The following is a 72,089-nucleotide window of genomic DNA, read 5'->3' as shown; positions in this document are numbered from 1 at the left end:
CATCTGGTCCTGGACTTTTGTTTGTTGGAAGATTTTAATCACAGTTTCAATTTCAGTGCTTGTGATAGGTTTGTTTATATTTTCTACTTCTTTCTGGTTAAGTCTCGGTAGGTTGTGTTTTTCGAAGAATTTGTCCATTTCTTCCAGGTTGTCCATTTTATTGGCATATAGTTGCTTCTGGTAATCACTAATGATTCTTTGTATCTGCAGTGTCAGTTTTTACTTCTCCTTTTTCATTTCTAATTCTGTTGATTTGAGTCCTCTGACTTTTTTTCTCGATGAGTCTGGCTAATAGTTTATCAATTTTGTTTATCTTCTCAAAGAACCAGCTTTTAGTTTTATTGATCTTTGCTATAGTTTCCTTCATTTCTTTCTGATCTGATTTTAATGATTTCTTTCCTTCTGCGAACTCTAGGTTATTTTTTGTTCTTCTTTCTCTAATTGCTTTAGGTGTAAGGTTAGCTTGTTTATTTGAGATTTTTCTTGTTTCTTGAGGGAGGATATTATTGCTATAAACTTTCCTCTTAGAACTGCTTTTGCTACATCCCATGGGTTTGGGGTCGTTGTGTTTTCAATGTCATTTGTTTCTCAATATTTTTTGATTTCCTGTTTGGTTTCTTCAGTGATTTCTTGGTTATTTAGTAGTGTATTGTTTAGCCTACATGTGTTGGTATTTTTTACAGTTTTTTTCCCTGTAATTTATATCTAGTCTCAGAGCGTAGTGATCGGAAAAGATACTTGATATGATTTCAATTTTCTTAAATTTAGTGATGCTTGATTTGTGACCCAACATATGATCTATCCTGGAGAATGTTCCATGAGCACTTGAGAAGAAAGTGTATTCTGTTGTTTTTGGATGGAATGTCCTATAAATATCAATTAAATCCATCTTGCTTAAGGTGTCATTTAAAGCTTGTGTTTCCTTATTTATTTTCATTTTGGATGATCTGTCCATTGGTGAAAGTGGGGTGTTAAAGTCCCCTATTTTTTTGTTACAGTCAATTTCCCCTTTTATGGCTGTTAGCATTTTCCTCATGTATTGAAGTGCTCCTCAGTTGGGTGCATAAATATTTACAATTGTTATATCTTCTTCTTGGATTGATCTCTTGATCTTTATGTAGTGTCCTTCTTTATCTCCTGTAATAGTCTTTATTTTAAAGTCTATTTTGTCTGAAATGAGAATTCCTACTCCAGCTTTCTTTCGATTTCCTTTTGCATGGAATATCTTATTCCATCCCCTCACTTTCAGACCATATGTGTCCCTAGGTCTGAAGTGGGTCTCTTGTAGACAGTATATGTATGGATCTTGTTTTTATATCCAATCAGCCAGTCTATGTCTTTTGGTTGGAGCATTTAATCCTTTTACGTTTAAGGTAATTATCGATATGTATGTTCCTATTACAATTTTTTAAACTGTTTTGGGTTTAAACTGTTTTGGGTTTGTTTTTGAAGGTCTTTTCCTTCCCTTTGTTTCCTGCCTAGAGAAGTTCCTTCAGCATTTGTTGTAGAGCTGGTTGGGTGGTGCTGAATTCTCTTAAATTTTGCTTGTCTGTAACGGTTTTAATTACCCATTTGAATCTGATTGAGATCCTTGCTTGGTAGAGTAATGTTGGTTGTAGATTTTTCCCATTCATCTCCTTACATATGTCCTGCCACTCCCTTCTGGCTTGCAAAGTTTCTGCTGAACAATCAGCTGTTAACCTAATGGGGATTCCCTTGTATGTTATTTGTTGCTTTTTCCTTGCTGCTTTTAATATTTCTTCTTTGTATTTAATTTTTGATAGTGTGATTAATATGTGTCTTGGCATGTTTCTCCTTGGATTTATCCTGTATGGAACTCTCTGTGCTTCCTGGACTTGACTGACTATTTCCTGTCCCATGTTAGGGAAGTTTTCAACTATAATCTCTTCAAATATATTCTCAGACCCTTTCTTCTTCTCTTCTTCTTCAGGGTCCCTATAAGTCGAATGTTGGTGCATTTAATGTTGTTCCCGTGGTCTCTGAAATTGTCCTCTTTTTCATTATTCTGCTCTGTGGTAGTTATTTCCACTATTTTTTCTTCCAGGTTACTTATCTGTTCTTCTGCTTCAGTTATTTTGCTATTGATCCCTTCTAGAGAATTTTAAATTTCATTTATTGTGTTGTTCATCATTTTTGTTTGGTCTTTAGTTCTTCTAGGTTGTTTTTAAACGTTTCTTGTATTTTCTCCATCCTATTTCCAAGAGTTTGGATCATCTTTACTATCATTACTCTGAATTCTTTTTCAGGTAGACTGCCTATTTCCTCTTCATTTGTTTGGTCTGGTGGGTTTTTACCTTGCTCCTTCATCTGCTGCATATTTCTCTGTCTTCCCATTTTGCTTAACTTACTGTGTTTGGGGTCCCCTTTACGCAGGCCTCAGGTTCGTAGTTTCCGTTGTTTTGGGTGTTTGCCCCCAGTGGGTAAGGTTGGTTCAGTGGCTTGTGTATGCTCCCTGGTGGAGGGGACTGGTGCCTGTGTTCTGGTGGATGAGGCTGGATCTTATCTTTCTGGTGGGTAGGGCTGCATCTGGTGGTGTGTTTTGGGGTGTCTGTGAACTTAGTATGATTTAGCAGTCTCTCTGTTAATGGGTGGGGTTGTGTTCCTGTCTTGCTAGTTGTTTGGCATGGGGCTTCCAGCACTGGAGCTTGCTGACCATTGGGTGGAGCTGGGTCTTAGCAATGAGACAGAGATCTCTGGGAGAGCTCTCGCCAATTCATGTTACGTTGGGCTGGTAGGTGCCTGGTGCTCCATGTCCTGAAGTCAGCTCTGCCTCCTCAGAGGCTCAGGCCTGACACCAAGCTGGAGCACCAAGACCCTGTCAGCCACACCACTTCTCTAGAAGACAGTCCTTCGGAAGTTGAAGGAACAATTGGCCACTGCACTTCACAGTACCAGCTGTGTGTTAAGTAGGACCTTGAACAGAAGACTTGTTATTTTGATACAGTCCCAAAGGATGCTGGCTTCATCTGTCACTAGATTGTTTGGGAACCTTGGACCGTAACCACCCGCCCTGGCCAGGTGCGATAATAACTGCTTGCATGAATTGTCTCTCAACAGGGTTTCTGGTAAGGAACATGGTGCTGACAAGCTGGCCAAACTGGAAGAATTCAGGAGGGGCCCCCCTCCACCCTCTTTTATGTAATTATAGAGAAATCATGTTTTCTCCCGTAAGATCTTCTATATAGTAGATAAACATCATATAAAGTAAAATAAGTCAACCTGATCCTACATGAATTCCAAAAAAGATCCAACCCCTCCCAATATTTCTATATATTTCCAGAGAGTGATTATATGTCCTGGTTTTTCTCCATTCTTGCTCTGAACTGTTACTTTTAGCTCCTCCCAACTGTCACTTTTGGAGGTTTTGTCACTGCCTCTCATTGTCATTTAACTCTCTTCCATTTGTTCTGCCTTAAAATTTTGACCACTGTAGCCCCTCCCTTCATTCCCAAGACAGTGCTAACAAGAGGCTAAAACCAAGTTGTGGTGGATAATAAATTTCCCTAAAAGTTGAAGATAATACAGAGTCATGTAAATTGAGAGGAGGAGAGTTCGACTTAAAATTAGTTATTGTTACCTCCTCCCCATAAATTGATCATCTTTCCTCTTTCACAAGAAGCTCCTTCTGGGCTGTTGCTCACTGTGGCCCAGATTTTTGCCATGTTGATAACACCTCCCCTATTTCTCTCATTTTGTATCTTCCACCAATGCCTTGGCCTCAATTTTTTGTTTCTTCATCTGTCAAGGGAATCTGCAATTAGCATCTTTGTCATGGGCTGAACTATGTTCCCACCAAATTCATGTGTTGAAGTTCTAACCCCAATGACCTCAGACCATAACTGTATTTGGATATACAGCAAGAGGTTGTTAAAATGAGGCCGTTATGGTGGACCCTAATCCAGTGTGACTGGTATCCTTATAAGAAGACGAAATTTGGACAAAGACACACATAGAAGGATAATGCCACATGTTCAGAAAGATAGCCATCTACAAGCCATGGAGAAAGGTATCACTTAGATCTTGGACTTCAAGCCTCCATAACTGTGTGAAAATAAATTTCTGTTTTTAAACCACCCAATCTGTAGCACTTTATTATAACAGCCCTAGGAAACTAAGGCAACCCTCCAGCCTCCTTCCCATATCTCTGCCATTTTTTTTTTTTCAGAGTTGCACTGTCTCTCATTAAGGTACTCACTTAGGTTATTAAACCAAACACTTATAACCAAAGCCTGCTGTGTTAGTATTATATCATCTCTATTCATGGCCAAATTAACTAATATCAAATAAATATTTGAATGCCAGTAGTATGATCAAGAGAACTCTCTAAGTGATCCTTCGCAGGAAAAGGAAGAATCTGCCCTAGAGACTTATTCACATCTCTGAGAAATTTTTGGTATTCTTAGAGTAGGCAGATCATCTCCTGTTTCTAGCCATCACTGCCTCAGAAGTATTGATGTTTGACCTCAGAGTACTCCACTGATTTCCTTTACAAACCCAGGCTTGAGTTAAGCCTCTTCTTAAGCTCTAAAAGCACCCATTTACAAATACTGATGTTCTAGGTATAACAATCAGCCCGGGGCTTTTCACACCTCTCTGTCAGTATCCACCAAGATTGCCAAAGTCAGCCCAAGCAAACCTGTACCCAAGCAGGATGCACAAAGATGTGTGGCTGCATTCTTTGCCTAACTATCACATGCACCAAGTGGACCAGCCGCTAACATCTTACACACTCAGCTGTGCCAGTCTAACTTCCATGTCTTTATTAAAGCCTTATAGAAATTTTTCTGGGCCAAACTTATGCAAAGCACTTGAATATTTTATCCCACTAGGTCCTCATCACAACCCCAAGATATACAAGTTACCACACTTTACAGATGAGGAAGTGGAGGTTTGAAGGTCTTTAGTGGCTTATCCAAAATAACAGGTAGTATAAAGTGGTGCTGGGTTCACGTACCCAGGTTCATGTGCCACTAAAGTCCTAGCTTTTCATCTCTCTGTAAGGCTTTATTGTAAGCCTTTCTGTGTTTCTTTAGCCTTCACTCATCATTCACTTCTCTCAACTCCTGCATCGAATGTTGCTAGAACCACTCAGCACTTAGTTGTGGCTCACTTTGAATTTTCTGTTTAACCTGTGCTGCTCTAGTGTCCCCAGTTACAGTGTAAATTTTCTGTGATGGAAATAGTATTTAATATACCATGTCCTCCTCTGTACCTAGTCTTGCACTCAGTAGAAACTCCATGCTTCTGATTTCCTAGGAGCTCAGGGAAATCTTTTGGAATTCTCCCTTGGAATCTCTCATAATAACACCGAACAAAGAGTCATTTGAGGGACATTATTTGAGAAGTAGTATAATGTAGGGGTAAAGGTTGTGGCCTAATACTCAGAATAGCACAATTTCAGACTCAGCTCTTAACTCTTGCTAGCTCTTTGGCCCTAGATGATTTGCTTTAACTTCTCTGAGGCTTAGTTTCCTCATCAATAAAATAGAGGTGATAAATACCACCTCAGTGACTTGCTGTGGAAATTGGAGGTGAGACTAGGCCTGCAGATGCTTCATAAACTGTAAAGTGCTATTCACCCACAAGAGATTATATTTTTTCAGCATTAGTAGCTATAGTGTCAATAGTGACCAACAATGAACAGCATCTCTCAGTCTTACTTTCTCCATGGAAAAATAATGCGGTGGTCTACAAAGTTTCTTCTTGTTTTAACACGCTCTGAACTTCTCCTTATGGTGAGGGTATGTGGAACTGGCCGGGGTAGCTGTGTGGGCCAGACCTTCCAAAGTGAGAACTGATGCCTTGCACTCAAAGGGCTTATCGCTCACATCCCACTTGCTAGCAGCAGGATCACATCTCATGTGGGGGCTGTCTGTCTTCAGGGAAGACATGGCGTGGTTACGTGAATCATGTTGTTGCCGGTGCAGATAGAGAAATGCCACTCTCACTGAGTTTACAGCTCTAACGACTCTTTCCTGTACTGCATGTGTCAATTCACAACTGTAGGCTGATGCCTTTGAACCCTGGTCCCAAAGAGGAAAAACTAAAATCTGAAGATGAACATTTTCTCACTTTCCTTTCTTTCAGAGTACAATTGTTTTTCAAGATACCTTCCCTAGACCCCCAAACACAAATTCCTTGGTATCTCTCTCTTCTCTTGACAAAGAAAGTGAGAATGAAGGCATGTTAACAGAGGTGGAAATGGAACAAACCTATTCACAGACTGACTGCTAAAATGCAGGCCTACTTAATGTTTAACAGAAGCTCTGAGAGTGCTAAAAGGTTCTGGAGATTTCCCCCAATGGCATTAGGTAAAAACATGAAGGTATTAAGGACTCTGTGTTCCTGGCCTTTGCTGCAACTTAGTCTTGAATAAATTGAAGCAAAGTAGGCCAAGCAATCACAGACTTTAGCTTCTTCTCTAGGAATGGTGACAGTTCTAAAAAAGATTAATTTTTACTACTAAAGTGCTCATCTAGTGAAAGTCTATTTTCTTCAGAGAAAATGTTCTTAAATATTTTAAAATGTCTAATTTCTTCACAGATTCCCACAGATATAGAAGCTAAATGGAAGGGTCAAAAGAGTTGGGTTGATTTTAGGGACGACAGCACTTATTAATACCAGTTATTCTTCTCTAAGTTATCTTTGAAACATAGATTATTTCACAAATGATTCAATTTCTTGACCCCCAACTGCAGTTGCTTCAAAATATCTATGGAAAATAGTTGACATTTCTTGGTCTGAAGTCCAATATTCTCCATAATTTATCTCCATACCATCTTTCTGGTCATATCCCTTTCTCTAACCTTCTAGGTATCCTGAATTTTGGCCATACAAGTCACCTATCATTTTTTCAACTATTCATACCATTTCATACCTCCTTGCCTCTTATACCTAGTGTTTCCACAACTTGGAACAATCTTCTAGGTACTGAAATCTTTTTTCCATTATTTAAGTCCCCATTAAAATGCCACTTTCTTCACAACACTGCTCTTGAATTCCCAAATAGAATATTCATCCTATATTTAATATTTAGTAGTTAATTATTTATACTGTTACTGAATATTTCATTCTGACCTGCTGAGAAGTTATGAAGCATCTGTCCTCCCCCTTTTTCTGAAAGTAAATATTTTAATTAAGCAGCTTGGGATCATTCATTCACTTATTCATTCATTGAACAAAAATGAATTGATCCATATTCATAAACCAGCATCTCTGTATATTGCCTAATTCCTACCCAAATATGTATTTGCAATATCTGTCTTCCCCTTTGATCTTAGGTAACTAGAGGAAAAAATCACAGGTCATTTAGTTTTGAAAATTCCTTAGCTACTTTTAAGTGGTGGGTGCTTCATAAACATGTAGTGAATGGATAGACGGATAGATGGATAGATGGATGGAAGGATAAATTAGGCAATAGCAAAAGCTGATGGAATAAATTATGAATGAAGAGTATTACTCTTTCCTTGCCTTAAGACAATTGCTTTTGCTTTCAACCAATGCAGTGTGTGTGTTGAATATCTGTTACTTTTGGTTACAATTTTTGTGTATTTCATAGCCCTTCATTTGGGGAACCATCTCTTACTCATTCCATAGTAATCTGTTTAGTCCATGAGGCTCAGATGAGTTCACTCATTCCCAAATTTTGTCACAAGGTCCAGGCCTAAGAGAGTATTCCATTTACTTGAGGGTAGAGGTTGCTCAGGGATGGAAATAAGATCTAACCTGGGACAATTAGACTCTTCCCAAGAAATTAAACAAAATTAGTGGGGGAGACTCTGTTTTTGTTCTCAGGGACTATGAGTATAAAGTTTATGTAAGCTGGAGCTGCAGCAGACTTTGTTCCCACCATCAGAGAAAGAGCTTATATAAGAATAAAGCCAGGCTGAAAAAAAAAGTGGGATTGAGGGATACAAAGAGAGAAAAAATTGTGACTATTGTGCTTTAACCATAAGATCTAGCCAAGCCTGTAGCCTACTTTTCAGTATGTGAGTAAATAAATCCTCTTTTTTTTTTTTACATTAGTTAATATTCAATTACTGTTATTTTGAAGCAAAAGAATTCTAATGAACACAGGAGGAATCTAAAGAAATTGTCCCAGTATTGTCATTCTTTATATTAAACACTTTTATCTCTGAGGAAAATCACTGCAATCAGTTGGAAATTTAGTCACCCACTAGGAGATGGGAAAATAAATCCCTGAAAAATTAAGGCATATAAAAATCTGTATTTCTAGGCCTTCCCTTTAACCTTAACCTCTGCAAGTCCTTTCTTTCCCTTTTTTTCTTTCTTTCCCCACCAGTTTTGTTGAGATAAACTTGCCACACAACGTTATATTAGTTTAAGATGTACAACATAATGATTTGACATATATATATTTATTACAAAATGATTATCAAAGGAAGTTTTGTTAACATCTATCACCTTTCATAGTTACATTTTTTTAAGTGCAAAGTCCTGCAAATCCTTTTTAACTAAGTATTGTATTTCTTTCCCAAATACATAGCTTATCTCCCTCTGGATGGCCACTCCTATGACTCACACCACCATCCTCTCTCACCTCCACTCCAGCAGCAGCCTCCCAACTAGAGTCTTGTCCTCAACTGTCTTCATGCTCAATTCTCTGCCCAAAGCCAGGATGATTTCTCTGAAGTACAGTATGTATGATGCTAATCTTTTATCTGAAACATCACTGTCTCCCATTACTCTCAGAAGACAGTCTGAATCCTTTCATTTACAAACCCTACTTTCTGGCCATCTTTATCTCTTTCAATTCTCCCTTAGCCCTCCTTCCTTCAGCACATTGACATTTTTTTTTTCTTTTCTTAACATCTTTATTAGAGTATAATTGCTTTACAATTGTGTGCCAGTTTCTGCTTTATAACAAAGTGAATCAGTTATACATATATATATGTCCCCATATCTCTTCCCTCTTCCATCTCCCTGCCTCCCACCCTCCCTATCCCACCAGTCTAGGTGGTCACAAAGTACTGAGCTTATCTCCTTGTGCTATTCAGCTGCTTCCCACTACCTATATATTTTACGTTTGGTACTGTACATATGTCAATGCCACTCTCTCACTTTGTCCCAGCTTACCGTCAAGTCCATTCTCTACTAGGTCTACATTTTTATTATGGTCTTGCCCCTAGGTAGGTTCTTCTGAACATTTTCTTTTTTTTTAGATTCCATATATATGTGTTAGCATACAGTATTTGTTATTCTCTTTCTGACGTACTTCACTCTGTATGACAGTCTCTAGGTCCATCCACCTCACTACAAATAACTCAGTTTCATTCCTTTTTATGGCTGAGTACTATTCCATTGTATATATGTGCCACATCTTCTTTATCCATTCATCCGATAATGGACACTTAGGTGGCTTCCATGTCCTGGCTATTGTAAACAGAGCTGCAATGAACATTGTGGTACATGACTCTCTTTGAATTATGATCTTCTCAGGGTATATGCCCAGTAGTGGGATTTCTGGGTCGTATGGTAGTTCTATTTTTAGTTTTGAAGGAACATCCACACTGTTCTCCACAGTGACTGTATCAATTTAGATTCCTACCAACAGTGCAAGAGGGTTGCCTTTTCTCCACACCCTCTCCAGCATTTATAGTTTGTGGATTTTTTGATGATGGCCATTCTGACCTGTGTGAGATGATATCTCATTGTAGTTTTGATTTGCATTTCTCTAATGATTAATGATGTTGAGCATTCTTTACTGTGTCTGTTGGCAATCTGTATATCTTCTTTGGAGAAATGTCTATTTAGGACTTCTTCCCGTTTTTGGATTGGGTTGTTTGTTTTTCTGATATTGAGCTGCATGAATTGCTTGTATGTTTTGGAGATTAACCCTTTCTCAGTTGCTTAATTTGCAAATATTTTCTCCCATTCTGAAGGTTGTCTTTTTGTCTTGTTTAAAGTTTCCTTGGCTGTGCAAAAGCTCTGAAGTTTCATTAGGTCCCATTTGTGTATTTTTGTTTTTATTTCCATTTCTCTAGGAGGTGGGTCAAAAAGGATCCTGCTGTGATTTATGTCATAGAGTGTTCTGCCTATGTTTTCCTCTAAGAGTTTGATGGTGTCTGGCCTTATATTTAGCTCTTTAATCCATTTTCAGTTTATTTTTGTGTATGGTGTTAGGGAGTGTTCTAATTTCATTCTTTTACATGTAGCTGTCCAGTTTGCCCAGCACCACTTATTGAAGAGGCTGTCTTTTCTCCACTGTATATTCTTACCTCCTTTATCAAAGATAAGGTGACCATATGTGTGTGAGTTTATCTCTGGGCTTTCTATCCTGTTCCATTGGTCTATATTTCTGTTTTTGTGCCAGTACCATAATGTATTGATTACTGTAGCTTTGAAGTTCAGTCTGAAGTCAGGGAGCCTGATTCCTCCACTTCCATTTTTCTTTCTCAAGATTGCTTTCACTATTCACAGTCTTTTGTGTTTCCATACAAATTGTGAAATTTTTTGTTCTAGATCTGTGAAAAATGCCAGTGGTAGATTCATAGGGATTGCATTGAATCTGTAGATTGCTTTGGGTAGTGGAGTGATTTTCACAATGTTGATTCTTCCAATCCAAGAACATGGTATATCTCTCCATCTATTTGTATCATCTTTAATTTCTTTCATCAGTGTCTTATAACTTTCTGCATACAGGTCTTTTGCCTCCTAGGTAGGTTTATTCCTAGATATTTTATTCTTTTTGTTGCAATGGTAAATGGGAATGTCTTCTTAATTTCACTTTCAGATTTTTCATCATTAATATATAGGAATGCAAGAGATTTTTGAGCATTAATTTTGTATCCTGCTACTTTACCAAATTCATTGATTAGCTCTAGTAGCTTTCAGGTAGCGTCTTTAGGATTCTCTATGTAGAGTATCATGTCATCTGCAAACAGTGACAGCTTTTCTTCTTCTTTTCTGATTTGGATTCCTTTTATTTCCTTTTCTTCTCTGATTGCTGTGGCTAAAACTTCCAAAACTATGTTGAATACTAGTGGTGAGAGTTGGCAACCTTGTCTTGTTCCTGATCTTAGTGAAAATGATTACAGTTTTTCACCATTGAGGACGATGTTGGCTGTGGGTTTGTCATATATGAACTTTATTATGTTGAGGAAAAATCACTCTATGCCTACTTTCTGGAGGTTTTTTATCATAAATCGGTGTTGAATTTTGTCGAAAGCTTTCTCTGCATGTATTGAGATGATCATATGGTTTTTTTCCTTCAATTTGTTAATATGGTGTATCACGTTGATTGATTTGCATATATTAAAGAATCCTTGCATTCCTGGGATAAACCCCACTTGATCATAGTGTATGATCCTTTTAATGTGCTGTTGGATTCTGTTTGCTAGTATTTTGGTGAGGATTTTTGCATCTATGTCCATCTGTGATATTGGCCTGTAGTTTTCTTTCTTTGTGACATCCTTGTCTGGTTTTGGTATCAGAGTGATGGTGGCCTTGTAGAATGTGATTGGGAGTGTTCCTCCCTCTGCTATATTTTAGATGAGCTTGAGAAGGATTGGAGATAGGTCTTCTCTAAATGTTTCATAGAATTCGCCTGTGAAGCCATCTGGTCCTGGGCTTTTGTTTGTTGGAAGATTATAAATCACAGTTTCAATTTCACTGCTTGTGATTGGTTGGTTCATATTTTCTATTTCTTCCTGGTTCAGTCTTGGAGCGTTGTGCATTTATAAGTATTTGTCCATTTCTTCCAGGTTGTCCAATTTATTGGCATATAGTTGCTTGTAGTAATGTCTCATGATCCTTTGTATTTCTGCAGTGCCAGTTGTTACTTCTCCTTTTTCATTTCTAATTCTATTTATTTGAGACTTCTCCCTTGTTTTCTTGATAAGTCTGGCTAATGGTTTATCAATTTTTTTTTATCTTCTCAAAGAACCAGCTTTTAGTTTTATTGATCTTTTATTGGTCTTTGCTTTGTTTCCTTCATTGCTTTTTCACTTATTATTGATCTGATCTTTATGATTTCTTTCCTTGTGCTAAGTTTGGGGGTTTTTTTGTTCTTCTTTCTCTAATTGCTTTAGGTATAAGGTTAGGCTGTTTATTTGAGATGTTTTTTGTTGCTTAAGGTAGGCTGTATAGCTATAAACTTCCCTCTTGGAACTGCTTTTGCTACATCCCATAGGTTTGGGTCGTTGTGTTGTCATTGTCATTTGTTTCTAGGTATTGTTTGATTTCCTCTTTGATTTCTTTAGTGATCTCTTGGTTATTAAGTATTGTGTTGTTTAGCCTGCATGTGTTTGTATTTCTTACAGATTTTTTCCTGTAATTGATACCTAGTTTCATAGCATTGTGGTCAGAAAAGATCCTTGATACGATTTCAATTTTCGTAAATTTACCAAGGCTTGATTTATGACCGAAGATGTGATCTACCCTGGAGAATGTTCCATAATCACTTGAGAAGAATGTGTATTCTGTTGTTTTTGGATGGAATGTCCTATAAATATCAATTAAGTCCATCTTCTTTAATGTATCATTTAAAGCTTGTGTTTCCTTATTTATTTTCAGTTTGGATGATCTGTCCACTGTTGAAAGTGGGGTGTTAAAGTCCCCTACTATGAATGTGTTACTGTCGATTTCCCCTTTTATGGCTGTTAGTATTTGCCTTATGTATTGTGGTGCTCCTATGCTGGGTGCATAAATATTTACAATTGTTATATCTTCTTCTTAGATTGATCCCTTGATCATTATGTAGTGTCCTTCTTCACCTCTTGTAATAGTTTTTTTTTTAAGTCTATTTTGTCTCATATGAGAATTGCTACTCCAGCTTCATTTTGATTTCCATGGAATATCTTTTCCCATCCCCTCACTTTCACTCTGTATGTGTCCCTAGGTCTGAAGTGGGTATCTTGTAGAGAGCACATATACAGGTCATGTGTTTGTATCCATTCAGGCAGTCTATGTCTTTTGTTTGGAGCATTTAATCCACTTACATTTAAGGTAATTATCAATATGTATGTTCCTATTCCCATTTTGTTAATTGTTTGGGGTTTGTTATTGTAGGTCTATTCCTTCTCTTGTGTTTCCTGCCTAGAGAAGTTCCTTTACGATTTGTTGTAAAGCTGGTTTGGTGGTGCTAAACTCTCTTAGCTTTTGCTTGTATGTAGACCTTTTAATTTCTCCATCAAATCTGAATGAGATCTTTGCTGGGTAGAGTAATCTTGGTTGTAGGTTTTTCTCTTTCATCACTTTAAATATGTCCTGCCACTCCCTTCTGGCTTGCAGAGCTTCTGCTGAAAAATCAGCTGTTAACCTTATGGGTATTCTCGTATGTGTTACTTTTGTTTTTCCCTTGCTGCTTTTAATATTTGTTCTTTGTATTTAATTTTTGATAGTTTGATTAATATGTGTCTTGGTGTGTTTCTCCTTGGATTTATCCTGTATGGGACTCTCTATGCTTCCTAGACTTGATTAACTATTTCCTTCCCCATATTAGGGAAGTTTTCAACTATAATCTCTTCAAATATTTTCTCAGTCCCTTTCTTTTTCTCTTCTTCTTCTGGGACCCCTATAATTCTAATGTTGGTGCGTTTAATGTCGTCCCTGTGGTCTCTGAGACTGTCCTCAATTCTTTTCATTCTTTTTTCTTTATTCTGCTCTGTGGTAGTTATTTCCACTATTTTATCTTCCAGGTCACTTATACTGAGGTTCTTCTGCCTCAGTTATTCTGCTATTGATTCCTTCTACAGAATTTTCAATTTCATTTACTGTGTTGTTCACCTGTGTTTGTTTGCTCTTTAGTTCTTCTAGGGCCGTGTGAAACGTTTCTTGTATTTTCTCTATTCTATTTCCACGATTTTGTATCATCTTGATTACCATCATTCTGTATTCTTTTTCAGGTAGACTGCCTATTTCCTCCTCATTTGTTAGGTCTGGTGGTTTTTTGCCTTGCTCCTTCACCTGCTGTGTGTTTCTCTGTCTCCTCATTTTGCTTTACTTACTGTGTTTGGGGGTCTCCTTTTTGTAGGCTCCAGGTTCGTAGTTTCTGTAGTTTGTGGTGTCTGTCCCCAGTGGCTAATGTTAGTTCAGTGGGTTGTGTAGGCTTCCTGATGGAGGGGACTAGTGCCTGTGTTCTGTTGGATGAGGCTGGATCTTGTCTTTCTGGTGGGCAGGCCACATCTAATGGTGTGTTTTAGGGTGTCTGTGGCCTTATTATGATTTTAGGCAGCCTCTGTGCCAATGGATGGGGTTGTGTTCCTGTCTTGCTAGTTGTTTGGCATAGGGTGTCCTGCACTGTACCTTGCTGGTCGTTGAGTGGAGCTGGGTCTTGGCATTAAGATGGAGATCTCTGGGAGATTTTCACCACTTGATATTACATGGAGCTGGGAGGACTCTTGTGGACCAGTGTCCTGAACTTGGTTCTCCCACCTAAGTGGCACTGCCCTGACAGCTGGGAGGAGCACCAAGAGCCTGTCCTCCATATGGCTCAGAATAAAAGGAGAAAAAAAGAGAAAGAAAGAAGAAGATAAAATAAAATAAAGTTATTAAAATTAAAAATAATTAAGAAAAAAAATTTTTTAAGTAATTAAAAAAAATGGACAGAACCCTCAGACAAATGGTAAAAGCAAAGCTATACAGACAAAATCACACACAGAAGCATACACACTCACAAAAAGAGAAAAAGGGAAAAAATATGTATATATCGTTGCTCCCAACGTCCACCTCCTCAATTTGGGATGATTCGTTGTCTATTCAGGTATTCCACAGATGCAGGGTACATGAAGTTGATTGTGGAGATTTAATCCGCTGCTTCTGAGGCTACTGGGAGAGATTTCCCTTTCTCTTCTTTCTTTGCACAGCTCTTGGGGGTTCAGCTTTGGATTTGGCCCTGCCTCTGCATGTAGGCTGCCTGCGGGCGTCTGTTCTTCGCTCAGATAGGATGGTGTTAAAGGAGCAGCTGATTCGGGGGCTCTGGCTCACTCAGGCCGAGGGGAAGGGAGGGGTACGGATGTGGGGTGAGGCTGCGGTGGCAGAGGCTGACGTGACTTTGCACCAGCCTGAGGTGTGCCACGTGTTCTCCAGGGGAAGTTGTCCCTGGATCACAGGACCCTGGCTGTGGCGGGCTGCACAGGCTCCTGGGAGGGAGGTGTGGATAGTGACCTGTGCTTGTACACAGGCTTCTTGGTGACTGCAGCAGCCTTAGCATCTCATGCCCATCTCTGGGGTCCGTGCTGACAGTCGCGGCTCACGCCCGTCCCTGGAGCTCCTTTAAGCGTGGCTCTTAACCCCATGTCCTCGCGCACCAGGAAACAAAGAGGCAAGGAAAAGTCTCTTGCCTCTTCAGCAGCTCCAGACTTTTTCCCGGACTCCCTCCAGGCTAGCTGTGGCGCACTAGCCCCTTCAGGCTGTGTTCATGTAGCCAAACCCAGTCCTCTCCCTGGGATCCGACCAAAGCCCGAGCTTCAGCTCCCAGCCCCGCCCGCCCCGGCGGGTGAGCAGACAAGCCTCTATGGCTGGTGAGTGCTGGTTGGCACCGATCCTCTGTGCGGGAATCTCTCTGCCTTGCCGTCCGCACCCTGTTGCTGTGCTCTCCTCCGTGGCTCTGAAGGTTCCCCCCTCTGCCACCCACAGTCTCTGCCCACGAAGGGGCTTCCTAGTGTGTGGAAACCTTTCCTCCTTCACAGCTCCCTCCCACTGGTGCAGGTCCCATCCCTATTCTTTGTCTCCGTTTTTTTTTCTTTTACCCTACCCAGGTGCGTGGGGAGTTTCTTGCTTTTTGGGAGGTCCGAGGTCTTCTGCCAGCAATCAGTAGGTGTTCTGTAGGAGTTGTTCCACATGTAGATGTATTTCTGATGTATTTGTGGAGAGGAAGGTGATCTCCACATCTTACTCTTCCGCCATCTTGAAGCTCCTCCCCCACATTGACATTTTCAAAACATTTCTTGAGTGTGCCATACTCTTTCTTCATTCTAGGCCTTTGCATATTTTGTTTTCTTTGCCTGGAATGCCCTTTCACCAATTATTCTCTAACATAGTTCCTACTCCTTTGTAGTGATTGAATAATGTCCCCCCAAAATTCATGTCTACCTGGAGCCTCAGTATAAAACCTTATTTGTAAATACAGTCTTTGCAGAAGTAACTAGGATAATTATTGAAATGAGATTATATTAGATTAGGATGGGCACTAAACCCCATGAGGATATCCCTGTAAGAGACAGACAAGGAAATACAGAGATACAGAAAAAAAGGCAATGTGAAGATGGAATCAGAGATTGGAGTGATGAATTTATAAGCCAAGGAAAGCCAAGGACTGCCTGCAGCCACCTGAAGCTAGGAGATGGGCATGGGACAGGTTCTGTCTCAGGGGCTCCAGAAGGAACCTGTGTGGACACTCTGATTTTGGATTTTCAACCTCGTGACCTGTGAGATTACATTTCTGTTGTTTTAAGTTAACTAGTTTGTGGGACTTTGTTACAACAACCCTAGAAAATCAATATATCTTTCTTTGGATATCACTGTACATAGTACCTCCTTTGCAAAGCCTTCCCTTATACCACTAGTCTGAATCAAGTAGCCCTTTAATGTGTTGCCCTAGGATCTTCTATTTTATTCCACTTCATTATGTTTAAATTTCTTGTTTGCTTTGCTTCCAGGAAGCTATACTACACAGCCTTTCACACATGTATGCCTAGGACCTATCACAATGACCAGCATGTAACAGGTTTCCACAAGCAGGCTCTGACTGATTTACTGTACCTTATTACTCTCTCTCCTTCTGGCACCTAGTAAAGTGGCTGCTACATACCAAGTGCTCAGTAAATGTTGTGTACTCAGTGATGGATTCTGTCAGTTGGCTCATGCTGCTAGTAGTGGCGTGGACCATTGACTATGCCTCTCATCCATCCTTAGCCTCACTAAAGTGTGTAGAGCTTGCCCAGAGGAGGTTCCATCTGTAGAGTCCTTAATAATTCCACAATCCTTTCTCACCCAAAACTCAAGGTGAATGTCCAAAAGCCCTGTGAATCTTGTGTAACAACTGTTCTTATATCCAATTTGAGGGAAAAAATCCAGATCTTATAACTAGACAGTCACAGTAGGACTGAGAAGTTCTGATTCCATATTCATCATTCCTGCCACTGAATTCTATGACCCTGTTAAGACTGGCACAAAAACAACCCAATCTTTCAATTATCCATTTAAGCAAAATGCTTGTACTGATCCTTGTGACAGGTAAAGGAAAAACTGTTGAGAGGGCTTAAGCAAGATGACAGGGAGTATAGGGCAATAGGATTCTAAGGGCATATGTCCCAGGAGAATCTCAAGTGGTGGAAGATAGTCATAGCTGTCATATGAGCTCTTGTGTCTTCTTGGTCATTTCCAGATGTGTCCTACCTCATCAGAAACATGTTATGGAGCCAGCAAACCAGTCGGTAATGTGAAAACTAAATGGAAAAAGAAGTAAAAGAAGAGCTAGAGAGTGCATACTTGTTCTGAATAAAACAAGAGGAAATGCAATTGTGCATGACAATGAGTCAGTGTTCTACAAAAGCCATGGAGTTGGCCATGCGATTGAGAGTGAGAAGCAAAGACCTGTGGTAGTGGAGAGGAAGGCAAAAATAGCAACATATTTTTTCTTTCAAAATTTCCACTTGAGGAGTAGTTGGAAGCTAGTCAGGCCTGGGATTTCCAGACTTCTCCTGAGATAAATAAATGATGTTTGCTCTCTTTGTGTGTGTGAAATAAGCTCACAGAAATATATGTATATCTCCATAGTATATCTGTCCCCTGAGAGAAGAAAAAACTTTTTTTAAGACTGAAACAGAAAATGTGTTGCAACAGTACACACTCTTTGGGAATGGAAAATACAAGACAGCGTGTACGTTACGTAGGTTCAAACAGGAGGAGCAAAGAAGTCTCTGCATTTTTACTGCAGGTGGTACCCTGTGTGGTTAAATGCATAGGTTTTGCAGTTACACTGACTTTGTACAAATCTTGGATCTATTACTAACTCATCTGTATAGGCTTGTACAAATAATTTCATTTCTTCATGCCTCAGTAGAAATCTATAAAATGGGGACAAATAATATACATAATTTATAGGGTTGAGATAAGAGTAATAGGAATTATGACATAAATAACGTAAAATAGTACACAGCGTGCAGTAAACACTCAATAAATATAAGCCCTTATTTTTAATGTTTATCTCATGTGGATTCGGCAATAAAAATGTAAAGGTGAAAGAGAACTATGCACAATAGTCTAATGCTCAGACTGTCGGGACTGGAACACCCTGTCCCTTGTCGGCTGTGTGCTATTAGGGAGTGACTTAATTTCTCTAAGCCTCATTGTCTTCTTTGGTAAGGTACGATGATGATAATACCTTTCGCACAAGGTTGTTATGTTATATAAAACACTTACTCGATTACCTGGCACATAGTACAAGTCTACAAATGGCAGCTCTTTCTATTACAGAGCCAGAATTCTTATGAATTGGCTGTGAGAACTGATTGCTTTAGCAAAACACAGTATGTAAAGCAGTAAAGCTTTCCGTTCCATGGACCACTAAGAGGAAAAGCCCTTTAGTTCAGCTCTTTAAAGAAAAGAAAAAAAAAGCAAATAAACAAACCAACAAAGGAAATAACCTTGCTGAAAAAAGATGAAAGATATTGAATTTTTAATAGTAGAGTAAGGCATGTTTCGGGTGTGTGTGTGTGTGTGTGTGTGTGTCTCCTATAGGTACCAAAGTGATAGTAGGTGTTCCTTTGTCACACTTTCTTTGAGGATAGAACAAATACTGAGGTTGCACAAACCTCCTTTGTAGAGGCAGCTCAACTGATGTAGCCATGTGACAGTGTGGTCACTGGAAGCCTATACAGTTTTGAAAAACTTTTAAGAGGAGAGCATGGAGGTGGTCAATGACTAAAATATTTCACAAAATTCAGCTTTCAGTTGGAACTAAAAATGTAAATTCAATATGAAATAGCATAGCTAAGCATCAGGGTCTGACAGCTGAGGTCCCACCATTAAGGCAAGAAAGTATTCCTATGGATACCATTTGGCGTGGCTTGAAAGCTATGCTGAGAGTCAGGGGGGAGGAACAGTAACTATTCTTAATAAACACATATATATCAGGAACTACACTGAGTATTTTCCTCCATCTAATCCCTATCATAAGGCTCTGAGATATGTAACATGATGGGTATTTAAGATCAGATATTTGGATTCAGGTAGTCTGGGGTTCGAATCTCAGCTCTTCCATCTTCTACCTGGGTGAACCTGGGCACAGTAAGCCTCCATTTTATCATGGGGCTAATAAAGCTGCCTTCCTGGGCTCTTCTCAGGGTTCTATCAAACAATGAATGCAAAGATCCTAGCACAATGCCTGCCACATAGTAATTGGTCAACAAAAGGAAGTTACAACCCGTGTTGTTATACTCATTTTACAGAAAAGAAAATTATAACTTAGGAGAGGGCACAAAAGGCTAAAACTAAAAATCTTAATTAATGGAGAATTTTGCAAGATGGTATGAAATCCATGTTATTTCTAGGTACTACCAAGTTTCTCAATTCTCGGTCCACAGCCATGTTTATGGAGAACTTCCTCAAGAGCTCCCACACCCATCTCATGCTGTGACACTTAACATTCTCCTTCCCAACAGTAACAACAAGACTTACTGCCACATGTGCAATATTTACCATGTAGCAAGTTTGGCACTAATTTTTTTATATGCATTATTTTCAATTTATTGCAATAAGTATCTATGAAGTAGATACTGTTTTTGACACTTGAAGATGAGGTAAGCAGAGCATAGAGAGAATAAATAATTTGCCCCAAATCTCACAAACAAGACAGTAGGAGAACAGGGACTTGAAGTTGGTTTTGTTAAACTTTAAAGCTCTTACTCATAACACATCACTCCCAATATTAACCTGTAGGCTTCTGCTATGTTATTGGATCTGAGACACTGAAATAAAATTTAAATAAAAGAATGAACATTGAGTGCCCTTTTTAGGATCCAAAGACTCAGTAAATATAGACTTGACAAAATATGACACATATGCCACTACAAGACCCTGCTTGGGTACTGAACGCGATATAGCATCAGAATTCTTTTCAACAGAGATTCATGATCAATCTGAGTTCATAAACAAACTGTATATTGTTTGCAATCTCACATCTATTTTGATGGGCTCCTTTTTTACAGGAGGATACGCATATTCTGAGAAGGAAAGTTATTTTCCCAAGATAATGCTATCCCAAGACAGCACGTCAATGGCAGATGCAGCCTGGGAACTGGATCCCAGACTTCCAGCACGTGCTCTTTCCACGAATCCCCAACACTTATTCTGACTTGTTTTGCTCTAGGGAGACTCTGCTTGTGATTGGTCAGCCTCTGGAAATCACAAGCAAGAAGCCACTAATAGCACACACCCTATCTGAGTATTTGTGAACAAACCTCCAACTCTTGCCTTGGAGAGGATATACACTACTTTTTAGTTAAAATTTCTGTATGGTTCTAAGCTTCCTATTAGCCTTTTGCTAAAATAGGGCTCATATAACCTGGTTTCAAATACAATCCATAGGTTAATTCATGTGCTTTGATCTGTCCTAGTTATAAATTGCTTGTTTAGAGGAATGTAAATTAGATTGGCAGCTGCTTGCAACATCTCAGAAGCTATCAAAATGTATAGTCTGGTGAAACAGCATCTGTAGTAGTCACGATAGGCTAACTGCTATAAAAAGAATAATTCCTGAGCTAAGGGCTTAATACAATAAAAATTAGTTTTTCACTGTCTGAGGTAGGTTGGTGGCCAGGAAAGGATTGATAGTGGAAGGAGGCTGTATTTCATGCAGTAATTCAGGGTCTCATGTAATTCCGCACTAAGCAGGTAGATGGGAAAAGAGAAAGAAATCAGGTATTCCTGTGGAAGGTTTTTATGGGCTAGACCTCAAAGTCATACCCATTTCTTCCTACTTCCATTGTCTAGGGCCCAATCCCATGATCAAAATTATTCGTAAGGCAAGATGGGTAATGGGGTGTCTAGCTGGGTGCCCAGGAGGCAAAAGTGTTGGTACACAGCTTGCTAGTGTGTCTGCAACAGCCAGCAAACTCCCTCCCCATCACAATTCATACGCGTATAGACACACACACTTACAGAACTGGCCTGAATGAGGGGACGTTCAAACCTTGGCCATAACATTAACAAAGAAAACAAACAAGAAATCAGCCTAATAGTTATTTTTCATCTGGGCATGAGCTTTTAAACATTTGAAGCAGGGGAGGAGAAATATGTATCAATTTTAGATATGAATTATTTTTTATCCATTAATTCTGATTCTAGGTACTCATCTGAAGTTAAGTAAGTAGAAGATGCACAAGAGCATGTGTAAAAAGATGCTCATTACATCTGTATTGGAATAGGAAAATAGTAGATTAAAATGCACATAATAGAAGATTGATTAGACAAATTATGGTGCATTTATACAATGTAGTACTCTGGCTTTATATACTATAAAGTATTTCCACATACAGTAACATTTCTATAATAACAAGTAGCAAAATAACAAATACAGTAAGTACTATAAATTCATCAGTGCCACCCTGGGCCGCAGGCACTATGTGAAGGCTGTACGGTGGAGCTGTACAACACAGCAGCCCTGGCGATACCCAAATCAGTATCTGTGTTTATATCTCTGTCTATATGTAACTCCTCTCAGTTCTATCCAGTAGATAGTGCTTTACAAACTTGGGGAACAAATGTAGTTCCATCTCTTTTATTTTACTCAATTAATTGCTGAAGTTTCCACATACCTTAACTGCAGAAGATCCAGAATCTCCATCAAAAGGCTCTTCGGTCCCTTTGAATAATCCAAGAAAGTTGGGAGCATGGATGGCGCAGATGTGGGGATGTGTGGAATATTTGGTTTCCATTCCCTGGGGGAAGTACACTACAGTACACTGTTTCCCTATGGAGTTACTGACAAAAGCTGCACACGGCCTGAGACACAGTGTACGTCTTCTTCTCTACTTTGGCATCAGGCACAACCCACTATCACAAAAGCTTTTAGGTGATAGACAGCTTTTCTCTAAATTCTCAAAACAAACATTGTCAGATTGCATGAACTGTCCCTTATTAGAGATATTACTCACCAGTTCTTCTGAGGGAGTGTTTCCTCAATGATTGCCCATCATTTTGTCCTTCTAAGGAAGGCTCTCTAAGGATTTTCAAAGTGTGCCCACGTGGGCTCTTCCTGGAGGGGAAGGGAGAAATTTCATCAATGATTAGTGATTCTGGCATCACTCACGCTAGAAAACAAACAGGCAAAAATCTCACAAATGTAACAGGTGTTTATATGCACTTGTATAAAATCCTTCTTTCTCTTCACAGATCATATATATGTATTATGCATATACATTTTTATATATGATCTACATGTAATCTGTAAAATCTATACATGATATATATGAAGAGAGAGATGTCAGGAAGGATGTTTCCCAAATCATACCAGTTATTGTCTCTAATAGTGATGTTGTTTTGCTTATTTTTTTTTTAACATCCTTACTGGAGTATAATTGCTTTACAATGGTGTGTTACTTTCTGCTTTATAACAAACTGAATCAGCTATACATATACATATATCCCCATAACTCCTCCCTCTTGCATCTCCCTCATTTTTACTTATTTATTTATAAATAAAATTGTTTTTATTTTACATAATTTTATTGTAAAAATCCCTCTTCCTTGCATTTTTACATGCTATATTTTGTCTTCATTTAGCATGGTGTGTGGGAGTAATTGAATGTGTATGGGTTCATATTTGAGTAAATCCATGTTTAAATGTGTTTTAAGTACCTCAGGGGAAAAGTGTTAGGACAAAGATTATTGAGTGGTATGTTAGTGCTTAAAATTGAAGCAAATTGAGGATCTGAAATTATTAAGAGTGGTATGTTGGTGCTTAATATTGAAGCAAGTTGAGGATCTGAAAGGATGTGGGTGAAATGTGGTTACTTCTCTAAGCAATTTAAAATATATAGCTCCTTCTCTTTCTCAATAATAGCCATGTCTCTGTTCACGTGCCATCATCTCAGCCCTCTCCCTCCATCCTTTACAGAGAAGTGCTAGTAATCAGTTGTGGTGAACAGTTGTGGGAACAAGGCCACTCACTAAGTGTGCCACAAACAGCATGCTGATCGTACAGATATTTGGAAACCTGCAGATGGTGTCCCTGTAAGTTTACAGCCCCAGAAAAATGGAATGCAGGCAATGTTTGGGCCAGAAACTCTTGGGGACAAGGATATATTATTGTTTCACTGTTTCCCACAGGACTTGGCAGTGCTTGCACATAGTAGGCCTTCAATGAGTATGTGTCGAATTGAATTGACCTGAATTACTTTATTATTTAGAAGTTAATCTGCTTCTTTCAGAGCTTGCAGTATCTCATTTTTTTCTCTTCCCATGTAAAGTTTCAAAATATTTCAAACAAAGAAAATTAAGGCCAATTCTGAGAATATCTGGCACTGTTTAATGGACCTTGAACAACACAAATGAAAAGATTTCCTAGTGGCTCTAGTTTAAAAAAAATAAATTCTTTCTTAGCAAGCAGTCCACTGTGAGCTATAAAAGAATGAGAATGCTTTTGGGGGGAAAGCTCCAGGGAGGTGGAAAGATGTTCATGTGACTGAGTAAATAGATTCTACCGACAATCTTTCCCAGGCGGGAGAGTTGCCTTTGGAGCACATTATTTGTTATCAAAGCCTGCCAGAAGCAGCGTAGCTGAGGCAACACTCAGATTTCAAACTCTTCTGGTTTGAACATGATGGAAGATCCCTGGGTAATTTAGCTTGTGACTGAAGGTTTGGGGGATCCTGAGCCTTCCCTGACTCCTGGGTGAGGTAGACAGAGCTGATCTTCAAAGCTTATTTCCTGAAGTTACAATCCAGCTCTATGTGGGCTGTGACAAATTTCCCCTCCAACCATCCTCTGGCTGTGAGCTGCTGCTGACTTGAGTCCCCTACTGATTTTTTTTTTTTTTTTTTTTTGCGCGGTACGCGGGCCTCTCGCTGTTGTGGCCTCTCCCATTGCGGAGCACAGGCTCCGGACGCGCAGGCTCAGCGGCCATGGCTCACGGGCCAAGCCGCTCCGCGGCATGTGGGATCTTCCCGGACAGGGGCACGAACCCGTGTCCCCTGCATCGGCAGGCGGACTCTCAACCACTGTGCCACCAGGGAAGCCCCCCACTACTGATTTAAGTTAGATTTTTTTAAAAAAATTAAAAACAAGCTTTACTTCCTAATACAAAGATATGTTTTCATTGTAAAAAATTAGAAAATTGTATACTTAAAAAGAACAAAACTAAAGAGTACTATAATCTCACCAAATACATCCACACGCACACACGTTTGAGTGCATGATTCAGAGTAGAATTTTATGTATTATAGTATGGTTAATATACATAAATCTTTAACATATATTCACACATATATACATCTTCAATAATATCAGTATCAGGGAAAAATGTACTATAACTGATTTGTCTCATCTCATTTTTTGGTTGATATTTTGCTCGCTTTCAATTTAAGCAGGGAGTAGATGACTAAAAAAGAGGCAGGGAGGAATCTCAACTGGCGGGCAGACAGATATTTGTGGTGTCAAGGGAAGGTATTACCTAAAAGTCTTTAAATCTCGTTCATTCTTGGAAGAACCAGTTCTTTTCAAGACACTACTGTTTAATTTCCAAATAATTAATTACATTTAGCAAAAGATTCAAGAAGGTTTTACAAGGATTTCCCAACTTCATAGAACCTTATTTCGAGAGACTCAAATGTTTCAATGTCTATGTATCTAAAATTTTAAAATAATAAAACACACCCACACTGAAACACACACAAACACTATCTGGAATCAGGACCTCCACTTAGATCACTGGTTTGGAGATATTTCTCCTCCTCTAATGGGAAAAATTTCCTCATTTGTAAAATAAGGAAAGTACTACATGGACTTTTCTAATCTCATGTTTGAAGTTGTATTAATCTAAGATTTAAAGATCTCTAAAAATTCCAACACATATTTCTTAAATTTTTTTTGGAGAAACCATTAGAGTAGTATTTGGAAGTCAAAATACGTGGTTAAATCAATTCTTTTCACGAAACGGGAAGACATTAATAAATTTGCTGTTTTAAAATGGTAGAAGTAGGTAAAGGAATGTATGAAACCAAGACTTTGACAAGGCTTTTAAAAATCTATGTGCATGTTGTATGATCAGAAGTATCTCCTTTGCTTTTTTTCTGCTTCTAATTTAGGCTGCTAATGTTACTTGATGTGACTTTTACAGTTGTGTTGTCTATATATTCTTACATTTTGAATTCTGTGAAACAGTTCTCATGTGAATGAGAACAGTTCAAGAAAAGCCACAGCTCTCTCTCTGATTTCTCTCTAAAGAGGCACCTATAGTTTTATATTCAAACAGAACAGATGATACAGATACCTTGAAAGCACTGCCTATGGACTTTTAAAAACGATGACTGCAAGTAGATATAAGTGAATGTCAAAATGGCAGGTTCAGACAGAGATATGAAATGGTTCTACACAGTGAAGACGCAGCTTTGACATAGTGGAAAGATGTTTGATATCCAAAGGCCTAGATTCAATTTTTGGGTCTGTGAATCCCTATTCAAGGGAACTTGGGCTAGGCCTTTAACTCTCTTACACTGCAATGTAGTACTTCCCTCAATGTGTGAACATATGAATCAGATATAATAATGAATGGAAAAAAAACAAAGGATATCAAAATTTGTGGATTTAAGTTAAATCAGAAATTATTATTAGAAAAAAGAAATATACAAGATTAGTGATTGAAGCGCCCATCTTAAAAATATAATAAAAGATGGGCAAATTAAACACAAAGTAATAGGAGAAAGGGAAAAATAAGAATGAGACCAAAATCGATGAAATAGAAAACTGATAAAATAGAAATTATAAGAAACTAAAGTTGATTCTTTTAAAAGATTAATAAGGTTAATAAAACTTTAGCTAGACTGATCAAGCAAAAAGAAAAAAAAAAACACAAATTAACCTTATCAGTAATGATACGGGGATCACTATTTAGATTCCCCAGTCATTAAAAAGTTAACAAGGAAATTTTATATACAACTTTATAATAATAAATTTGTGATTATAAATAAATACACAAACCATGTAACTGACAAACTGGCAATATTGACATGAGAGGAATTAGAAAATATCGATAGTCCTATAAATGTTTTTAAAACCACTTAATTTATAATGAAAATGTTTATTATTGAATTATCTTAGCATCCTTGTTCAAAACTGATTGACCAAAACTGTACTGGTTTATTTCTGGATTTTCAATTATATTCCAGTAATCTGCATCTTAATCCTTATGCCAGTACCATACTAGGTTACTCTTACTTTGTAGTAAGTTTGAAATTCAAAAGTGTGAATCCTCCTACTTGGTTCTTCTTTTTCAAATTGCTTTGGCTATCTGAAGCTCTTTGCAATTTCATATGAATTTTAGAATCAGCTTTTACATTTCTATAAAAATAGCTGTTGGAATTTTGATAAGGATTACACTAATTTGTAGATCATTTTGGGTAGTATTGATATCTTAACAATATTAAATCTTCCTACCTATGAACATGAAATATCTTTCTATTTTTTTAGGTCTTTAATTTCCTTCATCCATGTTTTGTGTGAGATGTGTGTGTGTGTGTGTGTGTGTGTGTGTGTGTGTGTGTGTGTATATCAGGTAAATAAATATATATATCTACCGTGTGTGTATATATATATATACATTGACATATGTTGAAAATTCCAGAAGACAATGTTATAATTTTTGCTTTAAAAAATTATACAAAGTATTTAAGAGGAAAAATTATTATTATTATTTTTTTAACATCTTTATTGGGGTATAATTGCTTTACAATGGTGTGTTAGTTTCTGCTTTATAACAAAGTGAATCAGTTATACATATACATATGTTCCCACATCTCTTCCCTCTTGCGTCTCCCTCCCTCCCTATCCCAACCCTCTAGGTGGTCACAAATCACGGAACTGATCTCCCTGTGCTATGCGGCTGCTTCCCACTAGCTATCTATTTTACGTTTGGTAGTGTATATATGTCCATGCCACTCTCTCGCTTTGTCACAGCTTACCCTTCCCCCTCCCCATATCCTCAAGTCTATTCTCTAGTAGGTCTGTGTCTTTATTCCTGTCTTACCCCTAGGTTCTTCTTGACATTTTTTTTTTCTTAAATTCCATATATATGTGTTAGCATACGGTATTTGTCTTTCTCTTTCTGACTTACTTCACTCTGTATGACAGACTCTAGGTCCATTCACCTCATTACAAATAGCTAAATTTCGTTTCTTTTTATGGCTGAGTAATATTCCATTGTATATACGTGCCAAATCTTCTTTATCCATTCTTTATCCGATGATGGACACTTAGATTGTTTCCATCTCCTGGCTATTGTAAATAGAGCTGCAATGAACATTGTGGTACATGACTCTTTTTGAATTATGGTTTTCTCAGGGTATATGCCCAGTACTGGGATTGCTGGGTCATATGGTAGTTCTATTTGTAGTTTTTTAAGGAACCTCCATACTGTTCTCCATAGTGCCTGTACCAATTCACATTCCCACCAGCAGTGTAAGAGTGTTCCCTTTTCTCCACACCCTCTCCAGCATTTATTGTTTCTAGATTTTTTGATGACGGACATTCTGACTGCTGTGAGATGGTATCTCATTGTAGTTTTCATTTGCATTTCTCTAATGATTAATGATGTTGAGCATTCTTTCATGTGTTTGTTGGCAGTCTGTATATCTTCCTTGGAGAAATGTCTATTTAGGTCTTCTGCCCATTTTTGGATTAGGTTGTTTGTTTTTTTGTTATTGAGCTGCATGAGCTGCTCGTAATTTTTGGAGATTAATCCTTTGTCAGTTGCTTCATCTGCAAATATTTTCTCCCATTCTGAGGGTTGTCTTTTGGTCTTGTTTATGGTTTCCTTTGCTGTGCAAAAGCTTTGTAGCTTCATTAGGTCCCATTTGTTTATTTTTGTTTTTATTTCCATTTCTCTAGGAGGTGGGTCAAAAAGGATCTTGCTGTGATTTATGTCATAGAGTGTTCTGCCTATGTTTTCCTCTAAGAGTTTGATAGTTTCTGGCCTTACATTTAGGTCTTTAATCCATTTTGAGCTTATTTTTGTGTATGGTGTTAGGGAGTGATCTAATCTCATACTTTTACATGTACTTGTCCAGTTTTCCCAGCACCACTTATTGAAGAGGCTGTCCTTTCTCCACTGTACATTCCTGCCTCCTGTATCAAAGATAAGGTGACCATATGTGCGTGGGTTTATCTCTGGCCTTTCTATCCTGTTCCATTGATCCATATTTCTGTTTATGTGCCAGTACCATAGTGTCTTGATTACTGTAGCTTTGTAGTATAGTCTGAAGTCAGGGAGCCTGATTCCTCCAGCTCCGTTTTTCGTTCTCAAGATTGCTTTGGCTATTCGGGGTGTTTTGTGTTTCCATACAAATTGTGAAATTTTTTGTTCTAGTTCTGTGAAAAATGCCAGTGGTGTTTTGACAGGGGTTGCATTGAATCTGTAGATTGCTTTGGGTAGTAGAGTCATTTTCACAATGTTGATTCTTCCAATCCAAGAACATGGTATATCTCTCCATCTACTTGTATCATCTTTAATTTCTTTCATCAGTGTCTTATAATTTTCTGCATACAGGTCTTTTGTCTCCTTAGGTAGGTTTATTCCTAGATATTTTATTCTTTTTGTTGCAATGGTAAATGGGAGTGTTTTCTTGATTTCACGTTCAGATTTTTCATCGTTAGTATATAGGAATGCCAGAGATTTCTGTGCATTAATTTTGTATCCTGCTGCTTTACCAAATTCATTGATTAGCTCTAGTAGTTTTCTGGTAGCATCTTTAGGATTCTCTATTAAAATGCCTCATTCTTATTAACAACTAAGCTCAACGTCTTTGTGCTGGCAATACCTCAACTTACTCCTTCTCCTGATCTCAATGTCATATCTACCTAAGTTATCCAAAACTCTCCTCTCTCACCACACTGTCCATATGCCTCATAATCCCTCTGGCATCATTTCGTTCAACATATTGTCATCTCCTCCCAGACAATTGCAGACAATCTCTAAGTGTTCACCAACCCATTCTCTACGTAGCAACAAGAGTGATCTTTCAAAGAAAATCTGATCTTGTCACACATGCCTGAAATTTTTCCCCTCCTTTTGTCCCCTAATCCCATATTCAAGTTTATTTATTCTTAATTTGTAGTGTATAATCCTTCAAAACTTAAATAAAATGCCAAAAAATTCTTTTCTGACCACTCAGTGTGGCTCTTTTCCTTGATCACCTTTAGAAGACTCTAGCCCCTCTTCATGCCTCTTATCACAATTACTGTGCAATAATTAATTTTGAAATTATTTGTATAATGTCCCTCTCCCCAACTAGAATATCAGTTTAATGAAGAGAATAATCATTTCTATTTACATGCTTGTTCTATTTACAGCTCTTATCCCAGTACTTGGCACATGGCATATACCAGTAAATGTTACTAAATTACTTTGCTGTTCCCCTCCAGTTAGCATCCTCTTATATCCTTTGCCCTGGTGCCCTTCACTTAGCCAATCCTTCTAGTCTTTTTGCTCTCCTCTCAGAAATCACTCGTTCAGAAAACCATCCCTGTTGTCCCCAGACACCACCTCTGTGCTCCTATGGCTCCCTGTATATTCCTATTCTATAAACATCATATCATCAGATAATTGTTTTTTCTGAGTACCTATATCCCTCTCCTGTGAAATTTTTTAGGAGAGGAATTCTGTCTTTCATGTACATATACCCAAGGATTGCCCATAGAAATGACTCAATAAATATTTATTAAATGAATAAATGAGTTAGTAATTTGGGATGATACTACATTTTTAGGTAAAGAAACTGAGGTTCAAGGAAGTTAGATAGTTTTTAGAATATGTGATGTTAGAATCCAACATTTTTTTCATTTTTTACTGGAACTCATTATTCTTCTTGGCCCTAAGCAGTGAAATTCTCGGTAATTCCAAGGCTCCTAGCTCAAAGAATCTTCCCTGTTCAACATCTTAGATGGTCACAAGCAATAAAATTATCAGATTCAACTTTTGCCCACTTTCTTCTATTTTTCCCCTTTGGAAAGAAGTTCTAATACTATTTTTAGAACTAAAAGTGGTATGAAAAAGAAGAGTAAAAAATAGTCCTGCCAAATTTGCTGATTGTATAAACAAGTCCTGCATTATTGAGAACAGCCTGGGTTTTAAAATGCTTCAGATCTCCATGAATCAGGAGGCATTTGCACTTGCATGAGTGAAAATGTCAGGGAATGATTTTGAAAGGCCCCATGTGAGGGTGAAATGTTTCTGTGTCTGAAATCCATTACACTGAGCAAACTACAGTAGTCATAAAGGCTAAGAGGTTTTCATTTCCATAATTTCATCAATTCTTTTCAGAAAGAAGTAGAAAAATCCAAAATTATAAATTTAGACCTTCACAGCTCAGCCAGAAATACATTTTAAATAATTAGTGCTGACTGGTTTGACAAAGAAAATTCACAACTTTGTGTGAGGTGTCTCATAAAGCTTTGTCCAGCCTCTTCTTTGGATAATTCCAATACCTTTGGATTTATGTCATGTTGTATTGTAGCAAGCATGTTGTAAATTTGTAGTAAGCTCCTTTTGCTTTCTGAATTCCTGAGGACAGCAAAAGATCCAGTTCACTCACTGAATTCAGTAAACCTTTATTGAAAATCTTCTATGTGTTAAGGAATTTTCGAGAATTAGGTAAACAGCAATGAACAAACCATACAAAATTCTTTGCTTTCATGGAGTCAACATTCCGGTGGAGGAAGACTGATGATAAACAAATTAGTAATTAAGAAAGAATATCCAATTTATAAGTAGACAAAAGTAAAACAGTGGATTGTGGTAGAAAGAGAGGAAACTGAGTTACATTTTTTTTAATAAAATGCTCAGAAAAGACTTCACTGAACTATCATTTGAGCTGAGATCTGAAGGAAGTGAAATAGTGTGCAATATATGAAATACGAATTTGCTACTAGATATGCACACTAGATTTGCACACTAGATATTTCATATTTAGTGTGCAATCTGGAGGACACTTTACAAAATAACTAGGCAGTACTTTCAGAATCTCAAAATCTTGAAAGACATGGAAATACTAAGGAATTGTCACAGGTTGGAGGAGACTAAGGAGACATGTCACCCAAATGCTATCTGGTAACCTGGATTGAATCCTGGAATTGAAAACAAGGACGTAGTGAACAGACTGGTGAAATCCAAATAAAGTCTGCAGTTCAGTTACAGCATTATACCCATATTAATTTCTTAGTTTTGATAATTGTACCATGGTTATGTAAGATATTAATATTAAGGGAAGGTGGATGAAGGGTACATGGAACTCTGTACTATTTCTTCAACTCTTCTCTAAGTCTATAATTATCTCACCAAAAGAAGTAAAAACTTAAGTGCACATACTATGGAAAGAGTCTTCTGAGGAGAGGGAACAGCTTAGTGAAAGGTTTCTAACCTGTTAGAAAAGGATCAAAGACACAGTGTGGCTGAGCTGAGTGAGTGGCTGAGGAGAGAAGCAGAATGTGTAACACAGGCAGGAGTGTGCTTGGCTTTTCAGGCCATTATAAGGGCTTTACCTTTTATTTTCAGTTACATGGAAGCTAGCAGAAATTTTTGAGCAAAGAAATATCATGATCTGACTGAGATTTTATGAGAATCATTCAGGCTGCTGTGTGGATGCACTAATGTAGCAAGTCAAGGGAGAAATGATGGTGGCTTGGACTAGGATGTAGCAGTGGAGGTGAATTAGTGAACTGACAGACTATCAATTCTGTCTATCAAACAAAAGTAAAGCAAACAGTTCTTAGTAAAAGTTTAAAATCTGTGATTTTTTTCTCCTCTCTGGCTTCCCACTTCTATGTTCTTCCATCTTAGCCATGTATGATTCATTTTCAATTTCTCCCTTTATAAAATGGGGAAGGGAGTTGATTTAGATGACCATCCTCTAGATTTCTTCTAGTTCTAAGGAAGTAGGGCTTTACTATTCATAATCTTCTTTTTCTTTTATAATGCAGAAAGTTAATATGATTGATTCATTCAGTTTAAGGTAGTTAAGAACTTGATATGTCCCCCTTCCTAGGAAATGTTGAAAAGGCTACCAGGAAGATAGAACTATGTATTCATATATATTCAAAGGAATAACGAACTAATTTTGGACTGATACCTCAGAAGGAGAAAGAGATTTGGGCATGAGTCTTTCATGGTACCTCTCCTTCCCCCCCCCCCCAGTTCCACAGGATCTCCATGAATTTAGTCAACGCACATCCATGGAGTACACCACTAGGCTACCCTTTTTAAAGATCTGTAATAACCTCAGGATCCAGCCTAGCTGCTGAATGAAAGACTTGCTCTTCTCAGACAACCCAAGCAAGGACTGCATAAGGTGGGTTACCAAGGCCTGGCCATTTCTGATCAAAATGGGACTCCTCCAAAGGGTCATATTGACCAAGGAGCTCTCCTTTGTGTTGGTTGTAGTCCTATCTGCACATGGTCTGAGGCAATCCTGGCTCAATCTTATTTCCTCTTCTGTTTCCTAAATATCACACACATGTTTTAGTCTGAAAGCTAACATTTAAACCTCCCCTTTCATCTTTCACTCCTAACTGTTGCATTGCCTGCTTCCTGGAAGATCTGTCTAAAGTATTGAACTTATCTGTAAAATCAATCCTATCTTCTGTCTACCTCTTATGTCTTTTTTCATTATTTCATGCTCAGCATTGTATATAATTTCTGGCACATACAGAAACTCAGTAAATGTTTGTGTAATAGAATCCAGGGAATTTGGATCCTAGTTCAGCCTTTCCACAAGTATTCTGTGTTACTGGACAGTTACTATTCCCCTCCTGGAGTTTTTGTCTCACCCTATAATGAGGTGGAAGTAGAACTTCTACATATCTCATCCTCCTGAAAACACCAGGCCCTGAGGGAAGAGCACATCTCTGTATGCACCTACACTTCTTTCTGGCGGAGACCAAGACTAGCACCTCCAGAAGCATTATCTGGTTTGACAACAGGTTGAACCCACTAACCATGGCGTTGAGTTGCTTTCCTCCAGAGGACAAATTTGGCATCAGAGGTATTGCTGGCAGAATCACCGCAAATTAGTCTCAGTTGAGGTGGGTGGTGATAAAAAACAAAAGTCACAGCCAAACCTTCTAGGGCAGGGGTCAGCAGACTTTTTCTGAAAAGGGCCACACAGTAAATATTTTAGGCATTGTGGGCCACACACAGTTTCTGTTACATATACTTTGTTAATTTTTACAACACTTTCAAAATATAAAATCCATTCTTAAGCTTGAGGGCCATATGAAAACAGACACGGACTCTATTTGGCCAACCCCTATTTAGATGACTGTCTTTGTGGCTACAAAATACTTTGGGTAAATAAAAATGAATGAGTGTGGTGTCCTCTCTACACTTAATGCAGACTCATGGCTCTGCCTGCTCTGTGCCCTGGGCTGACATGTTTCTCTAGTATGTGGTTCTTGTCCCCAAGATTACTGCACCTTACTGGTTTCTAGACTAGCTCCTTAGGAACTTCCCAGAAGTGCCTTAGTGATCCTCAGGGAGGAATCAGGTAAGGATCAGTCCACTCCCCTAACCCATACACATCCAGAGAACTGCTCTACACATTTACTCTAGTAGTTTTTCTTTCTACAGAAACTATTTTCCTCCCTCCCTCCCTCCCTTATTTCCCTCTCTTCATCCTCCCTTCTTTCCTTCCATAATGTTTCTTTTGAATCAAAAGAGTACTCTATTTTTTCACTTATATGTGGAATCTAAAAAATAAAGCAAATAAACAAATATAACAAAACAGACTCACAGATACAGAGAACAAACTAGTGGTTACCAGTAGGGAGTGGAATAGAGGTAGGGGCAAGAATAGGGGAAGGGGGTTAGAGGTACAGACTACTAGGTATAAAATAAGTAAGACACAAGGACGTAATGTACAGCACAGGGAATATAGCCAGTATTTTATATCAATTTTACAAGGAGTATAATCTATAAATTTTTTGAATCACTATGATGTATGCTTGAAACTAATATAATAGTATAAGGCAACTATACTTCAACTAAAAAAAGAGTTTTTCTTGACTCAAAAGTGTGAGAGAGGAGCAATTCCCTGAGGTAGGTTTGATTAGAGAAAAGCAAAATAGGGCAAGTGGGTGGGCCCTGAAATCAAGCCCACCTGGCTTCTAATTCAGACAATGTCCTTTTAGCAGCTATAACAATTGACTTACTTTCCCCCAGGCTCAAATTCCTCATCTCCTTTTGGGGATTGTTACTCTTCCCTCACAGCCTCTCCATGAGGATTAAGCAAGTCAATTCATGTAAAAAAGCTTATTTGAGTGCTTGGCACATAGTGGGTACTTCTGTATCCCTTTGGTGACCTGTATGGTGTCCAGAAAATGTACCCTCCCCAACTTACCACTACAGGATATGCATTTTATATGCAGAGGCAAACACAAGAGTTGAGGCAAAATGATTTCAAATTCCGCAAAGCTTCATCAACTCCACATATTTCCCCACAACTCCCATAGATCCATATTTTCATGATTAGAAACACTTGCAGTTACCTGCTGCTTGTTGGAGGGGTAGGAGCACAAAGCTCTGCACTTTCAGTCTTCTCTCACCTCCCCTGCAGTGTATCTATGAAATATGCCCAGATGAAGGCATTAGGACCTTCAAGGTCCCCAGATAAGTATGAATAACCTAATACTAATATAATAGCAGAAGCATTCATTCATGAGCGCCACTGCTATCTTTGCAGAGTTTTCCTCTTTGAATAATTCTATGGGCTTCATTTTTTCCTTTTCTGATAAAGATGATAAAATTCCTCAATCTCTGGCTTTAAATATTTGTCTGACAAATCTAAAGGATACACAGGGCTAACCAGTCTTGGCTGAACTTGGACATCTGTCTGGAAGCTTGGAGAATGCATTCTGCTTGGTATACTACGCTAATCAAATGGAAGTATAAACAAGAGGGACATGAGTGTAACTGACTCCTAAAAGCATAGAATGGTTTGTAGTAGGCAAGAAGGAAGAGGAACTTAGGATCAACTGAAGCTTTAGGTCTTTAACTCATGGGATCTTTCAGTTCAGCAAAAATTATACAAACTAGCAGAGGGATGTTGGAGTGTGTGCCCCAGGAAGTCTCAAAGGGATAAGACTCCTTCCTCATGGAGTCACTTAGAACCCAATGGATGTTCAGTCCCTAGGTATGGACAGTGAAAGGATTCTCTGCCATCTGGTTTCACTTTAGCCCATGTGGCCTTGAGTGGTAATAAATGAACCAGAATCCTTAACCAAAGAAACTGTTTTCTAGCAACAAATGTGGCACCATTTGTTACATCATCCAAAAGAATAACAAAGGTTCCACTTGACTGAAGGAACCAATATGATTTCCCTGATAACCTACTCCACTCTTAGGGGACAGAGAAGAAAACAGAAGATGTAGGGCAGGAAGCCCAGAAGCAGGGACTGAGTCCATGGAGAATGGACTTCTGGAGAATAGTCAGGGGTCAATCCCAAGTCCACGTTATTCATTTTTATCCTACATTTACAAATGACCCCAATTCACTACAACATATTTCAATACTCCAGAAATGTTCATCATGTTCATTAGAAACCTACAAGTATAGAAGACAGAGTGAGTGCTCATATGAATTATCAATGGTGAGAGGTGAATCTAAGATTTCTCAGTTTGAGCCCAAGGTAACTAGAAATCCATGAATTCCCTGAATATTCTGGATGATTGAAGTTCTGCTGCACAGTGAATGGAGAGCATGATGGTTGGGGCTGTTCCTCTACCATAACTCCTTTTTAGTCCTTCAATCGGAATATTATGAAGACAGTATGAGATCATTTATGTAAAGTGCTTAATCCAGGACTGAACTCAACTAGGCACTTAAAAATTGGTCATTATTATTTTTATTTTTCTCAAAATCTTCCACTGCCACAAGATCTTGGTCACTCACAATACCTAACAAAAAAAGTCAGCATCTATATGAAGAACCAAGATGACTACCCCCCAAATAATCTAGAATATCGTGAGCAGTGAGCTTGTAAAGACTAAACACATTTTGTACTTGTTTCTCTTAAATATGTTAGTATTTTAGTGCCATTTAGGTATGAACATAACTGTTACATAAAAAACAAAATAAAATTGCAGAATGCCAAACTTTCACAACTCTATAAATGTACATTCCATGGGATGAATACTCTGATAAATTTCAGTGGAAAGATATGATTAGTATTTGTTGCTTAAAGACACTATTTTACGCAAGAAAGAGCCACGGGGTTCAGACAGGTTACCAGCAGCCCCTGGGAGTTTAGCAATTTCTTGCTGACCGATGGAACATTTCTGTGCTTCTTATTTACCATTTAAGAATTTTCTAAGTATATTTTCCTACCCATATCCTTGCATTTAATGTTTAATTTGAGCCATTAAACCCCTGGGCCAGAGGGTGAATCTTAAATAGTGCCCTTTAAACACCCTGTCCCATCTTTTCATGGTTAATTTTTCATTGCTGCCTGCGGTTCATTTGGGCTCTTCCTGAGAATAGCATGACTTTAATGGTACTAATAACAACCAGGTATTATTCTGGTATAGCTGGTTCCTTATAGAATTTTGATAGATTTGATCCATCAGAATTGACCTTTTTGTTGCTTCTTTTGCCCAAAATGCCCCCTACAAAATGGCTTGTTTGCCTTTGCAGCCTTCATGTACAGCCTCTCAGCAATATGTCAATTCTGCCTCCCTGTATCATGATAAGTTGATGACCAAGGCATTTTCTTGGACAAGTGGAATGAAACAGGGTCAAGAGACCCAGATCCATGTGCAAGACTGAGCTGATACTAATGAATTTAATTTGCCTACTTTATCTACTTGTCACCTAGAGATCTAGGTAATGTTTCTGAAGGGAGACCTTTCCTATCAAAAATTCAAAAATAAAGCCTAAAAGCTATTGGAATCTCTTCTGCTTAACCAAAATCTAACCCAACCTGAGATGAATTTTTTGATCTACTTCAAGTTAAAAAAACAACGACACAATAATGTATGTTAATGTTACCTATTTAGAACTATAACGATGTTTCATATGTACAACACAACTTTCTTATCTAAATAAATGGCAACCAATTTCCAACTGTAAATTTTTCCCTTCACTTCTCATCACTCCTACAAAACAGCTCCAATTCTACTCCCAACCAGATTGGGTCTCGCTCTAAAATACATTGCATTATCAATATAGTTCTCTTCATATTCACTGCTACCCTCATGGTCTAAACTACCATTGGCCCTTACCTAGAATATTAAAATAACCTCTAACATTTCTCCCTTCTTCCTCTCTTGCCCCTACAATCAATTGTCCATAGAGCAGCCAATGTAATATCCTAAAAATATAACTTATGTCAGTATTTTCCTCTGCTTAAAATACTCCAGTGGTCTCCCTGATTATAATTTGAATAAAATTCATTATTATGTGGACTATAGGATTTTCAGTGATTTCACCTCTGCCTACATCTGTAATGCCTTCTGTAACACTCTCTTGCTCATCATGCTTCAACCACTCTTACCTCTTCTCATCAATTGGCAACTCTAATTATTCTCACCTCATAGCCTTTTACTAGAAATGTTCTCCAGTTCTGTCTTCACATGGCCACCTCTTCTGCTTCATTCATATCTCACCTCAAAAATCTCTTAGCCTAAATACTCAGTCTAAAGTAACACCCTTTACTCCAATCATTCAACTCTGTGTGATAAACTGAATTATTGGCCCCAGTTATTCATCTGCCCTGCATCTTTTTCTTTCCATAGCTTCATCTTTGGCCAAAGTATATATCTTTGCTCCTTAACTTTTGGTTTGTCCATATGATTTCCTTTCACCAGTGGTATAAGGGTATAAGTGATAGCTTGCCGGTTTCAAACCCATAACCTTAAAAGACCTCCCTTGTTTTTGTTTGCTTCCTTACACATCTGGCATTTCATTGCAGGGGACATGTTTAGATAGCCCTCTGATTTAAAGAAGATGAGAAATCTATAGACCAGATCCACCCCAGCTGCCCCAGAGACAGGCAGTCATGCCAGCCCCTGCAGTCTGGAGCCAAGGCACCTATCTGAGCCTAGTCTGAATGAGCTGAACGCAACAACACCCCCAGATTAAAGTAATTTCTCTGCAAGCCACTGAGCTTTGGATTGATTTGTTGCACATCTTTATTGTTGCAACAGATTACTAAGGTGCTATATTTTTATAGCACTTAACATAAAGTTACTTTTTTAAAATGTAATTATGTGTCTTTACCATTACTAGAATGTAAGTTTTCTAGGAGCAGGAATTTTATCTGTCTTGTTTTCCCTGAACCTGTAATAAATAAATAGTGTCTGGCACACCAGTCACATGCTAGATGTTCAATAAATCTTTGCCAAAAGAAGCAATGAACTGTTGAAACGGTTTTACCAAAGGGCCTAATTAGCAATGTAGAATTGAGGGAAAACTGAAAAAAAATCACATAGCCACGGTAGACAGAATAATTGGAAAATAATATTCTGAGGAAAGGTTGAAACCTATTGATCCCAATTTTCCTATTAACAGTTAGGCTTAGAATAGCAAAGATATGAGGATATGCACAGGCAAAAGGTACAAAGTTAGTAGAATGTAGAGCTGACGTTCAAGTGTTTGTAACATGGTACTTTGCGATAAAAATCCTCAAAGCTAAACTTGAACAAAATTGAACTCTCAAGAAATAAATCTCTTAATCTAAGTGCTCCCAGTATCACCACATCTCCCAAGTGATGTATTTACTGAGTGCTTTGTATAAGAACATATATCAGTTCCCAACTCAAACAGGTCTAAACAACAGAGAAAATGGAATTGTTCACATTTTAAAAATATCTAAAAGAAGAGTAAATTTTCAGAAGAGTAGGATTTAGCAATTCAGGAATAACACTGAGGGCCTGTTTCCTTTTTTCCTCTCTAGCCTCTCCCTTCTATGGTCAGTGTCATCCTAAGGCTGACTTACTCTCTTGTCACCAGGTAACTGCCCACAGCTCCCAACACTACCTGATTCATGCTTCTTGGTCCATGTCAAACTTCTTCTCTTTCCTCCAACCTTTGAACATAAATCCTGGCTTCCACTTCGACTTAGCATCTTTGTCATATGGCTACTCCCAAACCAGTCATCACAGCCAAGGGAATCCCATGTACTAACTGGCTTACTTTTGGTGGTGGTATCCTTCCTGGAGATAGAGATAAATTAATCTCACTCAAACATATAGGCTTTAGGCAGTGTTTGTGGTGGGAGGACAGAGTCACAGGGAGCTCCCAAGGTGCTATCTTCCTTCTTTCTCCTTGCATCTCCTTTTCTGTTAACCTGACCTGTTGCCTGACCCTACCTGGAGCTCTACTTAGCCAACTTTAGCTCCCCTCCTAGCAGCTCCAGAAAGTACCCTGTCTGCCTATGACTCTTATGTTTATAAATATGACTTTGATATCTAAGCTACCTTTTTCCTTTTGATAGAAGCTAAAGTAAACAGAATAATGGCCTCCCCGAAGATGTTCATGTCCAAGTCCCCAGAAACTGTGAACTGTTAGTGCGGCAAAGGTGAATTAAGGCTGCAGACAGAATAATCTTCCTAATCAACTGACCCTGAGATGGGGAGATTACCCTGGAGTATCCAGGTGGGCCCAAAGTAATCACAAGAGCCCATATAAGTGGAAGAGGGAGACAGAAGACTTAGAGAGAGATGTGAAGATGCTATGCTGCTAGCTCTGGAAGCTGAAGAATGGGGTGGCCCCTAGAAGCTGGAAAAGGCAAGGAGAGGGAATCTCCCCTAGAGTCTCTGGGAGGAGTCAAAGCCCTGATGACACCTTGATTTTGGTTCACTGACACCCATTTTAGACTTGTGGCCTTTGGAATTGTAAAATAATAAATTTCTGTTGTTTTAAGCCACTAACTTTGTGGAAATTTGTTACAGAAGCAATAGGAAACTAATACAGAAACATACCTTAATGTATTTTTTTTCCTTTGTCCTTTTAAAAAAACATGATTCCTACAAGGAAGATGACTACAACAAAAATGAAAAGGAAACCACCTAAAATGAAGGTTCAGCATTGGACTTTTCTTGTGAACCTAACCACAAACCTTGCCAGCAAGTTACCACAAGCATCTCAGCCAGTCAGAAACTGGCTCTCTGAACCCAATCTTCTGCTTCTTTCTCCTGCTTCTAAGCTGCACTTACTGCCAATAAGGGGCCTTCTCTGCCCAGCATGAGCTCTTGTCAGACAACTTGGTTCCAAATCATGGCCTTGCCTCTTGTGAGCTGAGTGTCCTTGATCTTCTGGCCTCAGTTTCTTCATCTCAAAAAGGCAACTAATGACACTGCTTACATCATGGAGGCTGTGTCAGTTTGCTAGAGCTGCCAAAACAGACTACCTACCAAAGACTGGATGGTTTAACCAATGGAAATTAATTTTCTCATAGTTCTGAAAGCTGAAAGTCCCAGATCAAGGTGTCATCAGGTTTGGTTCCCTTTGAGACCTTTCTCTCTGGCATGCAGGATGGCCATCTTCTCCATGTGTTCTGATGGTCTTTCCTCTGTGTGCATGCATCCCCAGTGTCTCTCTGTATGTTCAAAATTTTCGTCTTATAAGGACACAAGTCATATTGGGTTAGGGCCCACACTAAAGACCTCATTTTAAATTAATCATGTCTTCAGAGATCCCTCCAAATACAGTCACATTCTGACATACTGTGTCAGGACTTCAACATGTGCATTTTGCAGGGATGGGGGGACAGAAACAGCTCATAACAGTGGAGTTTTGAGATTGAGAAGATATGACCAATCAGAAGCCGTTTAGCAGAGTCCCTGGTTCACCATAAATCTTAGCTTTTTCATGATTATCTTTACTTTATGACGAGACCTGAATTTTTGTTAACCAACACAGATAGCTGCTATAATCTAGGAAAGGGAAAAATCACATATTAAAGCTAGGACTGAACCTCTTAGCAACTGAGAGCTGGAGAAGATCAGAAGGGACCCAGGTTGGTGGTCAATAGGCTGGGACATAATGTACCTGGTTCTGCAATCCAATTTCAGAATTGCAGAACCTGTGAGCTGTGTGTCTGAAAAACACAGCCAGTTTTCTAGCTGGCTTATACAAAAGACATATATGTTCTGCAAGCCCACCTCATTTATTGCACAGAGAGAAATGCCCTTCAGAAGCAGGTGCAGATAAATATAGCTCAGCTGCATTGAAGGTACAGGTCCCAGTTTCACAGTTCTCTCCCAGGCCTGAGAGACTCCCTAGACTTCAAGGTAGCCAAGCTAAAAGTTGACCCACTCAGCTTTTGATAAAGACTAATATCATGCATATGCGCTGATGTCTTAGGATTTGATTCAGTTAACATTTAAGGAATCTAATTTTTTTAAACTATTAATGATGATAACAGTAATAATAGCACACAGTCATTTGTAGTAGTCTTACAGTATCTAGACATTGTGTGTAGTGATTTATGCACATTATTTTATTTGCTTATCCAATACATATTTATTGAGTGCCTACTTTGTGCCAAACTCTGTTCTGGTTTCTAGAGATACTGCAGTAAATCAGACATACAAAATTCATTCCATCAGGGAGTTTACATATTAGTGGGAAATAAAAGACATTAAATTTATATATATATGTGTGTGTATATATATGTATGTACATATGTATACACGCATATTATATATCAACTGATGGAAAGCACTGTGGAGAAAAATGAAGCAGAGAAAATGAGTAGAGGGATGCTGCAATTCTTTAGGGGTTGAGGGGAGGGATGCTCACTGAGAAGGTAACCTTGAACAAAGACTTACAGGAGGGGAGGAGAAGGTATGAGTCACAAGGAAGAGAACATTACAGGAAGATGGGAGAGCATTTCAAGAAGCTGAGGTGCTAATGTGCCTACTGTGCTCAATTGTGAGGACACATATGGTATCTGAAAGGAAGTGAGAGGATGGGGAAACATACAGACAATGTCATCAGAAGTAATGGGAACGTACTGATTAGGTAGGGTATTATCAGATCTTATGTGGACTTCTTACTTTATTTTGTGGAGATGGGGAGCCAAAGGAGAATTCTGAACAGGGGAATGACATGATCTGACTTATGTTATAAAAATATCACTCTAGTGCTCTATTGAGACTCTAGAGGGGCAGACGAGGTATTCAAATCCAACCTGCCTAACTCCAAAGCCGGGATCCTACACACGTTTCACTTTTACAGTTTATGTTGTTTTCACAATGCTCTCTGTGCTGTGGAAACAATGAGAATGAATAAGTATCCTTTATTCAGGTGCTCACAATGCCAACCTCCTCTCTCGGGTCTGTCTTTTAATTATTCTCCCCAAAAGTTGTTGAGTACAAGAGTTCAGACTTACCTTCTACTCTCAACCTGGGACTGAGCCTTCTCTTCCTTCACACATAAAGTAACTGTACTAAGTGTTTGAGAAAGACAAAGGAGGACAGCCAGCACCTACCACCAAAATCTGACAATTATTCTTCAGAGATGCATAATCTTGCACTATTTGTACTTGTATAGATTTTGTCTACAAACTTGACAATAATGAGAATTGGACTGTAAAATTGCCTTGTGGACTTCTAATTTCACTGGCCCCTTCCTACCAGTCACTGTGGCTAGTTCCTCCATTTCTTCCTTAATTCTAAGTATTATGGTGACACAGGACTCCCTTCTCTATATACCCTCTCTAGGGAATCTTATCCCATACAAAGGTTTTAAATATCACAAGGACTCAGTAATTCCCAAATGTAAATCTCCAACCCCACCCCCACTTAAGTAACAGACTCATGCCTGATTCAGATCACTTCTCTGAACTTCAATTTGTATAGCCATCTAATTACTTGACATTTTGTCTTATACATTTAAAAGACATCTTGAACATAGCATCGTAAAAGAGACTTTATTTCCCATCTCAAAATCTATTCTCCCATCTGTGGACCCCATTTATTCCATTGCCCCACATTCCTCTTCTTCCCTCACAGATAATGTCCAACTCCTCAGCAAGTCCTTTTACCCTACCTTCAAATTATCTCCTGAAATTGGTGTTTCTTACCATCCCTGGCATGGCCATCTTCATTCACACCACTATCATCTTTCACCTTGACTAGTGCAATAGTCCTCCTAACCACTTTTTGTCTTCCATTCTTCCCTAATACAGTCAGCTTCCAATCAGCTACCAGAGTGATGTGTTAAAAACAAATATGAAAGGCAAAAAAAAAAAAAAAAGACAGAACCATGGTGGGTCAAGATGTAAAGCAATTACACTCATACATTGTTAATGAGAATGCAAAATGGTACAGGTACTTTGGAAAACACTTTAGCAGTTTCTCCTACATTTATACATATCCTCAACATATGACCTAGTAATCCTACTTCTCAGGATTTACCCAAGTAAAATGAAAACCTGTGTTCACACAAAAACCTATGTGTGGATGTTTGCAACAGATTACCTTTTAAATGGGGAAAAAACGGGAAAAACTAGGGAACAGGTAAATTATGGTACATCCATTCAATAGCATTCTATTCAGTAATAAAAAGGTACAAACTACTGATACACTCAACAACGTGGAGGAATCCCAAATACCTTATGCTGAATGAAAGGCTATTTACTATATGATTCCATTTATAAGATATTCTGAAAAGGCAAAACTATAGTGATAGTAAAAAGGTTTAGTGAGGGTGGAGGTTACTACAAAGGGGCATTGGCAATTCTTTTGAGTGATGGAACTGTTGTATATCTTGATTGTGGTGATAAATGCATGATTGTAAGTGTATGTCAAAATTAGCAGGACTTGCACACTTTTCAAAAAAGTAAATTTTACTGTATGTAAATTATACCTTAATAATTAATATAGAAAAAATAATCTGGTATATTTGCTAGAACATGTAGATAGCTAGATATGAGCAGAGAAAGGGGGGTGTGGGCCAGATGGCAGGAAACCATACATCTTGTACACAACCAGGGTCCTTGGGCAAAGAAGAGCAGGGACCTTCAGACTGACAGGAAACCACATATTTTGGGGTGACGAGGGTCCTAGAGGCAGACAAAGAAAGGTGGGAAAAGGCAGGAATCTCTGGAGTTGGGATGTAACATTTTGCTCATTATGCTCTCATTACAATAAAATTAGCCTTGCAAATAAGAAATGCCCATCATGCACCAATGCCATGACACTTCTGATCAGGACTAAATAAGGACAAAAATCCCTCGTCTTCTCCATAAGGTGGAGCTGGAATGAAAATCAGAAAATACGACCCCAAACCAGCTCCCTCCTCAGTGAATATTCCACCCATTCATTTTCACACCCCATGTAACTGGCTTGCCAAAGAAACTCAGGGCAGCCACTAACCTGAGTCTGCCCACTTTCCCCATGAGAGAGTAGTGTTGCTTAATAAATCCTCACTTTGCTTTCTTAACCTCCATGTCTCATCTCTGAATTCTTTCAGTGACAAGAACCTACTCTCCAGTAACATATTCAATTTCCTGTTTAAAACACTACAGTGACTCCCCATTAGACTCAGACTAAAATCCAAATTCCTAATATGCATACCCTGGCTCCAGCCTACTCTCTGACCTCATCTTGTTGTTTTGAGAAGACTCTGAAGTTAGTTCTCCTTTCAGGGCCTTTGCATTTTCTTTCCCCTACTGTGAAAGCACTTCCCTAGATCTTTGCATAGCTTACCAATTTTTAAATGCAGATTTTCTGCTCAAATGTTCTCTCTGGTTTCTCAAGCCAAACAACATTGTCTATCTTCTTACTCTATTTTTCTTTGTAGTATTTAACACAATTTAATGTTTTTGCTAATTAATTTCTTTACCTGACTGGAATGTAAGTCCCACTAAGGAAGGGACTTAGTATGATTTGGTCACTGCTATTTTCCTAGCACTTAGAATGGTAACTCAAAAAAGAAGTATAATTAGTATGTAATGTTGAACATATGTTGACTAAACTGATGACTGGAGACCCTATGATAGCACCAGAATATTTGTTTAGATACCTGTAAAATAAGTGCTGAATTGATATGCATTATCCTGTCTGGTTCTCATGGTGCTGCCAAAGAATCAAACCAGGTAGAAAACAATTCTGTACTTACTGCACATGAGCTGACTGATTATTTAGGAATATAGAAAGAGTTATGCGGAAAGTCTGGTGGCTAAGATCTCAGCACTTTAATGCTGATTCTGTGCCCATCTTCCTGTGTGAATTCCAGGACCACACAAAAAAAGAGAAGCAACCTATCGCATAGGATTATAGAGATGCCTAATAAATTAGACTTTTTTTTTTTTTTGCAAAACTGAAGCTCTGCTTCAGTTTCTTTCCCTTCAGTCTTTGATTTCTCTGATTCTATAATTAGGTTTCTCAGATCCAGTGATTATGGTATAATTAAGCTGTGGTTAATAATGACTGTCATGTGCACATAAGCGTGCAGTTGAAGAGTTTAAGCATTGCTGAGATGTGTAAGAAAGTTATTTAGCTATATAATATACTTACAACTAGCACATATAGAGTAATTCTTACACAATATTGCTTTCACAACCTTGGTAACACCCAGAGAGTTTAAAAATTTTTATCTTTTTAGTTCCAGATTTCATAAATTCTAGACAAATGTAGAAAGCCAACCTAGAAAACACACATATAATTAAGTTAAAATTGGTATAGAAAAAAGAATACGCTGTAATTGGTAATTCATATTGTTGGTGTATAAATGATGCTACTAATATAAATTAGGAAGCTAAATATAAATTTAAATTAGATTAAATTCTTCCTTTTTACCCTAGACAATTAAATTACTAGAAACTGTTTATTCACCAAGGGAGCAAAAACAAACTTCAGCTAATATGAATTATCAAAATCTCTGAATTAAAAGTACAACTCCTATAATTAGATTTTATTGAGGATGAAGACAATAATTGGGCATTGGTGCTCTGCCCCTTTCTTTCAATCTGGGAGGAGAAAAAAAGGGGTGGGGGTAGTTGGTTGAGCTCAATTAACTCCTGGGAGAATCCCTAGGACACTAGGGAATAAAAATAATTCCATGAGTAGTTGCAGAAAAGTGTTATTTCCAAACTCAGTGCTTACCTAACATCCAATTAACTGGCAGGGTTTTAGATTTCCAGGCATCCCCTTAGGATCAAGGGGAGAAAAAGGAGAAAAACTGACTTCATTTCTTTCTAATATTTATTCATTGCTCCAGCCAGGAATGTATTCATTTCTAAATAGGGTTATAGTGTGCTTGATGCCAAACATCTGAACAAAACCAGAAATGTGCATCCGAAATATCCTTTATTTTTTATGACAGATTGTAGATGCACATACCATTTCTTGATAACTGAGGGCTACTTGAGCTTCTGGGTGTTATCCAATCTGAGTCTTTCCACTGGGAAGTAGTAAGTATAAACTTGCTTTATCATTGTTCTTATCTGCACATCTACCACCTTGGTTAGTGGAACCAAAAACATGTACACCTTTCAGTCCAGGTCAGATTCTGTCCTAACTCAAATCAACTTTATTTCCTCTTTGTGTCTGCTTTGAAATTGCTGTAGGGGAGACTTTTTAAAAATTAATTGACCTCTACCATGCCAGGCACTATGGTAATCACTTTACAGCCAATATCTCATTTAATCTTAACACTGCAGAGTGGAAATTATTTGAAAATAGGAAAACTGAGCATTAGAGTTGTAGTATTTTCAGGATAATACAGCCAAAGAGAAACAGATAAAGGATTCAAATGCAGTTCTTCCCAAAGCATTTCCTCCCTTCATATCATGCCTTGATACTGCCAAATCTCAAGTCAATCAACAAACTAATGAACCAGTACTTAAGGTATTCCAGTCTCTGGTTTAAGTAAAAATTTTGAAGGACTGGCTCTTTGAATTCATTCAATTCTGCCTAATTCCATTTTTATTCACATGCTCACCCATGGTTAATAAAAACTATTCAAGAAGTTATCAAGCCATGAAGCCAACAGGATTGGCTGTTAATAATGTTGAAGAAATGAAAGGCGGTTGTTTCGGGTTTTTTTTAAAACATCTTTATTGGAGTATGATTGATTTACAATGGTGTGTTAGTCTCTGCTTTATAACAAAGTGAATCACCTCTACATATATATATATATATATATATATATATATATATATATACATCCCCATATCTCCTATCTCTTGCATCTCCCTCCCACCATCCCTATCCCACCCCTCTAAGTGATCACAAAGCACCAAGCTCATCTCCCTGTGCTATGCAGCTGCTTCCCACTAGCTATCTATTTTACATTTGGTAATGGATATATATACCTGACACTCTCACACTCCGTCCCAGCTTACCCTGCCCCCTCCACGTATCCTCAAGTCCACTCTCTACATCTGCATCTTCATTCCTGTCCTGTCCCTAGGTTCTTCAGAACCATCTTCTAGTTTTTATTTTAGATTCCATATATATGTGTTAGCATATGGTATTTGGTTTTCTCTTCCTGACTTACTTCACTTTGTATGACAGACTCTAGGTTCATCGACCTCACTACAAATAACTCAATTTCATTTCTTTTTATGGCTAATATTCCATTGTATACATGTGCCATACCTTCTTTACCATTCATCTATCGATGGACACTTAGGTTGTTTCCATGTCCTGGCTATTGTAAATAGAGCTGCAATGAACATTGTGATACATGACTCTTTTTGAATTATGATTTTCTCAGGGTATATGCCCAGTAGTGGGATTGCTGAGTTGTATGGTAGTTCTATTTTTAGTTTTTTAAGGAACCTCGATAATGTTTTCCATAGTGGTTACATCAATTTACATTCCCACCAACAGTGCAAGAGTGTTCCCTTTTCTCCACACCCTCTCCAGCATTTATTGTTTCTAGATTTTTTGATGATGGCCATTCAGACTGGTGTGAGGTGATACCTCATTGTAGTTTTGATTTGCATTTCTCTAATGATTAGTGATGTTGAGCATCCTTTCATGTGTTTGTTGGCAATCTGTATATCTTCTTGGGAGAAATGTCTATTTAGCTCTTATGCCCATTTTTGGATTGGGTTGTTTGTTTTTTTGATATTGAGCTGCATGGGCTGCTTGTATATTTTGGAGATTAATCCTTTGTCAGTTGCTTCATTTGCAAATATTTTCTCCCATTCTGAGGGCTGTCCTTTCGTCTTTATGGTTTCCTTTGCTGTGCAAAAGTTTTAACTTTCATTAGGTCCCAATTGTTTATTTTTGTTTTTATTTCCATTTCTCTAGGATGTGGGTCAAAAAAGATCTTACTGTGATTTATGTCATACACTGTTCTGCCTAGATTTTCCTCTAAGAGTTTTATAGTGTCTGGCCTTATATTTAGGTCTTTAATCCATTTTCAGTTTATTTTTGTGTATGGTGTTAGGGAGTGTTCTAATTTCATTCTTTTACATGTAGCTGTCAGTTTGCCCAGCACCACTTATTGATGAGGCTCTCTTTTCTCCATTGTATATTCTCGCCTCCTTTATCAAAAATAAGGTAACCATATACGCATGGGTTTATGTCTGGGCTTTCTACCCTGTTCCATTGATCTATATTTCTGTTTTTGTGCCACTACCATACTGTCTTGATTACTGTAGCTTTGTAGTATAGTCTGAAGCTAGGGAGCCTGATTCCTCCAGCTCTGGTTTTCTTTCTTAATATTGCTTTGGCTATTCGGGGTCATTTGTGTTTCCATACAAACTGTAAAATTTTTTGTTCTAATTCTGTGAAAAATGCTATTGGTAGTTTGATAGGGATTGCACTGCATCTGTAAATTGCTTTGGGTAGTAGAGTCATTTTCACATGTTGATTCTTCCAATCCAAGAACATGGTATCTCTCTCCATCTCTTTGTATCATCTTTAATTTCTTTCATCAGTGTCTTATAGTTTTCTGCATACAGGTCTTTTGTCTCCTTAGGTAGGTTTATTCCTAGGTATTTTATTCTTTTCATTGCAATGGTAAATGGGAGTGTTTCCTTAATTTCTCTTTCAGAATTTTTATCATTAGTGTATAGGAATGCAAGAGATTTCTGTGCATTAATTCTGTATCCTGCTACTTTACCAAATTCATTAATTAGCTCTAGTAGTTTTCTCATGGCATCTTTAGGATTCTCTCTGTATTGTATCACCTGCAGGGGCAAAGGCCAGCGTGACGTTGCAACAGCCTGAGGTGTGCCGTGTGTTCTCCCAGCGAAGTTGTCCCTGGATCGCGGGACCCTGGCAGTGGTGGGCTGCACAGGCTCTTGGGAGGGGAGGTGTGGATAGTGACCTGTGCTTGCACACAGGATTCTTGGTGGTTGCAGCAGCAGCCTTAGCGTCTCATGCCCGTCTCTGGGGTCCGCGCTGATAGCCACGGCTCACACCCATCTCTGGAGCTCATTTTGGCAGTGCTCTGAATCCCCTCTCCTTGCACACCCCGAAACAATGGTCTCTTGCCTCTTAGGCAGTTCTAGACATTTTTCTGGACTCCCTCCTGGCTAGCTGTGGCACACTAACCCCCTTCAGGCTGTGTTCACGCAACCAACCCCAGTCCTCTCCCTGGGATCTGACATCTGAAGCTGGAGCCTCAGCTCCCAGCCCGTACCCACCCTGGTGGGTGAGCAGACAAGCCTCTCAGGCTGGTGAGTGCTGGTTGGCACCGATCCTGTGTGGGAATCTCTCTGCTTTGTCCTCTCCCCCTCTATTGCTTCACTCTTCTCTGTGGCTCAGAAGCTTCCCGCCCCCAACCCCCGTCTCTGCCAGTAAAGAGGCTTCCTAGTGTGTGGAAACTTTTCCTCCTTCACAGCTCCCTCCCCGAGGTGCAGGTCCCCTCCCTATTCTTTTGTCTCTGTTTTTTCTTTTTTCTATTTCCCTACCCAGGAACGTGGGGAGTTTCTTGCCTTTTGGGAAGTCTGAGGTCTTCTGCTAGCATTTGGTAGGTGTTCTGTAGGGGTTGTTCCACATGTAAATGTATTTCTGATGTATTTGTCGGGAGGAAGGTGATCTCCACGTCTTACTCGTTTGCCATCTTGAAGGTCTCTCTCCAAGGCAGTTGTTTTAACTGCATTACGAGCTTCCAATCTTTACCTTTCTTTGTCAGACAAGTTGTTAGATTAGAACATAGGTGTTGAATTTCACTCACTTTGTATTAGCCTCAAAGGTCAACCATACAGTTTTATCCTAATTAGAGTTTCAGGGAGTTGGTTGACATTCTACCTCTGTGAGAATTCTAACTCAGGTAAAAGCCAAAAGTTCCTCCAAGAACTAAGGAAAAAAAATCATATCAAGGGGATTCAATGATAAGTAAAAGTAAATGCATTTATCTTTTCTTTACTGGATTTTGTCCTTATATTCTTTAAATATTATAAATTCTTAAAGCTGGAAAAGAAATTTGACACAATCTAATCTAAACACCTCATTTGACAGAGAGTAAAACAGGATCCGAGTTCATGGAGATGCTGTAGCACCATTATTGTTCTCATTTCACACAGTTCACATGGCTAGTAAGTGAAAGACTCAAAAACAGGTATATATGGCACTATTGCACATTCCAACATGTCTGGAATTGTCCTATTTTATAAAATTTCAAGTCAAAAAATGAAAATGGGTTATTTTAATAATAATGGTTTAATCAAGAAAAAAATAACTATTAATTTAAAAGTTCCTTTTCTCACTTCCTATTTCATGTTATCTTTACCTAGACCAGCATCTCAGCTGATCATGACTGTTTTATATGGGGTGATCCAAATCTTTATTCTTCAAGGGTCTCACCCCATAGAAATCATGTTCTGGTAAAAATCATGATCTTCTATTAACATTTACCACTCTACATGGAAGTAGACGTTGATAATCCTTTAGATTCTGGATATATTCAAACGTAACTCCTTGTGTGGCAAGAATCTATTTTTCCTTGTTAATTGGGATTCTTCACTACAGCCTATTCCTTGCCTATTGATTTAGTGGCATAGTGAACCCAAAATATCCAGGTCGCATTCTCAATTCCTGGTTTATTGGAACCACTTTGTATTTCCCGGTGAAAAGAGACCTTTTTGTTTTGTTGTTTTTTTGTTTTGTTTTGTTTTGACCTTAGGAAGCAAGACCTTACAGAGCCCAAAGGTGTAGAAACATGCAGGAACGAAATGCAAACTTTTGTGAATGGGCCATTAGGCAAAATAGTGAGAGTAGTTACTCTTATTCCCACCCCTAGTTAGATGGAAAAGACAGTAGACACTGGTCACTGTGTCGTCACAATTTAAAGGGTCAGCTTCCCAATGCTCCTAAGTGTTGTCATCCAGGCAGCACTATGACTCAGCCCTTAGTAGCCTTTCCGCATTTCCTTCGGGTCTGTTGCTTCTGGGTGATGGAGGACACTGAGAAGCACATCACAAAGGGTTAAGCTCTTTGTCTGATTTCTGTTTGCTCTAAAGTGAGTTCCTTTGTCAGAAGCAATATGTGAGTGAGATCATGATGGTGAATAAAGCATTAATAAATCCATAGATGGGGTGCTGGGAGAAGCATTGTTGAGCAGTGAAGGGGAATTCATGCCCTACGTATTCTTTTCAGTTGGGACAAATCATGATGAAAGGGTCCTATATGAGCAATCTGACACCAGATAAATGGTGATATATCAGGACTGGTCTCTCTCGTTCTCAGCACTTGTGGTAGCCAGATCATTCTTGGTGAAGGAAATCCCAGGCAATGTTTCTGTTTGCATAGACCTGGCTACTTTATTCATAAACCCTTTGATTAAGCACTAAGTGGTTGGGAAAACTGTGTATCACGGCCACAGAATGGGCCACCTTGAACATCTGATTATTGAGATTCTTCCATGAAGGGGATGGCCTTTGATGAACATTCAAGGGAGACATAAATATTCTCACCCTCTATGCCCATTCCAAGAGGTCTATTCACAAACTACTCTCCAATCTTGTTGCTCACAAGTCCATGACAATCACATCAAACTGTTATCCACTGACCGTGTATCATTATAGAATGCATTTCTGGCCCTCTATCTTCCTAGAAAAAGTACTCAACAAGATGCACTGCTCCATATTCTGCTTGCTGGGAGGTTTCCTTCCATACTGTAATTTAGGGCGACCTCTGAGAGCGGTTTTAATGCTTCAGCTGACAGCTTAGCTAATGTCAGCATATTACATAATACGTTCAGCATTGAGGCCCCAATCTTTTCTTTATCATTAATGTAGTCAAGGAAAATCTCTATGAGGAATGTGGATGGATGGAGAGGTAGCAGTGCAGTAGGAGTTAATGCTTTCGTGAAAGTCAGAGTCAATAGCTCATGTAACTCGCTTGCACCTTAAGGACATACTGGAGCCTCTCCTCAAACATACTGCTTCTATCTCATGGGAAACAGCTTCTCTGCAAGCCTGAATTTATGACCTGTAAACACTCAGTTAACGACTGGAAGTTTAGGTTGCAGAATTGGTTGCAAGCATTATCTGGCGATAAAAGATTTGTTTCTACCAGTGCCAATGACTAAACAGAAAATATTTCTCTATAGAATAATAGCATTGTGATGTTTTCCTTCAACTGCCAGGTATCTGTGTTGTGATTTTCCTATCAGAGTTTACCAGAAGCTCAGCCGGGCATCTTGATAAGTAGACACTTGAGTATCATAAGTCAGGCCACTGGCCCAGAAAGAAAAACAGCTTGAAATCCAGCCTGGACCAATTGCAGACCTTTTTCTTTCTCTGGACTTCACTGAAAACAGCCAATCACATAGATCATTTTGTAAATGGGCTGAAGAAACACTTTCAAATATGGTATCTATTAAGCTAGACTCTAAAGATGTCCTCCAAGTACTGTGACTCTTTTCTACTAAAGGAAGTAAAAAATGCAACAGCTTGTCTTTCAGGTAGGAGGGAATACATAGCTATGCCCTAGATGCAGTAGATCTCTAAAAATCTCAATGATGTCATAGCCCCTGGATATTTTTAGATTTTTATCTCTTACTCTCTGGCACACATGTATCTTACCATATCACTCTGCTGAACAGATCTGATTGGCATTATAGCATCCATTTATAGATCAGTATGATGCCATGTGGGATGGCAAGGTGACGAAGATTACTGCAATGCCAGATTTTGACAGAGAACCAGAAAATTGTCAAGACTGAGGTAAGACAGTGAAGTAAACTGCTTTCTCTGTAAGGTGGAAGAAAACTGTATCTGGTGGACTTTGCTAATTGGTATAAAAAAAAGAAATTTGCCAGATCAATAGCTGCAAACTAGATGCTATAGCCTCTGCTGATCTGCTCTAATAAAAAGACAATATTTGGAAGAGCAGCTACAGTTGGAGTCACTACCTAATTAAATACATGAGAATCCAATCTAATTCTCTAAGACATGTCTTCTGCATAGTCCAAAGAAGTAAGTTTTATGTTGTAGGCACTGCTACTCCATATTTCACATCTTTGATACTGCCAATAATCTCTGCAATTTCTCCTGGAACACAGTGGTATTTTGGGCTTACTATTTGGTGATTATATGTCTGCATGTTTGGGGAGGTGGTGAGGACAGTAATAAAGTCTTTCAATTCGTCCTTCTTCCCATAATAGGTTTCGCCCCATAGGTCAGGAAGTGAAATAAGGATTCATCCAACAAATAAGTATATCTGTTCTTATTATACATTCAGAAAGTGAGAATGACCACTGTGTGGGTTCTTAAACTCATCTGGTCTACTGTGAGATGGATATTAAAAAAATCTTTATTATCAACCTTGATAGGACTCTCCCTGGTGAACCACAGTGGAGTTTTAATTCCTGAAGGATTACTGTAGTCTCCAAGCCTACATGTAATCGTCCTTTAAATGTTTGAGTATTCCCCTTTCCCTTGGAAATGGCAGCAGGTGCCTTTGAGGAAGGATGGATGAAAGATTTGGGATACTGAGTCCTTCAAACGGACTTGGACTCCCTTTTATTCAAGGGATTCTGAATTCGTGAACTGGCTTGGGTCTGAGAATTGGGTGAGGGATTATGTGGTAGATTATATTATTTTCAAAGCCCCACTTCCACAAGTGGACCAGAATGCTTGAGTTAGCTTAAATAGCTCAATTTTTCCCCTATTGGCAAGTTACATGGGGAGCCAAATGATCAAAAGATTCATTGGGGAGGATGGAGTCAGAAGAGCTTAATGTTAAAGTATCTTATAGTTACAGTATCTAGTGGCCCGCTCATTCAGTACAATTACTATAAGAACAACCTTCACAAAACAGCTGCATATATAAAGTTATCTGCCCTAGACTAATATTTTCATAGACAGGGCTTATATGGGTATTGACACAAGATTTCTTTATATTCTCTCATGTCTGGCTGATCATCTCTTTGATCTCATTTATTTTTTTCCAAACAGGTTACATATACATTTCATTTTTTTTTTTTTTTTTGCTTTTATCAAACACCTCCTAGTCCTGAATTTGGAATACTGCAAATTTCTTATTCAAACTGTTAGAAACATTCTGCTAATTTGCTCCCACAAATGGATGACAGACCTAATATGATAATTTTATGACTTTAAAATAAAGAAAGTCACTTTATTCCTAATTTAGGGTAGAGAGTGGAGGAGAGGCAACTCACCGTAGCTTTCAATAACCAACAACAGTCATCATTAGAGGAGAAAATCAAGATGGCAGAGTAGGAGAACGCAGAACTCTTCTCCCCCCATGAACACAACAAAAATACATTACATATGGAACCATTGTCACTAAAAACTAATTGGAGACTGGCATAAAGACTCTATACAACCAAGGATGTAAGAAAGAGCTACACAGAATCAGGAAGGAAGGGAAGAAAAGCAAATGGGTCAGTACCTGTGCCCTGGGGAGGGGACTCAGAGAAGAAGGGAGATTACAGGGGTGGACACCCTACTTGGGGAGTGAGGGGCTCAAGCCACACATGGAGTGTCCCAACCATGGGGTCAAACACCCAGAAGACAAATCCTCTTAGCTGGCTGGAGGATTGATGGGACTAATACCAGGGCTGTAGGAAGCCATGCTTGCTTGCTCCTGAAAAAGGGTAGAGATGATAGATTGAGACTGAACTGGTAACTGGCCAGTTTCCCCCAATTGCCCTGGTGTGTGTTTCAGCCTGAGTTGAGCCCTGCTCACTTCATGACACAGCTCCACACTGTGACAAAGGAGAGATCTGGGCTGTTAGCCACAGAGGTGGCTCAGACTCTAAGTGGGGCAGAAGCAGCATTACTGGTGCTTACATAGGCAGCACACTGTAAGCAGTTCAGGTCTCTGACCTCAGCTGGACCACCACAGCCTGTGCCCCAAGCCATGCTGAGCGCCCACAACAGCCCAATTTCCCCAGCACTGTTCATCTTTGCAGCAAGGGAGCCAGTACTGGGAGTGGAGACAGAACATATTGAACGGAAAAGAAGCCAGCTCAGAACAGGCCCTCAGGGCTTCTGCTCCAGTAACTTGGGACCTGCCTCAGCCCCCATAGGGTGGTGACATCCTCTGAGCAGAGGAGAAGCCCTGGCTCACACTTGGCTCCGGCTGTAGCCCCTCCATCGCCAGGCACACCTCACACCACATGATAACTGCCAGCATACCCTGAGGAAAAATGTGACTTGTGTTCATGTTAAATCCAGCTCTCCCACCAAAACCACTGGGCATGCTCCAACACAAGGACACCCTTTCAAGACTGCAATAGGAAACTATTTCACCAATTTCACAGAGACAGGGAAAGTTAAGCAAAATGAGAAGACCAAGGAATTTGTTCCAATTGAAAGAGCAATAGAAAACCACTGAAAAACAACTAATGAAACAGAAATAAACAATTTAACAGATAAAGAATTCAAAGCATTAGTAATAAAAATACTAAATGAATTAGGAAAAAGAATAGATGAACAGTAAGAATTTTAACAAGGAATTAGAAAATATGAAAAAGAACCAGTCATAACTGAAGAAAACAATACATGAAATGAAAAACACATTTGAAGTAATTAACAACAGACAAGATGATACAGACGAGTACATAAGTGATCTGGAATACAGAATAATAAAAATCACCTAATCAAAACAGCAAAAAGAAAAACAAATTGAAAAAATGGAAACAGTTTAAGGGATCTTTGGGACAACACCAAGTGTACCAACATTCGCATTATGGAGGGCCCCAGAATGCAAGAAGAGAGAGAAGGGTATCAAAAATGTATTCAACATAATTATGGCTGAAAATTTCCCAAACCTGAAGAAATAAACAGATATACAGGTACAGGAAGCACAGAGGGATCTAAACCAGTTGAATCCAAAGAGACCCACATCAAGACATAATTATAATTTAAATGACAAAAGTTAAAGATAGAGAATTTTAAAGGCAGCAAGAGAAAAACAAAAAGTCACATACAAGGGAACCCCCATAATGATATCAGCTGATTTTTCAGCATAAACTTTGCAGGCCAGAAGACAGCAGCATAATATATTTAAAGTACTGAAAGGAGAAAACCTATAACCTAGGATACTCTACCCAGCAAAGTGACCTTTCAGAATTGAAGGAGAGAGAAAGCATTTCTGAGAAAAGCAAAAACTCAAAGAATTCATCAGTACTAAACCAACACTATAAGAAGGGTCTTAACTTTAAGTGAAAAAGAAAAGATTAAAACAAACATAAGAAATTATAGGAAGGGAACAATCCCACCAGCAAAGGTTGGGATCAACCACTTAAATAAACTAGTATAAAGATTAAAATACAAAAAATTGTAAAATCAAGTATAACTATAATAAGTAAAGGGAGAAACATAAAAATGTAAAATATTACATAAAAACCACAAAACAAGGTGGGTGAGTAAAAAATGCAGACCGTAAAAAATGTGTTTGAACTTAAAGGACTACCTGTTCAAAATAAATAGATATAGTTATAGGTCAATACATGAACCCCAAGTAACCACAAATAAAAAAATCTACAATAGATATCAAAAACTAAAAAGCAAGGAACACAACCAATACAAAATCATCAAAACACAGGGGAAGGAATTAAAGAGGAAGAACAAGAAGTACTACAAAAACAAACAGAGAACAAGTAACAAAATGGCAAAATAAGTACATACCTATCAATAATTACTTTAAATGTCAATGTACTAAGTGCCTAGGTCAAAAGACATAGGGTGGCTGATTGGATTAAAAAGAAAACCAGACCCATCTATATGCTGCTTAGAAGAAACTCACTTCAGAGCTAAAGACATACACAGACCAAAAGTTACAGGATGGAAAAAGATATTTTGTGCAAATGAAAATGACAAGAAAATGGGGTAGAAATACTCATATCAGACAAAATAGACTTTAAAACAAACTCTATTAGAAAAGACAGATAAGGACATTATATTATGAAAAGGGGATCAATACAAGAAGAGGATATTACATTCGTTAACATATATACACCTAATATAGGAACACCTAAATATACAAAGCAAATATTAATAGACATAAAGGGAGAAACTGAAAATAATACAATAGTAGGGGACTTAACAACCTGCTTCCATCAATGAACAGATCATCCAGACAGAAAATAAATAAGGCAACAGTGTTCTTAAATGACATATTAGACCAGCTGGACTTAATAGATATCAAGAGAACTTTTCATCTGAAAACAGCAGCATACATATTCTTTTCAAGTACACATTGAATGTTCTCCAGGATATGGAGGACACAGAACTAGTCTCAACAAATTTAAGAGGATAGAAATTATTTGAAGCAATATTTCAGACCACAACAGCATGGAACAAGATATCAATTGCAGGAAGAAAAATGGGAAAAGCACAAGCATGTTGAAACTAAACAACATGCTACCAAAAAGTCAATGATGAAATCAAAGAGAAAATCAGAAAATATCTCAAGACCAATGGAAGTGGAAACACAACTTTCTAAAATCTTTGGGACACAGCAAAAGCAGTTCTAAGAGGGAAGTTTATGGCAATACAGGCCTAACTCAAGAAACAAGACAAATCTCAAGTAAACAACTTAATTTACCACCTAAAGGAATTAGACAAAGAACAAACAAAACCCAAAGTGAGCAGAAGGAAGGGAATTAATACAGATCAGAGAAGAAATAAATAAAATAGAGATCAATAAAAACAACAGAAAAGATCAAGGACACCAAGAGTTGCTTTTTTAAAAAGATAAACAAAATTGATAAACCTTTATCCAGGCTCACCAAGAAGAAAATAGAGAGGAGCCAAATAAACAAAGTAAGAAATGAAAGAGGAGAAATAACTGATATCACAGAGATATGAAAAAATACATAAGAGAATACTGTAAACTGTTATATGCAACAAATTGGACAACCTAGAAGAATATGACAAATTTCTAGAAACATACAAACTTTCAAGTCTGAATCAGGATGGAATAGACCATGTGAACAGACTACTCCCTAGTAGTGAAATTGATTTTTTAGTTAAAAAAAAAAAAAACAGCAGAAGGGAATTCAAGATGACAGAGTAAGAGAATGTGGAACTCACATTCCCCCATAAACACGTCAAAAATACAGATAGATTTGGAATAATCCTCATGGAAATCTAACTGGAAACTGGCAAAAGGACTCAAATACAACAAAGTCTGTAAGAAAAGAGGCACATAATTGGGTAGCACAATATGAAAAACATTGGGTCAGGACCTGTGCCAATGGGAGGGGTCTAGGAGGAAAACGAAGATTGCAAGGGTGGACACTTGCCCTGGGGAGTGAGCGGGTCAAGCCACAGACTGGGTTTCCCAATCCTGGAGTGCTCTGCCTAGGAGACAAGAACGCTTGGCTGCTTGGACAGAAAGGCTGGAGAAGCCTAGAATCCACTCATGAGGAGTGTGTGGGTACTGGAATGATCCCAGGAAGGGTGAAGAGTGGTCTGCCTAAGCAGGTGCTACCTCATCGCATTCCAAGTCTGAACCAGGTGAACGCCCCAGTCATGCTTACTCCATGCCGCAGCTTGGAACTGGATCTAGGGTGGCCAGGATGTGGGAAAAAATTGATCTAGGGATGCAGAGGTAACCTGGGGATTCAGGGTGAAACCCAGGTGGGGCAGTGGCAGCCACTGTTTGTGCTTACTCAAACAGTGCCCCAGGAGCAGCCTAGACTTCTGACATCCGCAAGTCCCACCACCGCCTTGCTGAGCACCCCAGCTAAGCAAATACTCTGGCCCCACATGCTCCACACCACAGCCTAGCACAAGATCCAGGGTTGCTACAACAGAAGAAAAAATGTGATTCTCCCATTTAAAATTGCATTTAAAAATCCCCTAGGAATAAACTTAACCAAGGAGGTGAATGAAGACCTATATTCTGAAAACTATAAAACATTGATAAAGGAAACTGAAGTTCATTCAAAGAAGAGGAAAGATATCCCATGTTCATGAATTGGAAGAATTAATATTGGTAATATGGCCATATTACCCCAAGCAATCTGCAGATTTAATGCAATCCCTACCAAAGTACCCATGGCATTTTTCACAAAATTAAAACAAGTAAGCCTAAAATGTATATAGAACTACATAAGACCTCAAACTACCAAAGCAATCTTGAGAAAAAAGAACAAAGCTGGAGGTATCACCCTCCCAGATTTAAGACTATACTATAAAGATACATTAATCAAAACAGCACGGTATTGGCACAAAAACAGACACATGAATGAGTGAACAAAATAGAGAGCCCAGAAGTAAACCCACACACTTATGGTCAATTAATTTACCACAAAGGAGGCAAGAATATGCAGTGGAAAAAAGAGTCTCTTCAATAAGTGGTGGTGAGAAGACCAAATGGCCACATGTAAAACAATGAGAGTAGAACATTCCCTCAGACCATATACAAAAACAAACTCAAAATGGATTAAAATCCTAAATGTAAGACCTGAAACCATAAAACTCCTGGCAGAGAACATAGGCAGAACAGTCTTTGACATAAATCGTGGCAATAATTATTTGGATGTGTTCCCTAAGGCAAAACAAAACAAAAACCCAAACAAACTAAAGCAAAAATAAACAAATGGGACTTAATTACACTTAAAAGCTTTTGCCTGGCAAAGGAAATCCAGCAGCAAAACAAAAAGACAACCTATTGAATGGGAAAAAATATTTGCAAATGATGACCAATAAGAGGTTAATATCCAAAATATATAAACAGCCCATACAGCTCAATATTAAAAACAAACAAAAAACAACAACCAGATTAAAAATGAGTAGAAGATCTGAATAGACATTTTTCCAAAGAAGACATATAGATGGCCAACAGGCACATGAAAAGGTACTCAACATCATTCATCATCAGAGAAATGCAAATCAAAACCACAGTGAGATATCACCTAACACCTATCAGAAAATGTCTCTGAATAAGAAATGTTGGTGAGGATGTGGATAAAAGGGAATCCATGTACACAGTTGGTATGACTGTAAACTGGTGGAGCCACTATGAAAAATATTATGGAGGTTCCCCAAAAAACTAAAAATAGAACTACCATATGATCCAGCAATTCTACTCCTGGGTATATATCTGAAGAAAAGGAAAACACTACTTTGAAAAGATACATGCATTCCAATATTCATAGCATCACTATTTACGATAGCCAAGATGTGAAACGGACATACTTGTCCATTAACAGATGAATGGATACAAAAGATATAATATATATTGAATACAATAGAAATATTCTGCCATTCACAACAGTGTCGATGGACCTAGAGGGTATTATGCTTAGTGAAATAAATTAGACAGGGAAAGACAAATACTGTACGTTATCACTTATATGTGGAATCTGAAAATAAAACAAATGAGTGTATATAACAGAACACAAACATTGTCTATTTCTTATAGAAATAGAGAACAAACTATTGATTATCAGAGGGGAGAGGGAAGTGGGGAGGGCCAAGATAGGACTATGGGATTAAGAGATACAAACTACTGTGTAAAAAAAAGAGAAGCAATAAGAATATATTTTACTGCACAGAGAATTATAGCCATTATCTTGTAATAACTTTTAATGGAGTACAATCTCTAAAATATTGAATCACTATTTTGTACACGTGAAATTAATATAATATTGCAAATCAACTATACCTTAATTTTAAAAAGTCATAATTAGCTAGATCTAAACAAACAGGTCTCTAATACTGACAGAGCAAAAGATTTTTGAGAATTATAGATCAAAAAAAAATTTTTTTTCCTTCTGTATAGGAGGTGAACTTAATCTCAGGACTTAATAGTCTCAGGATAATTCTTCTCTTTCTCCATGGACATAGAATAAAATTTGTCAGTCCTAAAAATGGATGAAGGTGGAATGAAATCCACATCTTCAAAGCTATCTATAATAATGGTGATATGCACGTTGTGCAAACCCATTAAAATGAATAATGGTGCCCTGATACATCATTCAAGTAATTTTACTATAGGAAATCATTCATCACAAATGCATATAAATCTGGAATTCAATTAATCATCTTATACAATGGGTTAGTCTCTTGCAATTTTTATTCTAATACATTTTTTCTTTGAATAAAATGTAGTTGTCACTGGAAAATATCAAACTACCACTTCTCAACAAATACATATTGATTTGTAATTAAACCCCATAAAATTTATGATGGAATATAAAAAGTAGAAAGCCAAAATCCAATTAAAATTGCGATTGGAAACAATACTGGGTTACTTTTGGGCAGAGTACAACACATTTTGATTTTTAACAAAATGCATTATTAGGGGTTTTAATAATGAAAGTTAACATGAGATTTAATGGTACATTCAGTGAATAGCTGATGGCAAGAAAAGTGTAGCAGACATTAAAAAATTCCAATGGTGATCTAATACATTTTATTAAAATAGTCAGGCATGCTACATGTTGACTTTAAAAATAATATGAAAAGGAGAAGAGATTGCAACTGGAAAAATATATGCTATATTGATGCTGGGAATATACAGCTAGACAATTAGAAACAAACAGAAATAATTATCAAGGTTTTAATTTTTTTTTCCTTTTTTTGCAAATGGTCAAATGTTACTGCTAAATGAATAACTGACTTAAAATTTTAGTGAGTTGGAGAAACCTAGCAGTGACATTTTATTTTTTCTATTAATGTAATCCTGATGCCAGATGAATTCATTGAACTATACAATTAATTTACAAACAAAAAGTGCACTGACCTCAAGTACAATTGATAAGAAATTCTGACAATGCTACTGTTTGCTTCAATTCTCCTCCTGATCTCCCTAGAATGAACCTAATTCAGATTTCTCTTTTAAAACTGTTCATATAACCAAAATGAAAAATATGAATTCCTCATCTCACAATGCTATTCTTACAACTATCTAGTGCCTTTGATGCACTTATGGAGATCTGAATTAACTAGGCAATACTACTGACACTATGGGAGGTGAGAATTACAACATACATAAGTTTGTATGTTAAATGGCAGGTAGTTATTTCAGTTTCATGTCTTGCTCCAAAAAGACATACTCTGATGCAAGCTCTTGTTTTAAATACCACTCCCGATGAGCCCAAGGGAAAGAAGGTATTTAAATTGACTCTGTTCTAAGTATACCAGGTCACAAATAAGAGTTACATTCATCCATATCCAATTTTGTCTTCTTCTCAAATTTGTACCTATTATATGAGAAAAGCTGATGCATATCGTATTAGTTTCTTATTGCTACTGTTAACAGATTATCACACATTTAGTGGCTTAAAAAGACACACACTTATTATCTCATAATTCCAGAAGTCAGAAGTCCTAAAATCAAGGTGTAGGTAGGGCTTCATTATATCTGGAGGCTCCAGGGGAAAAGGCATTACCCTGCCTTCTCCAGCTTCTAGAGGCTGCCTGAATTCCTCGGCTCATCCCCTTCCTCCATCTTCCAAACCCAGTAGCATAGTATCTTTCTCTCTCGCTCGCTCGCGCTCTCTCTCTCTCTCTCCTGCTTCCATTGGCACATCTTCTCTGACTCTTCCCTGTCATCATATTGTCTTCTTTGACTTTGACCCTCCTGCCTCTCTCTTACAAATATTCTCAGGCCCACCAGAATAATCCGGTATCATTTCCCCATATGAAGATCACTAATTTAATCACAGCTGCAAAGTCCCGTTTGCTATAGAAGATAACACATTCACAGGTTCTGGGGATTAGGATATGGACATTTTGGGGGTGGGGGGATTATTCAGCCTACCATAGGTAAATTCGAGATATCCATTTGTTTTGTTTTCACTTTCCTTTTACTTGGAAAAATCTGCTCAAATATTCATTCATTTAGTTTTAGTATCTTCTAGGCAATATCAATACTGCCTTGCCAGAGTGATCCATTAATTAAACAAAATCATATTGGCACTCATATTTGATAAACACTGTGCTAAGTGTGGGAGACACTGTGATGAATATGGCAGACAGATCCATGCTCTCAAGGAGGTTTATAGTATTTTGAGAAAAAGACCCAAGTAAACAGGCAATTGTGTCATACTTTACTACACCCTTTCAGATCGACAAGAACAGATGCCTAACACAGACTTAAGAAACCAGGGAAGCCTGCATGGAAGAGGTGCCATCAAGGTTGAAACCTGAAAGATAAGTACAAAACGGGGATTGTGGGAAGCATTCCAGGCAGAGGGCACAGCATGTGCAGACATATAGAGGCAAGAGAGAGCAGAGTGCCTTTGAAGATGCACAGCTGGTTCTGGAATGTAGCTAGTGAGGGAGGGAGTGAGAGGAGAGATGGATACGGGGTAGCCAGTGGCCAGCAATGGGGGTCATTAAGAGGTTAAAGGGAGGCCCTGTGTAACTAGGTTTTTACTTTATGAAGAATATTCTGGTTACAGTATGGGAAAACATATTGTAGAAACAAAACAAGATTGGAGGAGCACAGAAAGCAAATTTAAGAGACTTTCTTGCTGGAATAAATTACTTCCCGTAAATGTCTGCAAATTAGTTTTTAGATTATTTCTCCAGTTCTATCTTGAACCACTCTCCTACTCAACATTTACATGACTTTCTTTCTTTCTGTACAGTGCCAACATCTTTCCTGCTTCAGGGCCCTCATGCAAGTTCTTCCCTCTGCTTAGAATACTTTTCTCCCTCTCTTAACTTGGGCAACTTAACGGATCCTTGCGGTTCATTCTTAGAAATCACTCTTTCAAATAAGTCCACGGGGAACTCCCAAATACAGGGAGGTCTTCCGTTATCTACTCCCATAATGTCTGGCACCTCTTCTCTGTGATATTTATTACACTTGCAATTAATTTTTATTGTCTTTTAGCCTCACAGACTGAAAATCACATGAGGCCAAGGTGAGTGAAGTCTTGTTGATGGCAATTTCCAGGGCCTAAATAAGTGCCTTATACTCCATATGCACCCAAAAAGTATTTGTTGAATAAAGAATTTTAAAAATCAGTGAATGAAATGGAACAAACTGGACCACAGACCAATATTGCTTCAGTTAAAATTATGAAATTTGAAGCATAATAAAGTAATATGTGGCTTCTACTGTTAAAATTATTAAATTACAATTTTAAAATGTTCATTAAAGTACAATGTGCAAACATAAAATGCACATATCATAAATGTGTCTCCTGATTGGAGTTTTATAAATTGAATAGACTTATGTAACCAGCATTTAAATAAAAAAATTAAGAATATTTTCAGCCTTCCTGAAACATCCTTCCTACTTCCATTTTGTCACTACCCTACACCTACAAGAGCAACCACTACCCTGACTTTTAACAATATACCTTAGCTTTGCCTGCTTTTTTTCTTTTCCTTTTTTCCTGTAAAAGGAATTATTCTCTCTGTAATTTTGAATATGTCTGTTTTTCCCCCAACATCATTATTTTGCAATTTAACCACACAACCATAGTTTATTTTACATTTTTAAAAACCTTACTGAGACATAATTCACACACTCTACAATTCAATGGTTTAAAGTATATAATTCAATGATTTTAATAAGTTCACAGGATTGTGTAGCCGTCATCACAATCTACTTTTCGAACATACTTGTCCCTTCAAGACGAAACTCCATTAGCAGTTGCTCCCAAATCCCACTCTGGTTCCAGGCAATCACTAATATACTTTTTGCCTCTATAGAAACAAGTTCTTTGCCCGTTATGGACTTTCATATAAATGGAGTCAACACTATATGGTCCTTTGTAACTGTCTACTTTAGCATCCCTTTTTATTGCCAAATATTCTACTGTGTGGAAATTCCACGATTTATCTGTTCATTATTTGGTGAACATCTGGGTTGTTTCCACATTTTGGCTGTTCTGAATAATGCTACTATGTACATTCTTATACAAGATTTTGTGTGGATGTAAGCTTCCAATTTTCTTGGGTATATAACTAGAGATAGAATTGCTGGATCATGTGATAATTTTATGTTAAATATCTTGAGGGACTGATAGACTGTTTTACAAAGTGACTGCAGCATTTTACATTCCCACCAGCAAAGGACAGGAGTTCTCATTTTTCTTCATCTTTGGCAATATTTATCTGGTGTTTAAAAATTTTTATTTTAGTCATCCTAGTGGGTATAAAGTGGTATCTCATTATAGTTTTGCCTTGCATTTCCTTAATGACTAATAATGTTAAACATCTTTTTAGGTGCTTATCTGCCAACTGTGTATCTTTTTTTGAAGAAATGTCTATTAAATGTACTGCCTGCTTTTGAACTGGAATTTTTTGGCCTTTTTATTACTGAGTTGTAAGAAGATATTCAAATCTCTTATGAAATCTACCATTCGTCAATACTGTCTCCAATCCTGAGGACTGTCTTTTCCCTTTCCTTATAGTGTCCATGCTCAGATTATTTTTCCTTGCTTTTCCTTTTAGTCTAAGTACCTAGGGGCTACCCCTGGGTTGATCAAACAAGTCAAGCTTTCTTAAACAGGTAGATTTTCACCCTTTACCATTGGAGGTCTGTGTGGCTTGGGGTCTGCTATAACAGTTCATGAAGTTTGTGTTGTTTTTCCCCATGTTCAGCCAGGGGCTGGTTGAAAGTTCCCTCTCTGATCTCTCTTGAGAGGGTAGAGCCTTCAACATGGACACAGTCTTTCAGACCCCTAGGGGGGAGTGTGATTTTACTTTTAAGCCCAGCTTTCTAGGAGGTGCCCCTGATTCAGAGTAACTTATTGTTCAATGTTTGCTCAGAGATATAAGCCTAACCTGACAGTGAGGCCTCTGATTCTCTGTGCAGCTTTCAGTTCTGGCCTCTTCCTGCTCTCCCTGTTCCTGTGTGAGTGCAGCCCCGATAGCCTCCCTGACCCCTAAAGTTTGCTGCGATCCCATGAGAGTTATTCTTAGCTTTATATTTCCCTGGTACTGTCTGTTAAACTTCTAGATGCCCTGCTGTTTTCTTGTGTCAAGGAGCCAACATCCTCCTCTTAATGACTTTCTGCCAAGACTACAATGTTTTTGGACGACACGTTTAGTCACAGAGTTCTCAACACTCCACTACAGGCCGAGTCAGCCCTCTCAGGTAGAAATAGGGAGCTCTTATTCCTTATGGCCCGAATTTTATTCTGGGAATAAACCCAGTACCCCTGCATCAGAGCTGGGAGCGGAGACTTGCTTTCCGGGAGTGACACCCACTTTTCCTGGAGGTGAACACCGTGGGTGATGGAAGCCCCTGGATGTCTCAGCTTTACCTCCCACTGTGGAACTTTTACCCTGTAAGCAAGTCGGGACGGGGCAATCAGGGCCCATTATTCTTGGCCTAATGTACCGGGACAGAGCTTCTGTCTTACAAGTGAGAGCTGGGTTGGGGAAAGTAGACCTGATCACCTCTGCCATGCCTTCTGGAAATAAACCTTCTGCAACATAGCACTGGGTGGGGATCAGGAAGGGTGGCAGCCTTCCTTCCCCTCCCAGGTTGAAACTGTAGCCTCACACTACAGTGAGTGTGACAGGGAGGAGAGTGAGCTCAGGTCTTCTTGGCTTGACCTGCCTGGAATAGAGTACCTGGGGTGAGGTTTCCAAAACACTACCTGGGGAACATAAGGAAATGGCTCAAATGCCATGGAATGATTGTTCTGAGATTTAGTAGATTTTCATGAGTGAATTTTATTTTTCATTTGCTGTGTGCCCTTAGTATATTTTACTGAGAACATAAATGATTTTTTAAAAATAAGTTTTATCACTAAAATTGTTGTTTTGTTGGGAGAGGGCCCATCCATCTCCTTCATCATTCTGAAATTCCTGCTCTATCCCTGTCCTCTATCGTTTGCTTATACTCACTGTTGTTTACTCAGTGTTATATAGTAACTTGTTATTCCACTGGGTATTTGTAGAAAATTTATTTATGCACTGTATGTTGATAGACATTTAGGTAAGCTTCCCGTCTATGGTATTGTAAACACATTGCTGTTACAGTGTACTCATGTCTCTTGGTGAAAGCACAGACACATTTCTGTTGGATATTTACAGAGAAGTGGAATTGCTTGTCTTATGTTATGTGCACGTTTAGCATTAGCATATACTGCTGAATAGTTTTCCAGAGTCCTTACACCAGTTTACACTCCTACCAGAAGTTTCGGAAAACTCTGGATGCTTCCTGTCGTCATTGATACTTTTTATTGTTTTGCTATTTTTGTCTATTCAATTTAGTGTGTTTGTAGTCAAGTATCACACTGTGGCTTTAATTTATACTCCTCTGATGACTAACAAAGTTGATCGCATCTTCATATTTTCCTTGAAAATTTGAATTGTTCTCTTTGTGAATTATCTGTATGAGATTTTTTTAACCTAATTTTCTATTGGGTTGTCTGTCTTGCTAATTGATTTGTACAAGCTCTTTACATATTATGAATGCCCTATTATTTGTAAAAAGAAGAGGAAATGCATGAACAATGAGCCTGATAGATGTACTGTGAGATAATGTTAAGAAAATCTCACTTTGTCCCAGCTTACCCTTCCCCCTCCCCATGTCCTCAAGTCCATTCTCTAGTAGGTCTGCACCTTTATTCCCATCCTGTCCCTAGGTTCTTCATGACCATTTTTTTTCTTTTAGATTCCATATATATGTGTTAGCATACGGTATTTGTTTTTCTCTTATATACACTACCAACTGTAAAACCGATAGCTAGTGGGAAGCAGCCGCATAGCACAAGGAGATCAGCTCGGTGCTTTGTGACCACCTAGAGGGGTGGGATAGGGAGGGTTGGAGGAAGGGAGACACAAGAGGGAAGACATATGGGGATATATGTATAGCTGATTCACTTTGTTATAAAGCAGAAACTAACACATCATTGTAAAGCAATTATACTCCAATAAAGATGTTAAAAATAATCTCAAATCTAAGAGGTGATTAAAAATAAAAAAGAGTTGGTAGGCGGGGTTAAAAAAATAAGTGAGGGGCTTCCCTGGTGGCGCAGTGGTTGAGAGTCCGCCTGCCGATGCAGCGGACACAGGTTCGTGCCCCGGTCCGGGAAGATCCCACATGCCGCAGAGCGGCTAGGCCCGTGACCCATGGCCGCTGAGCCTGCGCGTCCAGAGCCTGTGCTCCGCAACGGGAGAGGCCACAGCAGTGAGAGGCCCGCGTACCGCAAAAAAAAAAAAAAAAAGTGAGGCATTTTAGAAGTTGAAAAATACTCTCAAGTTAAATGGTTGTTATTTATAGACATTTAGGGTCTCAGATACTACTGAAGATTGGATGAATCTCTACTCTAAAACTCCTGTAACAATAAGCCATAATTTTCAATGAGCTCTGGGCACTATGCTAAATGCTTTGCATTCATCACATTTAATGCTTCCAATTCTGTAGGGAAGATTTTATTAAGTCCATTCTAAAGGGAAGAAAGTGAGGCAAATTCGTCCAAGATCACACGCTGGGACTAAGGACTGCTGACACCATAATCTGAGTAATACGAAACTACAGAAAAAGACAAATCAGTATTCCAAATATACAGAACCATTGATGAACAAAAGATATTTAAGAGATAGAAAATAGGTCTTAAAAGAAAATGTTAAGGGCTTCCCTGGTGGCACAGTGGTTGAGAGCCCGCCTGCCGATGCAGGGGACACGGGTTCGTGCCCCAGTCCGGGAAGATCCCCCATGCCACGGAGCGGCTGGGCCCGAGAGCCATGGCCGCTGAGCCTGCGCATCCGGAGCCTATGCTCCACAACGGGAGAGGCCACAACAGTGAGAGGCCCGCATACCGCAAAAAAAATAAAAATAAAAAAAATAAAGTTGGTATTCCACAATATAAACAGGGAAACTCATGCTAACATTTTAATTTTTCTTTACTTAAAACAACATTGAAAAGTAAATAAAAACACCATGGCAAGTTGAGAAAGAAGTTGCCAATGACAGGTAAAAAGCTTCATATTTTAGTACCTTTAACAGAAACTTTTCCTGCTTTTAGAACAAGGGCCCTCGTGTTGTATATTTTGCACCGGGTCCTGCCAATTATGTAGTCAGTTTTGCCCAAGACTCCTGCTTGGTGATCAAATTGCCATTCCAGCCAGCAGGGTCTCCTAGTTAAGAGACTTCTGGCTTCAATGCCCCTTCTCTCTGTCCCACATAGATCAAGTGCTGATTTAACACATTACGTTATAAAGAGAAAATTTATCTGAACAAGGATCTGTCTTAGAATGTCACAACGAGACTAAAGGCAGTGCAACAATCCTCCTGCTATTTTGGTACTCTCAGGTTATTGGCTAAATTGCCATGTAATTCAGAGGCTGCTCTATAAAAGCTAAAAGTATTTTACTAATTTTGCCTTCCACGTATAGTTGCATGAAATGCAGGAAAGGCTCAATAAAGGGTTAATGAATACATGAGGAATTTGTAGGAAGTGACATTGTGAGGTGATTATTAAGGATTTCTTTAGAATCAGCCAGACCACTAAGCAATTTTCTTAAAAAGTTTTCTTTTTTTCCTACGTTGTGTTGGCTAATGAGTGTAGTACAACATCAGAATTATGGAAGAGGCAACAATGCAATCAACTTAGGTGTCAGAATCACATGGGCTTGCTCCATCAATCTTTGGGTATAAGAGTTTGGTTAAATCACTTATCTAAGTGAAAGTTTTGTCATCTGGGAGGAGATCAAGATGAGGAGATCAAGTGTTACCCCCACAAACACTTCAAAAATACATGTATAAGAGAGGCAAATCTCACTGAAAACGAACTGGAAACTGGCAGAAAGACTTCTGTACAACAAAGGCAATAAGAAAGATACACACTAATTGGGTAGGACAGGAAGAAGAGGGACCAGGTCAGGACCTGTGCCCCAGAGAGAGGACTCAGAGGAAAAGGGAGATTGCAGGGGTGGACACCCACACTGGGGAAAGAGTGGGTTGAGTCACAGAGTGGCCATCCTAGTCGTGGGGTCCTATGTGCAGGAGACAAGCCCCCTTGGCTGGTTGGAAGAGCACTGGGAGAGATAGAAAGTCTGGAGAAGCCTGGACTCCACTCAGGATGAGCACTTGTGTACTGGCTTGCCCCCAGGTAGGGAGGAGAGAGGTCTGCTCCAGCGGCTGCCAGGTTTCCCACAGCCACCTTCCCCTGCACCCTAGACTGAGCTGAGCGAATGCTCTGACCTTGCTCACTCCATACCACAGTGCAGCACTGGACCTGGGGCAGCCACGACCAGGGAAAAGACATGACTGGAGATGCAGAGGTGACCCGATCCTGAGGCGGAGTCTGAGTGGGGCAGTGGTGGCCGTTGCTGGTGCTTTCTCAAGCAGCGCCCTAGAGGCTACCTAGATTTCTGATGATACACATTCTGCCATAGCTCATCCCCGGTACACGAATAGAAACTGTTCTGAACAGTTTCACAACAGAGTGGGAGTTGGCAGAGGTTGGGGATAGTCATGAGCTGTGAAAGACAAAGGGGTCTTGCTCCTGAGGCAGGGCTGAGAGAGGTCGTCTCTAGCGGCTGCCCGGTCTCCTGAGACTGGCTCACCATGTGCCCCAGCTAAACCTGAGCAAATGCTCTGGATAGGCTCATTCCATGCCGTGGTATAGCAGTGGATCCAGGCCAGCCAGGTTCAGGGAAAAGGCTTGACCTTGGGATGCAGAGGTGACTCGGTTCCAGGGCACAGCCCAGCTGGAGCAGCAGTGGCCATTGTTGTCAGTAACTCAAGCAGCGCCCCAGAGGCAGCCCAGATTTCTGATGGCAGCTACTGTGCCACAGGTCACACCCCTCCCTATACACACAGAGAAACCACACAGGACCCACTTCCCTGAGGAACAGTTCCACAACAGGGCAGGAGCTGGCAGAGGCTGGGGGCAGCAATCAGCTGTAAGAGACAAAGGGGTCTTGCCCCCAAGGCAGGACAGAGAGGTCTGCCCTAGTAGCTGCTGGGTTTCCCATGACCGCCTCACTGCATGATCTAGCCCAAGCTGAGCGAATGCTCCAGCCTGCTCAGTCCACACTGTAGTGCAGCACTAGATCTGGGGCAGCCATGACCACTGAAAAGACTCAACAGTGGGCTGTGTCTGAGTAGAGCTACAGATGCCTACACAGGCAGCACATCTGATTTCTGTATGCACATGGGCCCACTTGCTTCATCACTCCACTCCTCTGGGGTAAAGTCCTGGTGTGAGGAGCAAAAAACCACACACTTAAAGGGAACAGAGCCAGCTTGAGTGCAACCCTCAGGGCTTCTGCTCTAACCACTTGGGATCAGACCCCAATCCTGAAAGGGCAGTGATAGCCACTGAGCAGTAAGGAACTCCTATCTCACACCCATTACTAGCTCTAGCCTCTCCATCTCCAGCCCCACTTCTTGCCAAGGTGATAATTGCTAACACAACCTGAGGAAAGATGTGGCTAGTGACGACATCAAATCCAGCCCTCCCACCAAAGGCTGTGTGCATAGAAATGCTCCCTCTTAAGGAGGGATGCTTAAGGATGCTCTGAGACTGTAATACATAATTGTTGCACCTAAATCCATTGAGGCAGAGAAAGTTAAGTGGAAAGGC

The sequence above is a fragment of the Delphinapterus leucas genome, chromosome 3 (assembly GCF_059928025.1).
Source record: "Delphinapterus leucas isolate spDelLeu-1000000601 "Yukka" chromosome 3, BTC_Dleu_Yukka2, whole genome shotgun sequence".
Lineage (NCBI taxonomy): Eukaryota > Metazoa > Chordata > Mammalia > Artiodactyla > Monodontidae > Delphinapterus > Delphinapterus leucas.
Note: the sequence above shows the minus strand (reverse complement) of the source record.